General features: G+C 36.8%; 3 protein-coding genes across 5 annotated transcripts in view; 1 reads left to right on the top strand and 2 right to left on the bottom strand.

Moving 5' to 3' along the window:
- MAT2B (methionine adenosyltransferase 2 non-catalytic beta subunit) overlaps positions 1 to 1,273 on the bottom strand; it is a 19,487-nt gene extending 18,214 nt beyond the window's left edge. The window contains exon 1 of the mRNA XM_026510925.4: positions 883 to 1,273. Coding sequence (XP_026366710.1) covers positions 883 to 912 — 30 coding nt within the window. The 5' untranslated portion in view covers positions 913 to 1,273. The remainder of the gene's footprint in view (positions 1 to 882) is intronic.
- Positions 1,274 to 19,120: 17,847 nt separating this feature from the next.
- On the bottom strand, positions 19,121 to 59,379 carry HMMR (hyaluronan mediated motility receptor). 3 transcript variants are annotated; one of them, XM_044388559.3, is made up of 18 exons: positions 59,112 to 59,379; positions 54,119 to 54,217; positions 53,574 to 53,653; positions 50,182 to 50,229; positions 45,964 to 46,152; positions 44,651 to 44,737; positions 44,460 to 44,560; positions 42,313 to 42,387; positions 42,005 to 42,180; positions 41,445 to 41,593; positions 37,373 to 37,587; positions 34,976 to 35,092; positions 27,868 to 28,014; positions 27,431 to 27,583; positions 27,228 to 27,327; positions 26,372 to 26,548; positions 20,867 to 21,029; positions 19,121 to 19,960 (listed from the first exon to the last, which is right to left on the bottom strand). In XM_044388559.3, exons 1-18 carry the CDS (start codon positions 59,122 to 59,124, stop codon positions 19,941 to 19,943), a joined length of 2,109 nt encoding a protein of 702 aa, XP_044244494.3. In that variant the 5' UTR covers positions 59,125 to 59,379; the 3' UTR covers positions 19,121 to 19,940. The 3 variants fall into 3 exon arrangements, with proteins under 3 accessions (XP_044244494.3, XP_026366707.3, XP_057168281.1); XM_026510922.4 differs by lacking the exon at positions 59,112 to 59,379 and adding an exon at positions 58,743 to 58,928; XM_057312298.1 differs by lacking the exons at positions 54,119 to 54,217; positions 59,112 to 59,379 and adding an exon at positions 48,133 to 48,245 and having other exon boundaries at positions 53,574 to 53,607.
- NUDCD2 (NudC domain containing 2) lies at positions 59,380 to 64,787 on the top strand. Its single transcript, XM_026510923.4, has 4 exons — positions 59,380 to 59,646; positions 61,522 to 61,570; positions 61,789 to 61,940; positions 64,282 to 64,787. Exons 1-4 carry the CDS (start codon positions 59,458 to 59,460, stop codon positions 64,363 to 64,365), a joined length of 474 nt encoding a protein of 157 aa, XP_026366708.1. The 5' UTR covers positions 59,380 to 59,457; the 3' UTR covers positions 64,366 to 64,787.
- Positions 64,788 to 72,089: the final 7,302 nt, after the last annotated feature.

Here is a 72,089-nt window from a genome sequence, read left to right as displayed (position 1 = left end):
ATTCAGAGAGTCCTTGAGAGGACTGCCCCAGCATTAAACATTCATAATCTGCAGACAAAGAAAAGGTGAGTGTGGGTGGGTGGGTAGGGGAGGCAAATTCCAGATCTTCCTAATCCTCCGGTTTAAAAACTGGGATTTTTGTTGGTGTTGTTAATTTCTAGATGCAATGGCTGAGGCAACCTGATCGTTCTGGTAAGAAGAAAAAATTAAGTGTACAGTGCGAAGATTTAAGGACATGCATATGCAATTACTAATTTTTTTCTTCTCAGAGCAGCCTTGTCCAGAGTTAGGAACAAGAGTTTTCTTGTCTACCTTTGAGAATCTGGTTTGATACCTCCCAGGTAAACAGTTTAGTTCTAGAGGCATATGTTCATGTATAGTTTTTATTCATTCTCTTTAAAGATGAAAGTTTGTGCACAAAAATGCCATCGTTGTACAGACAATATCCAAGTTCCTGTGGTGGCTAAGTATAAATTCGGAGAGAGCAGTCTGGAGCTAAAGTTATGTTAGCAGATTCAGTTCATGCTTAGACAAAGAAAGGCTGGAGCACACAATTATAGATAAAATCCTTACTTATATAGAACCTTCACCTACATCATTGCATTTAATCTGGTAAATGAAACCACTGTTCTGTTTTGCATTTTATTTTTGTCAATTAATGAGACTTAGCTGAGCTCTTCAAAACATGGTTCCCAGGGTCAATAATTAAGTTGGTTTATTCTTCCATATTCCAAAGTTACATGTTTTACAGAAATGAATGACACCCGCTTCTTTTTTTTCTTTTTTTAACACACCCTTGTGGTTTTTACCAGACATTCACTGGGATGCTTTTTAAAGAAACTAACTCCAGACTGCTTCATTTCTGGAAAAGCTAGCTCTTACCTGTTCCATGTCCTCCGGCATTTCAGGCATGATTCCAAAATTATCTCAGGAAAACAGATTTGGGATGAGTCTCAGCCTCTGCCTCTTCTGCCTGGGTCTTTGTTCTGCCTGAAGAGAGCGCAGGCACGCAAAAACGTGAGCCTCAGCTTCACTCGACCTTTTAAATTAGCATTTTGATTCCAATCCCAGAATCTCATGCCGTTTTCCACATTGCAGTAAACTGGCAGCTGATTCCCCCTGGCAGTCTTGAAAATACCCAATGAGAAGTTTCATGTTTAATTGCATGTCAAGTTAGGGTCCATTAGCAAAACCATTAGGAGAACCAATTTATTTTAAAAAGAAGAAGAAACAAAGAAACAAAAAACTTCCTGTGAAGACTTGCTGCAATTTTCTCTTGCAGAAGAAAAGCAAGAGCTCACAGTTGGAAAGCATGCAGATCATGCAACTGATTCGTGTTCTGAAATATTTTATTCAGTTATGCCTTAATTGCAACAGAATCTTAGTAAAGTTTTTCAGTCCTTTTTCTGCCCAGTGCCTCCTAATTAACTATTTCAAAGGACAGTAAAAGGCACTGGTGGTAACAGCACCCAACAGTTAAAATGCAACAGGTCATTTCTATTAACATTATGCTGCCTTCGGACTGAGAAAATGGTAGGTGGAGTAGCTTTAAGTTTGGCCAAGCATTAAGGAGTTCTAGATGAATGATTCACAAATCTGCCTGTAGCACAGAACTTACGAAACAAAATCATTCTGTAGGAGTTAAGCCCAGTAATCTTATTTTTAACAATTTCAAGGACAATGATTATACCCAATTAAATTTTGAACCACTGTTCTGGACTATGGATTTATAACAATTTAAGAACAACAACAACAAAATGCTATTTAGATAGAGTTAAAAAAAAAACCCACTTAACTCTATATTCTAGACACTTTGAGCACACAGCACATAGTAAACTCTATGAGACAAGCAGAAGGTCTGTAGTCATGGAGAACTATGCAATGTTAAAATGATACATTTTATCAAAATAACATATCCATCAACAATATTAAGAAAATGAATAAGCAAATCACAAACTGGGAGGCAGGGGCAAAATCTTTATACATATATCTGAAAAGGACTTATAGTCAGAATATTTAAAGAACCCATACTGAAACTGTTTAAAATCACAAAGTTGAGGGGGCCCTGGCTGGCTCAGTTGGTGGAGCATGTGACTCTTGATTTCCAAGTGGTGAGTTCAAGCCCCACGTTGGGCATGGAGATTATTTAAATAAATAAATAACTTTTTTTAAAAAATGCATCATGGGCACCTGGGTGGCTCAGTGGTTAAGTGACCCACTCTTGGTTTCTGCGCAGGGCATGATCTTAGGGTCTCAATGCTCAGTAGGGTGTATGCTTGAGAGTCTCTCCCTCTCACTCTTCTCTGCTCTTCCCTCTGCTCTCACACTCTCTCTCTTAAATAAATAAGTGAAATCTTTAAAAAAATTAAAATTAAAAAAAAAATTAAAGCATAAAGTTGAGCAAAAATCAAATGGCTGCACTAATGCTTTCCTGAAGCCTGATTTTAAACGGAGTATCCTTTTCCCTCTCTTCCGCAAACCTCCCTCCTCCCTTCTGCAAACCTCCCCTCTTCTGTTCTTAGCCTTTTGTTTCAGGAACTCAGTGCCACCCTGAAAACTACTACAGAAGCTGGCAGCACATTCACAACTCATGTCAAAACTGGCTAGATCCTCTTTTTCCCTATAAAGCCCCCAGCCCCTTTCTCTACGGGGGGCTTGCAGTTTTTGAAGGCCATAGGCTGCTGCAGCTTCCTTTGCCTGACAAAGCAATAAAGCTACTGTTCCTTTTTATTCCAAACTCTGTCTTGGTGTTTTATTTTGGCTCCGAAGCACAGAGGTCAGTTATCAACAACACCACAACTCAATTTTAAAAATCATTTTAAAAATGGACACATTTTCAACAGATAACTTCACAAAGATACAAGAATGGCCAATAATCACATAAAAAGATGCTCAACATCTGGGAAATGCAAACTAAAATCATATTGAAACATTGTCATCAGCCAGACCACAAGACTTGATCTTTACTGCTCACCTATGCCTACCCACCAACTTTTGTCTCACATTTTCCCTTAAGCTCTTCTTTCCTGCTTATCTCAACTCGGGCAAAAGACCTGAGGAACAGCATAGCACCCACCCGGTGATGGAAACTGAAACTACCCTTCCAGCAATAACTATGACTGGGCAGAGTTTCCCTGAGTACCACCCAGAGCAGTTTGAGCTCAAACCCTGGCTCACACCTGCACAGATGGACCATGGAGTGACCTGTGGAGTGACGGACAGTTACCTTTCCCTCATTATAATACTCTATTATTATATAATACTATATAAAATCTCCACCCAAGGAGGGGGGAACACAAGCCTCATTTACATAACATATAATGTATGTACAGGCATGTTTCCTTTAGGTGCATGTGCGACCTTATGCCTGCCTCTATATGTGATGACCAGGCTCCCTTCTAAATATTCATCCTGACCCTAAATAAAAGGAACCCCATTCAGCCTTGCTTGGGGACTCACGGCTCCGGAAGTTATTCCATGTGATCTCCTTAATTGCTGCGAATCACGTTTACTTTGTGCGACAACTCCACCTGGCATAGTTCCTATCTGTAACTTACCAAAGAGGGAATTTATGTTAGTTCAGTTACAATACCATTACATACCTAACAGAATAGCTAAAATTTAAAACACTGATAACATCATATGCTAAGGAGCATTTTTGGCAACTAGATTGCTCATTCATTGCCAGTGGGAATATAAAATGACACAACCACTGTAGAAGACTGCTGGGCAATTTATTATAAAGTTGAAACCCTGACTCAGTAATTTCATTTCTGGATGATTACCCAAGGGAAATGAACGCATATGTATGTAAAGACTTGTGCAAGAATATTCATCGCAGCTTAATTCAAAATAACCTAAACTGGAAATAAGCCAAATATCCATTAATAGATGAATGGATAGATTGTGGTATATTCATAGTATCGGAATATTACTTAGCTATACAAAGAAATGAACTGTATGAATGAAACTCAAAATCATTATGCTGAGTTAAGGAAACTAAACACAAAAGAGTGTGATTCCATTTATGTGAAATTCTGAAACAGTTGAAACTAATCTATGGTGAAAGAAACTAGCTTAGGGGAGGGGGAGGGATTGATTGTTAATGCCATAAATGAACTTTCTGAGGTAATGGAAATATTTTATATATATTTTTTTAGTTTTATATCTTGATAAGGGTATGGGTAACAAGGATATATATGCTTATCAAGCTATAAGAGTTAATATCTGGGGGTGGCTGGCTGGCTCGGTACAGCATGCAACTCTTGATCTCAGGGTCATGCAAGATCACATTGGATATATAGGTTACTTAAAAAAATAATAAATATTTTAAAAAATTATATAAGTTGCAATTGAATTTTTTTTTTAAAAGATTTTATTTATTTATTCGACAGAGATAGAGACAGCCAGCGAGAGAGGGAACACGAGCAGGGGGAATGGGAGAGGAAGAAGCAGGCTCATAGTGGAAGAGCCTGATGTGGGGCTCGATCCCAGAACGCCGGGATCACGCCCTGAGCCGAAGGCAGACGCTTAACCGCTGCGCCACCCAGACGCCCCAACAATTGAATTTTTTTTAAAAAGAATTAAGATCTGTTCATCTCACTGTCTATATTACTATATGCAATTTATAACTCAGTTTTAAAACATAACACAGTCATATTTTGGATCATTTGGGTCACAACCTTAGACTCAGTCAACGATTCCCAGGATACAAGTTTGAGGTAGTGTTAACCATTGCACTGGTACTGTTAGCTAGGATGCAGTGGGAAGTTACTCAGATCAAAGGGCTGAAAGCTTTTACCAGAAGGAAGGAGGGGGAGTAGGGACAAAAGCAGGGAAGGAATGTGTTTTGTTTTGCTAGACCTGTACTTCCTGCCAAGGAGACACCTGGCTAGGTATTTTCCTGATAGCACCTTGCAGGAGCCATTCTGAACAAATTTGGAGCTGAGGACTTGCACAGAAGTCCCCCTGAGCTGTCCTGAAGTTACCTCTAGCTCATTATAATACGAAGATCTCCAACAATGGGTGGATTTTCTGCCATTTTTTTTTTTTAATATTTTATTTATTTATTCGACAGAGATAGAGACAGCCAGCGAGAGAGGGAACACAAGCAGGGGGAGTGGGAGAGGAAGAAGCAGGCTCATAGTGGAAGAGCCTGATGTGGGGCTAGATCCCATAACGCCGGGATCACGCCCTGAGCCGAAGGCAGACGCTTAACCGCTGAGCCACCCAGGAGCCCCTCTGCCATTTTTTGAACATACAATGTATGCACTAGCATGTTGATGTGCTAGGCTTGTGTGATTGAACCAAAGTGCCTAAATAATAGAATAAGTTCCTTAATATACATGCAAGCTCCCTGCCCCCAATATACTGAATAAAAGCTTCCTTTACTAGCCCTATGGAGAGATAGTGCTTCGAAAGTTATCCCTGTCCTAAAAGTAATAAAATGTTCTTTGCTTTCAGCACTGCCTTGGGTTTTGTTCAATTTAGTGCACCCCTACAGGTGAACCCCTTGAATTCAGTTAAGGTATAAATGATGAATTAAATGGACAGTATTTAAATTTCTAAACTCATTAGGGCCTTAAAATCAAAATATTTTTCTTTGATAGGGGATGCACACATTTTTCAAGTTTAAGAACTGTATCTCTAAGTTATAATGATACCCCAAGAGCAAGAAAACGGTTTTTGTTTCTTCTTTTTTTACAACCTCCTCTCACCTCTATATTCCTATCCATTTTTAAAATTGCCTTTGATTCCACCATCCTGGCTGTTCCTATTTCTGTGACTCCTATGCTCACATGAATGGCTCTGTCCCAAACTCTCTCTCAAGCTATGGTTTCCCATTTCCAGATACCTAAAAGGCATCTTTACCTATATATTCCTCTGGTATATCAAACTCACAGGTCCAAGAAACTAAAAGTAAATTTAATATGAATTCATCATCTTGTCCCCAAAACCTGATCTTCTTCTTAACCCCGCCCAGGTTTGTGAGAAAGATTTTTTTTTTTTTAAGATTTTATTTATTTATTTGACAGAGAGAGAGACAGCCAGCGAGAGAGGGAACACGAACACAAGCAGGGGGAGTGGGAGAGGAAGAAGCAGGCTCCCAGCGGAGGAGCCTGATGTGGGCTCGATTCCAGGACTCTGGGATCACACCCTGAGCTGAAGGTAGCCGCTTAACAACTGGGCCACCCAGGCACCCTGAGAAAGATACTTTTATACTAATTAACTCATAGACTCAAATATACATTTGGGAATTTATTAGGGAATAAAGATAAATTAAAAATGAATCATTAAAAATAACAAACTGGATTCCTACTTCACTTAAATAAGTTCTCGACAGATTTAAAATTTTAAGATGTGCGGAAAAAGTACTAGAGGAAAGTGTGTACAATAATCTTGGAGTGAGGTAGCCTTTTATGAGCATATCATGAAATTCAGAAACCAAAAGTGAAAATATCAACAACATGGACTATATAGATTTTTTAAATATCTGCATGCCAACAATAGCAACAACAATAGTGATAATTAACCAAAAGCAAAAGACAAACTGGGAGAAAATATATATGATGCACGAGAAATCAAGAGCTAATTGCCATGCTTTATAAGGAAATTTGAAAACCAATCGGGAAAAAATAACCCTTACAATTCAGCCTTTTAAAGTGTAGAATTTAATGGTTTTCAGTATTTCAGAGTTGTGCAACCATCACCAGTATCCAAGGGACACGGCTAAAGTTTTTGAAGTGGCCACTGGAATTGGCAGGTTAGTGGAGGAAGGGTACAGAAGTTCAGCTGAAGGGTAAAAGAAAGGACTGGAAAATAAGGATATAGAACTCAGTATTGTAGAAAACTCTTCCAAACACTGTTTCTGTGAAGAGGTAAAGGTGTGGAAGTGTGGAGGGTGCTATAAGATCCAAGGAGTACTGGGAGTTTTGCTCTGCCTTGTTTTTTGTTCAGCTTTAGAAGGTCTACTACTAGAGCACGTTTGTATGACAGTGGGGAAGATTCATTAAACTAACTGGAGGAGTTATGGGTTGAATTGCCCCCCCCCCCATGATATGTTGAAGCCCTAATTCCCAGCACCTCAGAACGTGGCCTTGTTTAGAAATAGGGCTGTTGTCCAATTCGCATTTACAGAGACAGAAACGTAGAATTCTCCTGAAAGGAGAGACACTGCAAGTCTCGTGGCCCAGCCTGCCATCAACGGAGTGGAGAAGGATAACCGTCCCCCTGAAATTACTATCCTTCAAACAATAATACAAGGTACTACAAGGAGTAAAGGCAAGAGAATATGAGGACATATGTGTTCAGATTGGAAAATTTAATAGAGGGAAGATGAGGAAGTCCTGGCTGACTGCGTCAATTTTCAGTGAAGTATGTGGTAATGCCATCAGCGGAGGGTGATGAGGAAGGAGGGACACATGAGTCAGAACTTTGAGCAGAGGACTGAACTAAAATTGTACATATGTAACTTTTTAGCTAATGTAAGGAGAATTTTAAAAACTTTTTATTATAAAACTGTTCAGACTTACAGGAAAATTTAAAGAGCTTAATGAATATCCTTATACTTTCTACCCAAATTCAACAATCGTTGGTATTTTACTAGAATTGCTTTCTCTCTATGTATCTTTATTTTTTAAAAAGATTTATTTATTTATTTATTTTAGAAAGAGAGAGCACACAAGCAGGGGGAGGGGCAGAAGGAGAGGAAGAGACTCTCAAGCCGACTCCCGCTGAGCACATGGAGCCAGACACAGGGCTTGGGGCTCGATCTTAGCACCCAGAGACCATGACTTACGCCAAAATCAAGAGTTGGCAGCTTAACCGACTGAGCCACTCAGGCACCCCTCTCTATATATTTTAAATTAAATTTGCTTTTCTGAAACATTTCAAAATAAGTGGTAGACATCATGACATTTTCCTTTTTTTTTTTTTTTTAATGTCATGACATTTTACTTTTAAAAACATCAGCATTCATTTTCTAAGAATAAGGTCATTCTCTCATATGACTACAATACCATTGTCATACTTAAGAATTGATTCACAATTCCATAATATCATCTACATTTAAATTTCTCTAATTTTACCAAGAATATATTTTATAACTTTTTAGAAAAATCAATATATCACCACGGTTCCTACATTTCATTTACTCTTTTCATCTCCTTTTTTGAAGAGTGGTTTTAAAATTCACAGGAAAAGTGAGCGGAAGGTACAGTGATTCCTCGTATGGCCTCCTGTCATCCCAGGCCCCTCACACCTGCACGGCCTCCTTAGCAACAACCCCCACAAGAGTGATACGGTGAGGAACGTACACTGACACATTGTAATCACCCGAAGTCCACAATTTACATTAGTAAACTCTTGGTGGTGTACATTCTGTGGGCTTGGACCAATAGCTATCTTTGTGGTGTCATACAGAGCATTTTTCACTGCCCTAAAAACCGTCTTGCTCTGCCTATTCATCCTTCTCCTTCCCCCACCATCTCCTGGCAACCATTGATCTTTTTGTCTCCGAGGTTTTGCCTTTTCCACAATGTCATATAGTTAGAATCACACAGTATACAGCCTTTCCAGATTGACTCTTTTCACTTAGTAATATGCATTTGTTTCCCCCATGCATTTTCATGGCTTGAGAGCTCATTCTTTTTAGCACTGATTAATATTCCATTGTCTGGATGTACCACTATTTATTTATACATTGACCTACTCAAGGACATATTGGCTGTTTCCCAGTTTTGGCAATTATGAAGAAAGCTGCTAAAAACATTTGTGTGCAGGTTTTTATGTGAACATTCACATTTTCCCCCCATCACATTGGCTTTTTGAAGAGACAATAACAGTTACCTGATGATTTTCTTCAGAGATTCATATAATATTCCACAAAGCTTTGTATTTTCTGTATTTTTTTTTTGAAACTTGATTAGATTGATAGTGCTGTGTATGCATAATGTATCATATTAGGAGGCCCCTGACAAAAGGTCATCCTAATATTAGTCATGTTTTACCATTTGGTATGGTGGTCCTTTCTTATTCCTCCCTCCCTCCCTCTTTCCCTTGCTTCCTTCTTTCCTTCCTTCTTTTTTAGTAATCTCTACACCCAGTGTGGGGCTTAAATTCATGACCCCATGATCAAGGGTCGCATGCTCCACTGACTGAGCCAGCCAAGTGCCCCTAGTGGCACATTCTTTTACACTTTGCAATTAATAAGTAATCTTCGGGATCCTACTTTGGGACCTGTGAGTATCCTGTAACCTAACAATGTTCACCTAATTGCCTCCACTGGTGTTCCTCATCTAAGTCAGTGATTATGTTGGAGGGGGCAAAGTCCATAAGACTTACTGAGGTCGTCTAGGGTGAGAATGAGTGTAACTAAAGAAGAGAAGAGAGTCCAGGTTCAACTCCTTACTCCAATAAATACAAACCAGGTACAGGATGGTGCAGCAAAGGAGTGAAGAAAGCAACAGTTAGGTGAAAGGAGAACCAAGTGCATGGCATCAGCTCTCTGGACAAGAGAGCATTTCCAGAAAGAGGAAGTTCTGTTAGCATAAGATGAAACTAGAGAAGTGCCCGTTGGATTTGGTAAGATAGAATTCACTGGGGAAATTGGCAGGAGTTTTGCAGGGGATTGGTGACAGAAATCAGACTACAGTGGGTTAGAATGAGAAAGACAAGGGAGAAAAAACTATACTATGTACCTTTTTCAGAGGTGGCTTTATTTATTTTTTTAAAGATTTTGTTTATTGAGAGAGCGCGAGCACAAGTGGGGGAGGGGCAGAGGGATGACTCCCCACTTAGCAGTGAGCCCCACTTGGGGCTCCATCCTAGGACCCTGAGATCATGACCTGAGCCAGGCACCGATCAGACGTGGCTTTAAATATCTCTAGCTTAGGCTTGTCAATAAATATTGTTTTTCACAAACTTTACACTTATTTCTCTTCCTTTGGTCATTTCTCTCAACATGAGTTTTAAAATACAGTGTAATGAGATAAGATTTTGAAATATCAATCTTCGTATTTTTTAATTTCTTACAGCACCCTTTTAATTTTCTCCTACTCACTTTGCAGCATCCATAGAGCCAGGAGGAGAATTAGGATGGTTCAAGTGAAAATACACAAATACAGCAAATATTTGTCCTGCTGTTGTTATTTTCTTGAATCTAAAGCTAATGAGGATTATGATGTGGGTGGGGGTGACAAGAGGATCAGTCCTTTCTCCCTGATTCAGTGAGAAGAGATAAACGTTATTGTGACTGAGATGGGAAGAGAGGGTATTGGAGTCACCCTCTCATCATAATAGTCTCCAGAAAATCAGTTGACAAAATTTGACTTGTGACTAAGGCTCAGGTGACTCCTAATTTGAAGGAATGTTAGACTCGGAGTCTCAACGAAAACTTTTGTAAGGAGAGTGAATGTCTCCACATCTTTGGGTTCTGGGGCCTTCTCTTTTACTTTGCCACTACCTTTGGGGCCCCCACCCTATTTCCAGGAGATATTCCCATAAAAGTCATGAACAGCAACAAGAAGAGAGGATCTGGAGTGAGGGTTTCAGGGACAGTGAGGAAGGAGGCAGGGCATCCCCAGCTGTGGACAATGGTCTCTTGTCAGTAGTGTGAACGTGGACAGGTATTCAAGGTTAAGGGCTAACATGGATATGCAGGGCCTGAGTTGAACATGGCCCTCAGTTCTCAAGCCCAGGCTTCTTATCACTTGGGTCAGCCTCGGCGCACACAGGCCAGGTCCTGCATGTTTCCTGGTAGGCAGCATGCCAAAAACCTTGAAGCAAAAGCTTGAAGGGTTAATAAAAAGTCCAAAGTTCAGCTCTTTCTTTCTAAAGAGACCTTATCCACACCTTCAGTACACACTAGCCTGGCACTCCCTCAGAAATGTAGTCCATTCATTTCACAGTTGATTTCTGAAAGGTCTGAACTTTCTCCCCTGGATATCCTCCTCCTTTGGGGAGAGCTGGGACTGTGACGGTGATGATGATGATGACGATGACTTTTGGCAACACAATGGAAAGCTAACATCACTGGCCCCTCCCTCATGTAGTCCTTGATGTATAATCCATTGCTGGTCATTTATTATCCTTGGTATCTCCATCCTCAGTATTATTAAAGCTGTGCTACTTTTTCTTCAGCATAATTAAATTAGTTTGTAACTTTATGTAGGCGAAAGTGTGACTGTCCTGCTTGCTAGACTGAAAGCTCTGTGAAGATAGGAGCCGTCTTTATACATTTCTTTGGCGTCTAGCATAGTAGTTATTTAAAAAATCTTGGTAGTTTTTAAATGACTCTAACACTGGAAGATCTCACCAATCCATAAGAATCAATTACCATTCCCAGATGTGTACCTATTGTTCGGAGCCTTCTCCCGAGGACCTACACATGCAAGGTTTTCCTGACATCTCCACTCCACCTCAAACTCAGTATGTCCCAAACTGAATGTGTGCACTTCACTTGCAAATGGCCTCTTTCACCCAAGTTCTTTATCTCAGGGAATAGCAAGGTCATTCACCTATTGTCTACGCCAGAAAGCCTTCAACTCTCCCTCAGGCTATGGGCCATCTTCTGTTTTTACCTGGATTATTATCTTTTTTTCTTCTAAAGCAACTAGACAGTGTCTAATGCATACTAGGTACTGGTAAGTATTATTGGATAAATAGTCTGACTTCTGGTTTATTTCCACAGAATTAATTTTCCACTCAGCAGTCAATGTGACATTCAGAAACATCTAATGCTGATCCATCGCCCTTTAACAGCTCACCATTGTCACAGGTTAAAGACCAAATTTCGTATTATGCATTTTGCTCTTTATCATTCACACAATCAGATTTACTGATCCTTGCAGTTGAACTTCTTGCCACTTTTCTCCTGGTGATACTGAATGTTGTTTATCAAATGGGGCAAACTCTCTTACCTTCCCATTTGATAATACATTTCCACTGAATCCTCATATCCCTGATGCTCTTTACCTGACACTCCTACCCATTTTTTCAGGTCCTAGCTTAGTACTCACCTCCTGACCTGACCTGGAAGGGGTTGGAAACTCCTGCGAGATCACTAAGTACTTTGCAAACCAAGATCTTAACTACTTAGCTAATCAAGGACCTGCATCACCTTTTGCTTCTGAACAATTTTGTAGGGGACATTCTTACACTGAAGTCTTTGTACAGACGCCTGAAAGACAAAGTCCTGGGAGAAAAATTTCTGGATCAAAGGGCCCATGGTTTTTTACTTTAGCAGATACTGTCCAGTTGATTTTTACATAGTGATATATCTATAGTGTATCATCATAGTTTCTGATCATTGTTAATCTGATATAGAAATGTTGGTGTTTCATTTTACTTTGCATTTCTTGGATGATGAGTCAGATTATCCTTTCCAAAATAAAGAACATCTGCGTTTCTTCTAGGTTCTGTCTGCATAGATCTTGCCTACTTTTGGACATTTGGTGTTATCCTTAATTTATAAAACTCTCTAATCAGAAGAAATTTGCTTTGCCTGTCATATGTGCTTGTCAGTTGACTGGAATTTTTCTCCATTTGGATTCTTTTACTTTTTATGAAATCACAGCTATATTTTGTGGCTTCAATCTTCTTTAGAAAATCTCCCCATTTTGAAATTATGAAGACACATTATTGTGTACTATGATTATAGGATTTTTAAAAAAGATTTTATTTAACTATTTGAGAGAGAGAGAAAGAGAGAGAGAACGAGTGGGGGGAAGGGTAGAGGGAGAGAGAGAAGCAGACTCTCCACTATGCAAGGAGCCCAATGCAGGACTTGATCCCAGGACCTGCGATCGCGACCTGAGCCAAAGGCAGGTCCTTAACCAACTGAGCCAGGCAGGTGCCCCTGTTTGTTTGTTTGTTTTAATTTAAATTGGTAATTTATTTTTGGTTTGAAAGTGAGATGACAGATACAAATTCTTCCCCCATATGGAATGCCAGTTATCCCCAAACTGCTTATTGAATAACCTGTATTTTGTAGACATCCCACCATTGATTATTTCTATTTTCTTTGTGAAATAGAAGTAGTTCTCATTGGCTACAGGTGGGGCTGAAGTCCGAGGTTTGAGAAAAATTAAAAATGGGAAAGAGGGGCCCCTGGCTGACTCAAGTCAGTACAGCATTCGACTCTCAGTGTTGTGAATTTAAGCCCCATGTTTGGTATGGAGCCTACGTAAAAAAAAAAGTGGGAACGAAAAAGAAACACAGGATTGTTGGTGACTTCAAGAGCCTAGTTAAGGTTAGAAAGCGGGACCTTGCCATGGCTACTAACTTTGATGTTAGAGGATTTTATGTAGTGCTTTTCAACAGCCTGGTACAAAATCATGAGATGCAGGCAGTTGAATTTGTGCAGTGTTGAATTTTAATGGGAAGGTGACAGGAAATAAATGGAAAGATAGAGTAGTGAACCATTACATCTAAGTAGTAAAGTGAATTAAACAGAAGGTGGTCTGGTAAGAATTTTAGGATCAATTATTGTCATATTTGATGTTATTTATTTTGCCCACCAATCTGTAATTTGGGCAGGGCTCAGCCCAGGCCATTCACTGCTGCTCGACATCACCTGGGGCAGTTGGCTTTAAGGCAGGGAATCAACTGAAGATGGCTGGATTCCAAGAGTGAGTGTCCAAGAACAGCACAGAAATGCTATATCATCTTTGATGACTGTGGTTAACAAAATAATGGCTCCCTCAAAGATGTCTGCATCCTAATCTCTGAAATTTGTGGCTATTACCTTACATGACAAAAGGAATTTTGCAGATGTTATTAGAGAGTTTGATGATGTGTGTGGGTCCAATATAATCAAAAGGGAAGAGGGAAGGGGGAGGGTCAGAATAAGAAAGGTGTGACAACAGAAGCAGAAGTTGGAGTGATATGCTTTGAAGATGGAGGAAGGGGCTATGGGCCAAGGAATGTAGGCGGTCACTGGAAGTTAGAAAAGACAGGGGGCACCTGGCAGGCTCAGTCAGTTAAATGTCCAACTCTTGATTTTGGCTCAGGTCACAATCTCAAGGTCGTGAGATTGAGCCCTGAGCGGGGTTCTGTGCTCAGTGGGGAGGCTGCTTCAGATTTTCTTCCTCTGCCCGTCACCCGACTCCCTGCCGCCACTCTCTTTCAAATAAATAAATTTAAAAAATTGTTAAAAAAAAAAAAAAGAACGGATTTGTCCATGGAGCCTCTGGAAGGAAGGTAGCCCCACCAATACCTAGATTTTAGCCCCATAACACTCATTTTAGACTTTTTTTTTTTTTTAAAAAGATTTTATTTATTTGAGAGAAAGAGACAGTGACAGAGATAGCGAGAGAGAGCACAAGTGGCGAGGAGAGGGAGAAGCAGGCTCCTGCCGAGTAGTGAGACCGACGCGCACCTCAATCCCAGGACCCAGTATCATGACCTGAGCCAAAGGCAGACGCTCAATTGACTGAGCCACCCAGGCACTCTTCATTTTAGATATTTGACCTTAGAATTGTTGGATAATAAATTTGCGTTCTTGAAAGCCACTAAATTTGTGTTAATTTGTTATAGCGGCGATAACACTAATAGAGATGAGTTAGCTACTGAAGTTGTGTAGTGCCACTTCCACCGTTGTTATAGGCCCTTCCCAGCCTCATGGGGCGGGAGGAACAGATAAGCTCCCAATGGAAAAGTGTCAAGGTCACATTGAAGAAGAGCATGTTGGGTGGGAGAGGGTAGTGTGACCATCTTTAGAAAATATTATCTGTGGGGTACCTGGGTGGTTCAGTCAGTTAAACATCTAACTTTGGCTCAGGTCATCATCTCAGGGTCTTGGGATTGAGCGCCGTGTATCAGGCTCGACACTCAGGAGGGAGTCTGCTTCTCCTTCTCCTTCTTCCCCCTGCTCCTTCTCTCTCTCTAATAAATAAAATCTTAGGGGCGCCTGGGTGGCACAGCGGTTAAGCGTCTGCCTTCGGCTCAGGGCATGATCCCGGCGTTCTGGGATTGAGCCCCACATCAGGCTCCTCTGCTTTGGGCCTGCTTCTTCCTCTCCCACTCCCCCTGCTTGTGTTCCTTTCTCGCTGGCTGTCTCTATCTCTGTCGAATAAATAAATAAAATCTTTAAAAAAAAAAAAATAAAATCTTAAAAAAAATATTATCTGCAATAGGAGGAAAATTGAGACCAACTCGATTACTTAAGCCCTAGATCAGCAGCCCAGTCTTTAGGAGCTGAGTATCTGTAAATCTTCATTAGGCCTTAACCATAAACACTTTCCAATATGTGGCCTTTCAAGATTAGAAACTTCTCAGAAGCTACTCTAAGGTAGTTTTAGCAAAATGCTGGGAATACATTTTAAAACTGTTTCAAATATCTACTATGGTATTTTATTTAATGAGATAAAGATATTTATATCATACTTGAAGGATTATAATGCTGGGGATGATGGGGGTTAGGAGAGGACAAAAAATAAAGTTTGGGACTCAACCTTCTCAGTCTGAAGCCATTACACACGTGGTACCAAAGATTTCTCCTAATACGCTATTCCATTTTCTTCATAATCTCAAAAGGGAAGAAATTATTAGCTTCAAATTGTTTATATTCTTTTTAGAAAATGCAATTTTAACAAGGGCATATTTTCTTCCCTTAAAGAATTTTCTTCCATTAATGATTAAAAAAAATTCTGAAAACCTCCTCACGAAACTCAAATTTTTTTTAAAAAGTGCAAGAGCGCAACCTAACTTCATTTAAAATGAATAATAATAATAATAACATAAATAACATGAATAAAAATAACAAAAAAATAATACACACAAAAAGAAACATGTCTTCATAAATAAATCCATTTTAAACCGGTAGTCCAAAGAATAATCTCAACATTTAAGACTTTAGTTTGGGAATAAACTGTTTTGTCTTAAGAGCTTTATTGAGGTATAAGTGACATAAAATAAACTGTATATATTAAAGATAGACAATTTGATGTTTTGACACACACACACACACACACACACACACACACACCCATAAAACCATCACCATAATTAAGGCAGTAAATATATTCATCACAAAAATAATAACTCTCTTATTCCTAATATTGGTAGCTTTTTTCCTAATCAGTCTAGCTAGAGGTTTACCAATTTTATTTATCTCAATAAATAAACTTTCATTGACTTTCCTCTATTATTTTTCTGTTTTTCTAGTTTATTGATTTCTGCTCTGATCTTTAATATTCCTTTTCCTCTACTTAGTTTGGGTTTAAGTTGCTCTTCTGTTTCTTATTCCTAAATTAAAAGCTGAGGGCATTGATTTGCGATCTTTCTTCTTTTGAAATATAGGCACTCAGTGAGATATTTTGCTCTAATCTGCTTTAGCAGCATTCCGTACATTTTGATACATTGTGTCTTCATTTTGATTCTCTTTGAAATAGTTTCTAATTTGCTTTTTGACTTTTTCATTGACCCATGGCTTATTTAGAAATGCATTATTTAATCTCCCAACTATCTATGGGTTTTCCAGAGATTTTTTTTTTTTTAAGATTTATTTATTAGAGAGAGAGACAGCCAGCAAGAGAGGGAACACAAGCAGGGGGAGTGGGAGAGGAAGAAGCAGGCTCCCAGCGGAGCATGAGCCCAATGCGGGGCTCGATCCCAGGACTCTGAGATCATGCCCTGAGCTGAAGGCAGATGCTTAAGGACTGAGCCACCCAGGCGCCCCCCGAGATCTGTTATTTGTAAATTAATTCCATTGTGTAAGAGAATATATCAGGTATGATTGGAATCCATTTACACTGAGAACTTGTTTTGTGGCCCAGGATATAGTTAATATGGTAAATTTTGTATGTTTACATAAAAAGAATGTATATTCTCCTGTTGTTGGGTAGTATTTTTATAAATGTCAATCTAATTAAGCTGGTTCAGAGTATTGTTCAAATCTTCAATATCCTTTCTGATTTTCTGTATACTTGTTCTGCCACTTATTGAAGGAGGCTATTCCCCCCCGCTGCCCCGCAACACTGGGCTTGAACTCACGACCCTGAGATCAAAACCTGAGCTGAGATCTAGAGCCAGACACTTAATCAACTGAGCCTCCTATGTGCCCCAGAGGGAGGTTATTGATATCTCTAACTATAATTACAGATTCTTCTATTTCTCCCCGCAAATCTATCAATTTTTGATTTATGTATTTTGAAACTATTAGTGGGTGCTTTGTTTAGATCTGTCCTCCTAATGATATGACCCATTTATCATTATGAAATGAACTTCTTTATATCCTTGGTTATATTCTTTGCTCTGAAATATGTCTTATTTGTTCTTAATATAGCCACTCTAGTTTTTTGTTTTTAATTTACATTATCCTGCCTTTTTTTTTTTTTTTAATTTGTGGTAAGACCATGTAACAGATTAACTCTTAATAAATTTTGAGTGCAAGATACAGTGTTTTTAACTATAGGCATGGTATTGTAGAACAGATCTTTAGAACTTACTCATCTTGTATGACTGGATTAAACATTCTCCATTTCCCCATCCACCCAACCTCTGGCCACCACCATTCTGCTCTCTGCTTCTATGATTTTAACAATTTTAGATAACTCATGTAAGTAGAAACACATGTAGTATTTGTCTTTCTGTGATTTATTTTGCTTAGCATAATATCCTTAGGGTTCACCCATATTGTTGCATATGGCAGGATTTCCTTCCTTTTTTAAGGCCAAATAATATTCCACTGTATTTTCTTTATCCATTCATCTGTCATGGGACATTTAAGTTGTTTCCACACCTTGGCTATCGTGAATAATGCTGCAATGAATATGGAAGTGCAAGTATCTCTTTGTAATTCTCATTTCAATTCTTTTGGATAAATACTCAGGAATGGGATTCCTGAATTATATAGTAATTCTATTTCAAATTTTTTGAGGAACCTCTATACTATTTTCCACAGTGGCTGCACTATTTTACATTCTCACCAACAATGTACAAGGGTTCCAATGCTTCCATGACCTTGCCAACACTTTTCTCTCTCTCTCTCTTTGTTTTGATAATAGCCATCCTAACAGGGGTAAAGTGATATACCTGTTTGATTTTGATGTGCAATTCCCTGATGACTAATGACTCTGAGCATCTTTTCCTATAGCTGTTTGACACTTGTGTGTCTTCTTTGGAGAAGTATCTATTCAAATTATTTGCCCATTTTACATCAGGTTATTATTTTTTTTTGCTATTGAGTTGTAGTTCCTTATACATCTTGGAAATTAACCCCTTTGATATACAGTTTGCAATTATTTTCTTGAATTCTGCAGGTTCTTTTCACTGTTGTTAGTTTGTTATGCAGAAAAAAAAAAACAAAGCCCCACTTGTCCAGTTTTGCTTTTGTTGACTTTTGGTATCATAACCAAGAAATCACTGCCAAGACCAATGTCATGAAGCTTTCCTATCATATTTTCTTCTAGCTGTTTTATAGTTTAAGATCTTTGAGATGATTTTTTTGGGTATGGTTCATTGTTTTGCAATTAGATATCCAGTTTTCCCAACACCATTTGTTGAAGACACTATCCGATCCCTACTTATATTCCTGGCACTCTCAACTAGTTTCTGGATTGCTCACAAAGGGAATTTGTCTGTGTATTACTGCTAACTCGGTATGTTTATGGGTGGGGAGGAAGGTCCAAGTCTTCTATTCTGTCATCTTGCTGATGTCATGCCTCAGCATGGTATATCTTTTAACACTGTTTTATGGGGCACTTGGGTGGCTCAGTTGGTTAGGCTTCTGCCTTCAGCTCAGGTCATGATCTCAGGTTCCTGGGATTGAGCCTCACATTGGGCTCCCTGCTTCTCCCCTCCTTCTGCCCCTTTCTTGCTCACTCTTTTCAAATAAATAAATAAAATCGAAAAACAAAACACCTCTACTTTTCACCTATTTTTGTCTTTACATTTGAAGTGCATTTTTTTCTAATTTCTACATTTCTTCTGAACTTGTAGCTTATAATAGCATACCAACTTTGTAAATTAGTTATTTTAGATGAAGAATCACCACTTTCTAAATAATATACTACCATGTGTGATTCTGGGTACAAGGTAGGGAGAGGAGAGCAGAGATAAGAAATAGACCTTAAATAGAACCATTAATATAACTTAATATAATACAATTTGAATAATGGGGTAAATGACTTAATGTGTGGTTTTATTTCATATTATACAAATATCAATCAACCAGCCAGTAGTCAGATGCCAAGAACTCTAAGACAAATTCTCTTGAGGATAGTTTCCCAGATTTTTTAGTGTATCTAACAACTGACTGCACAGTTTGTTAAAAATGTAGATTTTCAGGCTAAACTCCAGATTTTAATTTAGTAGGATTGATATGGAATCTAGGAATCTACAAATTACTGACCAACTCAGTGACTCTGATAGGAGACAAAGAGATTACTATGGAGTTAGACATATCCTTATTTCTTATTTGAACTGGATAAATGGATGATGGATACGACAGAATGAAAATTATTAGACAATCCAAGTAGAGGCAAGAACAAGCCAAGGTGTTTTAGTCTAGCTTAAGAGGTTCAGATTAGAATAGCCCTCTGGTATCAAACTAAAAAACCTACAGATTAGAATCTTGAAACCATCTAAGGTTTCAGAGTAGGGAAATAATAATCTGACAAATTTTTAAAGGAATATTGATTGGATGGGATGAGTTGTAAGTTGGAAAGCCAGCAAGAAGGTTTACAATGAGGTGATAAAGGTAAGCATCAAGGAGGAGGTACAGACAATAGAAAATAAAATGTCAGAAGTCATACTGGTAAAAAATATTGAACTTCCCTTCACATACCTAAAAATAGGAAGTTAATATTAAATACATTAAAAATATTCATTACAAACATAATAATAACAGCAACAATAATAATAAAAATAATAAGAATGAAATAATCTTTAACAGGTCTTTCAGATGTTTACTTGATTCATTCTTGAAACTCCACAGGAGCTCAACAGCAGTTTGTATTGCCTGGAAGAATTATTAAAAAGAGGTATTAGTATTCTAAGTTAAAACGAATCTATCAGTCATTATAAACTAAAAACAGGCATTTCCTATCTTCTATATGCATGTTACATTCTGTAGCATAATCACATTTCTTTTTTTTTCAATTTCAAATTATTTTTTTAATTTTTATATTTTTTAAAAAATATTTTATTTATTTGACAGCACAAGTAGGGGGAGCGGCATGCTGAGGGAAAGGGAGAATCAAGCTCCCAGCTGAGCAAGGAGCCCTATGGGGGGGGCTTGATCCCAGGACCCTGTGATCATGACCTGAGTTGAAGCAGACGCTTAACCTACTGACTCACACAGGTGCCTCTTAAATTTTTTAAAGTTTTATTTATTTAAGTAATCTCTATACCCAATGTGGGGCTCGAACTCATGACCCTGAGATCAAGAGTTGCCTGCTCTTCTAACTGAGCCAGCCATGTGCCCCACATAATTATATTTCTTCATTCACCATCTCAACCAATTTTGATTTATTGTCAAATATAAAAAGATTCATAGTCAAAAGAGAAAACTTTATTTCTCCACAACTACAAATTCGACATTTAGGTTAAAATTTTAAGGGTATGATAGAGGGAACAATTCTGGGGGTGGGGTGGGGTTGGGTGGGTAGGTAGGAGCAAAAAAGTCAGACAAGGCTTCAAGGAAGATGGGACCTGAACTGGGCTCGGAGGTGGGATCTAGATATGTGGAAAATAGAGGGTACGGAAGGAGGAAAGAAAAGGCATTTTACACAAAAATCTTAGTATGGATTTTGTACATCAGAAATTGTCAAAGAATTCTCACAGTTCATAAAAATGGATAACTTGTGAAATGTTGTGAAAGCAAATCCAAAGGAAGATGTCACCTATACATTTATTAATTTCTTACCTTCTTTCAATGGTGTTTTGAGAGCAAAATTTTCTTTGCTTTCATGAAGAAAAGCCTTTGAAGGATCAAAGTGTTTGATACCAAGAACTTTATTCAATTCCTCCTGAAGTTTTGTCTCACTTTGTTTTCTTTTAGCAAGCTGAGAGCGGAGTTTTGACACCTCCTGTGTATGAAAAATATAGACAATAAACAATAATTAAAGTTCATGTTGGCGAAATGTGTTATCCATGTTACTGACAAATTCCAAAGTTGCTCATGTACCAAACCAAAAGGCAAAAATCACTACTAGATACAGGCTTTAAGACTACAAGTTACAAAATGACTCTGAAGGGCTGTCACAAAGGAGATAATGAGACATTTAAATCTTCTTGCCACTCTACAGTTACAAAGCTATGTTTCTGATAAAAATTCATCTCCAAATTAAATGCAGAAGTCAACCTCTGGCGTGACAGCAGGAAAAGCTCCACTAACCGGCTTCCTAGTAAAACTAAAAATTATAAAAAGCCAACCATTTAAAGTCTATAAAAATGGTCCTAAGGCAAAACCGTCAATGAAGAAACATATACTCAAGCAATTCTAGAAAAATATGGTAAAAAAAGGCAAGGGTCTGTGGTATTTGAAAAGGAACCCTGCTCCTTTTTCTCAGCTCCCAGTTTAGCAAGGTGAAAACCTTACACCAGACAGCTACAGTTAAGAATATGGGGCCCTCTCTTCCCCCAGCACCCACTCAGAGGCTTTTCCTGCCAGGAATAGGACATCAGCATTTCTCATCTCACCCTCAGCTACCTGTTGCTGAGGCTATGTCCCAAGTAAATGTGGCTGAGAGGTGAAGGATCCTTTCTTCCGTAGAACAAAGGGCTCTAACTTAGGAGCTGTGTGCTGAAAATGCTGGGACCCTGATCACCTTTGCCCTGGCTCATGAGGTGATGATACCATGCCAGGAAAGGCAAGCTTAGAGAACCTCAGGCTGTTCCCCTTTCCCTCCAAGTCTGCCAAGCACTCCGTTCCTAGACCAGATGTGTCACTCAGAGAAAAGCTTGCCATTTTCTCCAACTTCAGCTCCAGAGCCCTGTCTCAGAGATTTAATTGGGCGGGGGGTGGGGGGGCGAAGTAGACTATAAAATGCATAGGTCCTAACTTCTTGCCAAAGGGGCTGATTTCACTTGGAACAGAATTGATAGAAGTTCAAGCTGAAGGGTGCTGTGAATAACAGTAGAGCAAGTGGTGTAAGGGAACTGGGAGGTGATTCAAAATATAGGCTGAACTGTAGGTTTAAAACTGGTGAATAAGACAGCTGGGAGCAGCCCTTCTGGAGTCAGAATATAATCACTGACCTCAGACACAATTCCAATGAAAGAGCCAGAATTTAATTGGGTGAGTTTGTAGAGCAAACTCCAGGGCACTGATGAAAATAAAAGAACAATAAGCAACTAGTTCTCTAGCAACTAGCAGAGTTTAACAAGTGATCAGGGAAGTAAAGGAAGACAGCCCTACCAAAATCAGTGTCATGCCAGGGTGACTGTGGGCATATTAGCAACATCAGAGGCACAACACTACTGGGGGTGGAGAGAAGGAATAGAATTCACTGGCACAATCCAGCCAATAACAACAAATGAACAAGAAAACAACAGGCCTAGGAGAGGGCTGTCACCAGAAGTGCTATAATATGTAATCTAAAATATCCACTATCTGACAAAAATGTACAAATACACAGGAAAGCATGACCTATACACTGGAAAAAAGTAGGGAACAAAAACTGCCTGTAAGAACAACCAGATATTGTACTTATCCAAAAAAGATATATATTTTTTTTTTAAAGATTTTATTTATTTATACGACAGAGATAGAGACAGCCAGCGAGGAGGGAACACAAGCAGGGGGAGTGGGAGAGGAAGAAGCAGGCTCATAGCAGAGGAGCCTGATGTGGGGCTCGATCCCATAACGCCGGGATCACGCCCTGAGCCGAAGGCAGGCGCTTAACCGCTGTGCCACCCAGGCGCCCCCCAAAAAAGATTTTAAACTAGCCATTATAAATATATTTTACAGAACTAAAGGAACCAAAAAAAAAAAAAAAAAAGTAAGAATACTCAAATTACTAGAATCAGAAATGAAAGGAGGAATATAATGACTGACCTTGCCAAAATTATAAAGATTACAAAAAAGTACTATGAACAGTTATATACCCATAAATCAGATAACTTAAATGAAATGGACAAATTCCTAGAAAGACACAAACTACTGAAACTCTCTCAAAAAGAAAGTCAATATGAATAGACTCATAAGAAGTGAAAAGATTGAATAGTAATTGAAAACTACCCGCAAAGAAAACTGAGGTCCGGATGGCTTCATACTGAATTCTATTGCACATTCAGTGAAGAAGCAATACCAATTATTCACAAACTATTTCAAAAAGTAAAAAAGACAAAATCTTTCCCAACTAATTTTATAAGGTCAGCATTACCTTGATACCAAAGCCAGAAAAGATATTACGTATTTTCTGAGCCTGGGTGGCTCAACTGTGTAAGCGACTGACTTTGGCTCAGGTCATGATCCCAGGGTCCTGGGATTGAGTCCCGCATCAGGCTCCCTGATCAACGGGGGGCCTGCTTCTCCCTCTCCCTCTGCTGCTCCCCCTGCCTGTGCCCTCCCGCTGTCAAATAAATAAATAAAATCTTTAAAAACAAAACAAAACCTATAGACCAGTATCTGTTGGAGATATGGATGAAAAAAATCCTCAGCAAATATTAGCAAAGTGAATCCAGCAACATATAAAGGGAATTATACACCATGACCAAGTGAAATATATCAGAAATGCAAGGTTAATTTAATAAATAAATTTAAAAAAGAAATTAATTTAAGAAATCATATCAATAGAATAAAGTCACGTGATTATGTCATAGACACAGAGAAGGCATTTGACAAAAATTAACACATTTTCATGATAAAAACACTAAAAAAACTAGTAATAGAAGGAAACTTTCTCAACTTGATAAAGAGTGTCTAGGATAGACCCACAGCTAATAGCAAACTTAATGGTGAAAGTATGAATGTTTTCCCCCAAATCAGGACCAAAACACGGATGTTCACTCATATCACTTCTATTCAACATTGTCTGGAAGTTCTACCCAGGGAACTTAGGCAAGAAAAAGTAATCAAATACATTGTCAGAAGAGAAGTAAAACTATTCTCTATTTACAAATGATCTTCTATACAGAAAATCCTAAGGAAGCCACTAAAAAACTATTACAACAAATAAATGAGCTCAGCAAGACTGAAGAATACAAGACCAGTATACAAAAATCAATCTGATTTCTATACACTTGCAATGAACCACCTAAAAATGAAATTAAGAAAACAATTTCATATACAATAACACTAAAAAGGATAAAATACTTAGGAATAAATTAACAAAAGAAGTACAAAACTTACACTTTGAAAATGCCAAAACATTGTTGAAAGAAATTAAACATCTAAATAATTGGAAAAACATCTCACGTTTGTGGATCAGAAGATGTAACATAGTTAAGATGGCAATACCCCAAGCTTATCTACACACTCAACAAAATTCCCATATGAATCTTAAATGACTTCTTTATAAAAGTTGAATAGCTGGTTCTGGAATTCATATGGAATTGCAAGGGACCCAGAATAGCCAAAACAATCTTGAAAAAGGAGAAAGTAGGATGATTCACGCTTCCTGGTTTTAGCACTTATTACAAACCAACAGTAATCAAGACAGCAATCAAATGAAAAATACATTTGAGAGTCTAGAAATGAACCATAAATAAACGGTCAACTGATTTTCAACAAGGGTGTCAAGACCATTCACTGGAGAAAGAGTAGTCTCTTTACAAATGGCATGAGCACAACTAGATACCCACATGCTAAAGAATAAAGCTGGACCCTTACCCCACACTGTATATAAAACTCTCAGATGGATCAATGACCTAAATATAAAGCTAAAACTGTAAAACTCTTAGAAGAAAACAGAGATAAATCTTCATGACCTAGGATTTGGCAAAGGTTTGTTAAATGTCAAAGAACAGGAAACAAAGGAGAAAACTATTGTGCTTCAATGAACATCATTAAGAAAGTGAAACGAAAATGTACAGAGTGGGAGAAAATATTTTCAAGTAATACATCTGATAAGGAACATACACATATAAAGAACTTTCATAATTTATTAAAAAAACAAACAGTAATCCAATTAAAAATGGGCAAAGGACATGAATAGAAAGTTCTTCCAGAAAAGATATACAAATGGCCAATAAGCACATAAAAAGATCGTCAACATAATTAGTTATCAGGGAAATGCAAGTCAAAAACCACAATTAGGTATCTCTTCACATCCACTAGTATGGTCAGGATGAAAAAATCAGGTAAAAAGAAATGTTGGTGAGGATGTGGAAAAACTGGAACCCTCATATATGGCAGGTGGAATACAGAAAGATATAGCTGCTTTGCAAAATAATTCCTCACATGATTAAACATAAAGTTACCAAGTTACCAAGCAATTTTGCTTGTAAGTATAACCCAAGATAAACCAAAACATATGTCCACACAAAAACTTGTACATGAATGTTTATAGTAGCATTATTCATAATAGCCCAAAGGTGGAAACAAGTCAAATGTCTATCACTGACAAATGGATAAATAAAATGTGACATATCCACACAATGAAATATTAGGTCATAAAGAGGAATGAAATACTGATACATGCTATGACATGGACGAACTTTGAAAACACTGTTAATCAAAAGAAGCTAGTCACAAAAGACCACATATCATTTGAGTGCACAAATAGGAAACATTTAAGAATAGGGAAATTTATAGAGACAGAAAGTAGATTAGTGGTGGGAGGAGTGAATGAGGAGATAGGGAGATGACAGTTAAAAGGTAAGGGGTTCCATTTTGAGGTGACAAAAATGTTCTAAAATTGACTGTGGAGATCATTGTGTATCTGCGAATGTACTAAAAACCACGGAGTTGAATACTTTAAATGGGTGAATTGTATGGTATGTGAATTATATCTTAATAAAGCTGTTAAAAAGAAAAACTTAAATGCTTAACTATCTTTTTCTTAAGTAATCTCTATGCCCAATGTGGGCTTGAACTCATGGCCCTGAGATCAAGAATCACCCATTCTACCAACTGAGCCAGCCAGGTGCTCTAAATGCTTAAACTATTTTTGAATGCTGCTTATCTTTATGATATTTATTTATACCAAGGACTTTACTATTTTGCAAATAGAAATGGATGTGTAAAGCTTTACGAACTCTTCCAATTACACTAGTGATTTCCAATATACTAATGAGGTAGTTGGAAACCTGAGAACATTAATAGCCATCTGGTCGACACTCTAAAATAAATCCATAATTCTCAGATGGATGTTCCTCTATAAACTTAGTTTTTTCTGATATCAAAGTCCTTCCTTAAATTTTGTAGTTGGAATAACAAATGCCCCACCCAAATACTTTCAATAGAACAAAGTGTTATTTTACAAACCGATTTGAGTTGGCTATTTTCATCTTTCAGTTTCACAACATGCTTGATTTTTTGCTTTAGATTTTGATGACCCAGTAATTTAGCATACGAATCTCTTAGTTTATTTAGTTGTTCCTGAGCTGCACCATGTTCATTCAACAAAGCCTGTTTCTCTGCTTCAAACGCATCCAGTTGTAGCTGAAAAAGAGTTTTTTTTTATAGACTTAGAAATGTTAAATTTACTTGTCTCATATAAACTACAAAGGAAACTCAATTACAAAAAAAGAAAAAAACAAAACAAACGATGGATGAAAACAGATCATGCTGACATATTCTCAGGGCTCTCCATAAATTCTGTGAGACTCTTTAAAAAAACTTTTGTGTATTTCATTTCCCAGATCACTAAAACAGAGGGAAAGAACCAGGGAAAGAAGGTCAGCTAGCCAGCCTAATCCGTCTATCAGCTGGATCACCGTATTCTAACCAATACTGTCCTCCCACTTTTTTAAGTGCTGAGATTAGCATTTATCCTTTTTTATTTTAAGATCAGTAAATTAATTTGAGAAACACGGAAAGATCCTAACAAAATTAAGGATCACGGATTAACATAAATTATCAAAAATTTTATCAGGAGAGCCTTCTAAACTATTAAGTCTCTTACTAGAAGGTAATTATTAGCCTATAAAGACGACACAAAAAATGTATGCATAATAATTTTTAGAAATTTATAAGTCTCCTTTAATAGGGAGTTAAATTAGCACTGTAAATGTACAGCAAAATGATCTTTCAGAAAAATCAAGTCACTGTGGTGATTGTGACAGGGAACACAGTGAATGCCAAAAACAAACACAAGTGAGTATAGTTTCAACTGACAAACCTGAAAAGGTTTTGTTTTATTATATAGTTCTTCATAAAGGAGACGCCACTTATTCATTTCCTCAGTTAACTCTGCCAGTGTGTTTTCTTTTCCAGCTTTTCTGTAAGGGGAAATCAAATTTAAAAACATAGTGTATTAGGAAAAGAGTGTATTAGAAAAAATAACTGAGGTTATATGGCAGTCAGGTTCTAAACCTAGATTACCTTGCTTCTTCCTCTTCCAGTTGTTTCTTTGACTCTTCACCTTGTTGCTTGAGTTGGTTCTGCAAATCAGTTATTCTTTTATGAGAAGAGACTGTGATTTCTTTAATTTCTGCTTCTTTAAGTGCTGACTTGGTCTGCAGATCTAGAAGCATCCTTGAGTTTGAGAGAAGAGTCCACTAAATATTTTATAGCCATTTGATAACTTTCTCCCTTTCTTTTACTTAAAAAAATAAATGAAACAAAACAACTCAAGGGACTTTCCACAAATTGTACTTTTTTTAACTGTGTAAACTCTTAATTTGCAACTGAAGATCACCCAAAGCAAGTCATGAAATTACAATTCCCTGCATCACTTAGTAGCTGGCTTTCAACAACATTAAGTTATCTTAATGGTTCTAAGGCTACAAGTACGGGCAGGTTTTAGTTCTCCCACACACCTTGCATATTCTTGATTTGCATTCTCAGTTGCCAATATCTGACGGTGAATGTCCTCTGCACTTTTCTCGGCGTTGGCCACTTTTTCCTGAAGTGATGAGTTCTCCAGCTTAAGATCTTCTATCTCACTAGCTGTTAATGCTTTATAACTTATTCAAAGGAAAATAAAAAGTTGAAGGATTTTTCTAATTAGTGTAAGCATGATAAATATACAGCTCAGTTAATATTTTATACAGTTTAGGGTAACACAAACAAAACCTTATAAACTATGCATTTACACAGGTAAAAATTCAGTATTCTGAAGTCAGTATTAATGAGCTTATATGGCATATGCTGTTTGTTCAAAGAAAAAAAATTGAGTGCCTACTATGTGTACTATGTATATCAAACATGAAAATTACTCCAAAACAAATAAATATATGATCCCTGCACCTACTGTCACATTTATGGTCTTGTGGGGAAGACAGGGAAATGCCTCTCCAGGTCTTCGCAAAAAAAATGGGAAAATATATGTACAATAAAATTTGTGTTATGAAGAAAACTAGAGGGGCGCCTGTGTGGCTCAGTTGGTTAAATGCCTGCCTTTGGCTCAGGTCATGATCTGAGTCTGGGATGGAGCACAACAGGGCTCCCCGCTCAGCAAGGAGTCTGCTTTGCCCTCTCCTTTGCCCCTCCCCCACGCTCTCTCTCTCTCTCTCATAAATAAGTAAATAAATAAATCTTAAAAAAAGAAAAGAAAAGAAAACTAAAGAGCACCTTAAGCTGGCAAAACAGGGAAACGTACTGTTTTTGGTGATTCAGAAAAGGCCTTTCTGAACCTATAGTTAGGCTGAGATGTGATGGGTAAAGCAAAGTCAGCTAGGGTTCAGGTGAAAGTGTTTCAGAGGGAAAAGCTGCATATGTGCTCTGAGGCAGGTAGAACACAGTGCAGTAAGAGATGAGACTGGAATGTAATGAAGAAGAGATGCGGAGCAGAAGCCAGAGGCATGAGGCCGGTCATCACTGCGGTGCACGCACATCAGCCCAGGTGAGTGGTAAAGGACGGTTAGACCAAGGACTTGGCCATAGAAAGATGTGAAATCTCTTTTGAAGGCAGAATTGCAAATTTTATGAAATAGGTTGGATGTTGGAAGAAAGGGAGAGAAAATGATTAAAGAAGAGTCTCAGATTTATGGAATGAGAAGCTGGGAAGAGGGAGATGTGACTGACTGAAATAAAAAGGAATGAGGGAGAGGTAGAAAGAGACAGAAAGAAAATCAAGAGTTGTTTCGGACAGGTTAATGTTACACGGTAGGGAGATGTCTACTTGGAGATGTCAAGCAGGCAGCTGGACATATGGGTAGAAAGCTGAAAGAAAAGATTTGGTTTGAATAAATAAATTTTAATGCTGTTAGCATCCTGATGGTGAGTGAAGTCACGGAATGGCTAAAAACTTCCCAAGGCACAATTTTTCAAAGTAGCAGGAAAGGCAATCCCTTCACAGGGTTGAAAACAGTATTAAAATAGAATTCATATTTATACTTGGATATATAAATTAGAAATATATATACACATATACATTATACATACACATATACATTACATGCAGATTATTCACATGGAAAAACAAAAATAAATTTGATCCCTTTATCACTGCACACACAGAAATCTGTTCTAGATGGAAAAATGAAACTTAAAAAATGAAATACCTTTACGTTCTTGGATAGAAAGAAATTCTTTTTTTTTTTTTTTTTTTAAAGATTTTATTTATTTATTTGACAGAGATAGAGACAGCCAGCGAGAGAGGGAACACAAGCAGGGGGAGTGGGAGAGGAAGAGCAGGCTCCCAGCAGAGGAGCCCGATGTGGGGCTCGATCCCATAACGCCGGGATCACGCCCTGAGCCGAAGGCAGGCGCTTAACCGCTGTGCCACCCAGGCGCCCCGGATAGAAAGAAATTCTTAAACTACCCACAAACATGTTCTTATAAAAATCTATAAATTCAACATTAAAATCAGGACACCAGAGTGGCTCAGTTGGTTAAGTGTCTGACTCTTTTTTTTTTTTTTTTTAAAGATTTTATTTATTTATTTGACAGAGAGAGAGACAGCCAGAGACAGAGGGAACACAAGCAGAGGGAGTGGGAGAGGAAGAAGCAGGCTACCAGCCGAGGAGCCTGATGCGGGGCTGGAACCCAGAACACCAGGATCACGCCCTGAGCCAAAGGTAGACGCTTAACGACTGCGCCACCCAGGCGCCCCAAGCGTCTGACTCTTGATTATGGCTTGGGTCATGATCTCAGGGTTGTGGGATAGAGGCTCCATGCTCAGTGGGGAGTCTGCCTCTCCCCTCCCTCTTCCATGTACTCTCTCTCTCAAATAAATACATCTTAAAAAAAATATTAAAACCAAGAATTTCCATTCATCAGAAGAAACCATAAAGAAAATGAAAAGATAAGCCACACTTTGGTAGAAGATATTTGTAACCCACATTGCTAATAAAAACTTTACAATCAGGAAAAGATAGTAATCCTACAGAGAAATGAATAAAAGTCATATATAAGCCTTTTATAGAAAAGGGAAAGTGGGTTATCCCCAGGAAAAAATCATTTTACACTAAGTACACTGGTAAACTTTAAGAAATCTAACAGCTTTGGAAAGGAAGTAGATCAATGGTTGCCAGTACAACCCCTAGTGAAAAGTGTATTCTCCCTGCCACTTTGTAAAGCAATTGGGCATTAAATTTTAAAGTTAAACATTCACATTTATAGGACTTCAGAGTAATTCTTATACATGTATACTAGGAGACTACAGAATATTCCTAAGAATACTATTAATAATAACGAAAGATTCTACAAAACATTTAAAGAATTAATACCTATTCTTCTCAAACTATTTCAAAAAATGTAAGAGGAAGGAAAACTTGCAAATTCATTCTGTGAGGCCGGTATCACCCGGGTACCAAAACCAGATAAAGACCCCACACAAAAAAGAGAACTACAGGCTCATAAGAGAATTATTGCTCATAAATATAGGTGCAAAAATCCTCAACAAAATATTAGCAAACTGAATCCAACAATACATTAAAAAAATTAAACACCACGATCAAGTGGAATTTATTCTCGGGATGCAAGGGTGGTACAATATTCACAAAGCAATCAACATCACATCAATAAAAGAAGGATAAAAAACATATGACCATTTCAGTAGGAGCAGAAAAAATATTTGACAAAGTACAACATCCATTCATGATAAAAACCCTGGGCAAAGAAGGTCTAGAGGGAACATACCTCAACATAATAAAGGCCTTATATGAAAAACCCACAGCCAACATCATACTCAATAGTGAAAAACTGAGAGCTTTTCCCTTAAGGTCAGGAACAAGACAAGGATATCTACTCCACCACTTTCATTCAACATACTACTGGAAATCCTAGCCACAGCAATTAGACAACAAAAAGAAATAAAAGGCATTCAAATCGGTAAGGAAGTGAAACTCTTACTATTTGCAAATGACATGACATTATGTATAGAAAACCCTATAGACTCAACCAAAAAACTACTAGAACTGATAAATGAATTCAGTAAAGTCACAGGATACAAAACCAATGTACACAAATGTGTTGTATTCCTATACACCAATAATGAAACAGCAGAAAGAGAAATTAAGAAAATACTATTTATAATTGTACCAAAAATAATATCTAGGAATAAATTTAACCAAAGAAGTCAAAGATTTGTACTCTGAAAACTATAAAACACTGATGAAAGAAATCCAAGATGACACAAAGAAATGGAAAGACATTCCAAGCTCATAGGTTGAAAGAACAAATATTGTTAAAACATCTAAACTGCCCAAAGCAATCTACAGATGTAATGCCACCCCTATCAAAATACCAACAGCATTTTTCACAGAACTGGAACAAATAATAGCAAAATGTGTATAGAACCACAAAGACCTGAATAGCCAATGCAAACTTGAAAAAGAAAAACAAAACTCGAAGTACCACAATTTCAGATTTCAAGTTATATTACAAAGTGGTAGTAATTAAAAGAGTATGGTACAGACAAAAATAGACACATAGATCAATAAAACAGAACAGAAAATCTGGAAATAAATCCACAAATATATGGTCAATTAATCTTGGATATAGGACGAAGGAATATACAATGGGAGAAAGACAATTTCTTCAACAAATGGTGCTGGAAAAACTGGATAGCTACATGCAAAGGAATGAAACTAGACCACTTTCTTTCACCAAAAATAAACTCGAAAATGCATTAAAAACCTTAATGTAAGACCTGAAACCATAAAAGTCTTTGAAGAGAGTATAGGCATTAATCTGACATTGGTTGTAGTAATATTTTTCTAGGTAGGTCTCCTGAGGCAAGGGAAATAAAAGCAAAAATAAACTATTGGGACTACATCAGAATATAAGGTTCTGGCACAGTGAAGAAAACAAACAACAAAACTAAAAGGTAACCTACTGAGTGGAGAAGATATTTGCAAATGACATATCTGGTGATGGGTTAGTATCCAAAATATATAAAGAACTGATACAATATCTAAAAACAAAGAGTCCAATTAAAAAATGAGCAGAAGACATGAACAGACATTTCTCCAAAGAAGAGATCCAGATGGCCAAAAGACACATGAAAAGATGCTCAATATCACTCATCGTCAGGGAAATGCAAATCAAACCTATGAGATATTACTTCACACTTAATCAGAATGGCTAAAATCAAAAACACAAGAAACAAGTGTTGACGAGGATGTGGAGAAAAAGGCACCCTCTTGCACTATTGGTGGGAATGCAAACTGGTGCAGCAACTGTGGAAAACAGTTTGGAGATTCCTCAAAAAATGAAAAATAGAAATACCCTATGACCCAGTAATCACACTACTGGGTATTCTCCCCCTAAATACAAAAGCACTAATTCAAAGGGATACATACACCCGTATGTTTATAGCAGTATTATCAACAATAGCCAAACCATGGAAACGACTCAAGTGTCCATTGATAGATGAATGGATACAGAAGATGTGGTAGATATATACAATGGAATATTATTCAGCCATAAAAAAGAAACAAAATCTTGCAATTTGCAACAACATGGATAGAGCCAGAGAATACAATGCTAAGTACAGTAAGTCAGAAAAAGAAAAATACTGTATGATTTCACTCATGTGGAATTTAAGAAACAAACAAGCAAAAATAGAGACACAGAGAGAGAGAAACCAAGAAACAGACTTTTTTTTTTTTTTTAAGATTTTATTTATTTATTTGAAAGAGATAGAGACAGGCAGTGAGAGAGGGAACACGAGCAGGGGGAGTGGGAGAGGAAGAAGCAGGCTCCCAGTGAAGGAGCCTGATGTGGGGCTCGATCCCAGAACGCTGGGATCACGCCCTGAGCCGAAGGCAGACGCTTAACGACTGAGCCACCCAGGCGCCCCCAAGAAACAGACTCTTAACTATAAAGAATAAACTGATACCAGAGGGGAAGTGGGTGGGGGGGGGTGGGGGAAATAGGAGATACGGATTAAAGAATACACTTATCATGATGAAAAAAAAAAAATAAAAGAAATGAAACGGCACCCAAAAGCCCAAAGTGAGAATGGGTAAATTTTGGTATATTAAGAAAATCAAATATTCTACAGCAGTTACTATGAACAAACTATAACCTCAGTCAGCGATGTGATTCAATTCTTGAAACATACATAATGCAGAGTGCAAAGACAAATCTCAGGAAATGGCATACAGCATAATGACATATTGGGAAGGTTCAGGAAAAAGGCAAAATTACATAAGATACTCCTATGGATATACATGCTATAAATTTATACACAGAAAAAAAGGAGGAAATAATGTAGGCTTTAAATGGTATTATCTGTTAGTGGAAAGCAGGCAGATGGGATAGTAGAGGAACTCCTATATAATACCAAGTTTTTGAAATCTTTTGGCTTATAGGTCTGATTGTTTTTTATTGGCTCATGCATGTTGACTTTATCTTTATCCTTTATAATTTATGTGTTGTATACCTTTTGTATTTATTAAATATAATAAAATAGATATAAGAAAAAGAGACTTCACCCCCAAAAGCTCTAAATATAATAAAAATGTTTATATCAATATGCTCTTGGTGTGAGATACACACAAATTTCTTAAATTATCCTCTGCAATTTGTAGTTCCCCCCAAATAAACTTTTTTTTTTTAAAGGGAAAATAATGTAGATAAAGGGATGAAGATGGAATAGGAAGTGAGGAAATGGATACAGTAGGTATAGAGAGTCTTCTATCAAGACAAGCTATAAGGATGAGTAGAATTTTGGATTAAGAGGGGTGCTGGGAGTGAGAGGTGTTGCTGGATAGTTGCAGAAGGAAGTGGGGGGGTCAAAGCAGTTAATAAAATTTATGTATTTTAAAGATTTTACTTATTTATTTGAAAGAGAGAAAGAGCATGCACGAGCAGGCGGGGGAGGGGAGGAAAGGACCGAAAGGGAGGAAGAGGAAGAGGGAGAGAATCCCAAGCCGACTCCATCTTGAGTCTGGAGCCCGAAGCGGGGATTCCTTTCATGACACTGAGATCATGACCTGAGCCGAAATCAAGTCAGACACTTATATGACTAAGCCACCCAGGTGCCCCTAAAATTTATGTGCTTTAAGATAAAGCACATTAAGATAAAGCACATTAACATGTTTTGATATTGATTGAAACAAATCCGGTAGAAAGGCTGAAAAGGACAAATGGAATAATGTTGCTGAAGGCTAAAAGACTGGAACGCTTCTCCTGTAACAGGTGGGAAGATAGGATGAGCATAAATACAGGTGTGCTTACAGGTTTGGTAATGAGAGAAAAGCTTTAGAATTCTTCATGAGGAAAAAGATAGTGTCAGGAGAGTAAGACAGAATGCCAAAGGTTTGAGAGTGCATGAAATTTGAAGGAGATGGCAGGAAAGGAAATTTGTATACATAGTAAGATTACCAGGTAACCCTAAATGCCCATTTATGGTTGGTCATTATGGAATTTAGAGTAATAGCAACCACTCTATTTGTGTCACTTTTTTCAGATTTCACTAAACATGCCTCCCCACTCATATTATATTTAAGAGTGCAGGCTCCCAATAAAAAATACCTTTCAAATTGAGCAGTAACTTCTCCAAGGTTTTGCACTGTACTATGATACTTCTCCTGCAAAAGCAGGGTGGCCTGACTGTGAGCAGCATTAGTTTTTTCCAGTTCAGCTTCTTTCCTAAGGAACAGTTAAAAGATAAAAAACACTAATTACAAATCATTATTGTAAGAAAGGGATTAGTATTTACCTTCTGACACCGTGAATCATGTGTCCAATGTCTGCATCTTTGTATATACTCCTGGATAGCTTAGATCTAATTTTATGACCTGCTTCTAATAGCACGTTTATTTATGCACTAACTTCTCTGCTGGCTTCATCTTATCTTTCCTGCCCTTATTTTACTTTTTTTTAATCCTAATTTACTCATTTCTAAATTTATCTTTCAATATTTATGTACTAATGTAGGTAGTTAAAACATTTTTTTGGAAGAAGGAGGGTAAAAAGACTCTAAATCCTAGTAGCAACCGTAACTAAAGAATGTGAAAAATTACTAGATAAAAAGCACTTGGATTGAATAAAGTCTCTGCATTTAAACATTTAAGAAATACTAAATGTCTTCACCTATACTTAGTATTTTTTTGAAAAAGGAGTTTATAGGACTATGTAGATTTATTTTATTTCAGTAATCCAGATAATAAATTATTATTCAAAGATTTGATAACTTATTTGGTAGATTATTATTCACTTACAGGCTAAGTCAGACACAGAAAAAATAAACAACTAATCAAATTCCTTCTACAATGAGTAGAGGATTTAAAAAATATACACACCAACAGCTGAAAGCAATCATATAATAGTAAAGGATTTATGACAAAAATATTCTCTTCCCTGCCCCATGGAGATATCACTTTCAATTTTCTTAGTTTTTCTCTTATGCCTAAAATTTCTAGGCTGGAAGGGACCTTAGAGATCACGTCATTAAAACCCTTTTATTTTGTATCTAATGAAATAGAAAATTAAAGAAATTAGAATTGTTTTGCTTAGAATTACAGACAGAGCTAGTTAGCAGATCCAGCAATAAAATCCTTATCTCCTGACCTCTGTACCCAATTCCTTGAGTTAAAATAAATGATTGTCTCAACTTTCTTTCCTCCCTGAAACTGACATCATCTACTCAGTTTCTTAAAGAGCCTGTTCCCTGAGACTGGCTCCAGTATAGAACAATTCCCCTAATTAACACTTTGGTACTGCTCCCCCACAAAGCAGGCATGTATAAAACCTTCACATCCTTTTTTTTTATAAGTTTTTTTTTTTTTTTTAAGATTTTTTTTTATTTATTTATGTGACAGAGAGACAGCCAGCGAGAGAGGGAACACAGCAGGGGAGTGGGAGAGGAAGAAGCAGGCTCCCAGCGGAGGAGCCCGATGTGGGACTCAATCCCGGAACGCCAGGATCACGTCCTGAGCCGAAGGCAGACGCTTAATGACTGAGCCACCCAGGCGTCCCAAACCTTCACATCCTTTTTATCACTGATCACCATAAGAAAATGGAAAAAAGATTTTAGTAAAAATATCCAACGGGAGATACACAGTTGTAAGATACATTACAATTCTGTAGACTCATGTATAAGTTCTTGGTTCCTTGTCAGAAATATTTTTAGAAAGGAAATCCCAAGGATTCAAATAACATAATTATTTTAGTTACAACTTGAACTCAAGAATCAACCTGGATATTCTAATTTAAATAAATGCAGTGGAGAAGGATGCATAATGTAATAAAAATAATATGGAATTATAATTAAAAGTCCAAGGGGTGCCTGGCTGGCTCAGGCAGTCGTGCATGTGACTCTTTATCTTGGGGTTGTGAGTTCAAGCCCCACATGGGCGTGGAGCCTACTTTAAAAAAAGAAAAAAGAAAAGTCTGAGATCTCTTAAATTTCTTATTTTTGAATGTTTCCCAGATTTTTTTTTTATTTTGCTTTTTTGATTGCTACTTCTGAGTGCTTGTGCTCCCTCAGAAAAGGTAATTAAAGGTATAACTTACGCTATGTAAGCTATGTACACAATAAGCGAAAAATGGAAATGTTTCTTATTCAAGGGTAGAAGTCTCACCTTTTTTGTCCCCCTAAATGTGTTATTGTTATAATGCTGACATCCAATAATTTTAGGCAACATACAAGCAGTAAAGGAATCCCATATTTTGGTCACTTGTTTATTAATATCCTTTTAAACTTCTGGCCTTAAAAAAAAGAAAGATGCTATATGCTTCTGACTTTGGCTGTCATACTTGTTTGCATACACATTCTATAGGTATACTTTACCTCTGTCTACCTACTTGTAAAATAATTCCAACCTCACTTAGTCGAATGATTGACATGAGAATCCTGCGAGAATGTACTGGAAAACATCTTTTTAACATCCGAAGTCATATTAAACATGAGGTCTTATGAATACAAACCCTTTCAGCTTTTCTTCTAGGAGTTTCAGTTCTTCAGCTCGAGATTTTGTTTCCTCTTCCAACTGTCTGACTAGGCTTTCAGCTTGTTCCTCCTTTTGCTGTAATTTATCTAGCTCATCCAGGGCTTGCTTTAATTCTTCCTCAAAGAGATTCCTCTCTTTCATCATTTCCTCTTGAAAAGAACATAGCTTCTGTTGAAGACTGGAGGACAATTCCTACATCCAAACAGAAAACCACTGAAATAATATGAAATGGCAGCATAAGGTTTTTACTAAGCACAAAAAAAAAAAGTACAGATAATAAAGTATGAATACTAAATTTAAGAGCTCCAAAGAAACTTGAAAAATACAGATATCACCTGCATGTTGTCATGGATTATATCCTATACCGTGTTAACACTGTGGTAAATGTCATTTCAGTCTTTTTTTCTATGCAACACACACCCACAATATATTTCTTGTAAAACTAAAATTATAATTTACAATTGACTTTCAGCGTATATTTTTCTCAGATAATACTATATAAAAAGTATACTATGATTTCAATAGTATACAAATGTATTTTAAAGTTATACAATATACAAATAAATCACCACTGTGAAAAAATTCTAACATACTGAAGAAGACACAAATAAATGGAGAGATAGTCTGTCCTCATGGATTGGAAAAATTAATATTGTTAAAATACCCATACAACCATGGCAATCAGTAGATTCTATGCAATCCCTATCAAAATGGGAATTTTCACAGAAATAAAACAATGCTAAAATTCATACGGAAGCACACAAGACCCTGAACAGCTAAAGTTATCTTGAGAAAGATGAACAAAGTTGGAGGCATCATGCTCCCTGATTTCAAACTATCTTATAAATCTATAGTACTCAAAACAGTATGGTGTTGGCATAAAAACAGACACATCGATCAATAGAATAGAATAGAGCCCAGAAACAAATCCACACATAGAGTCAATAAATTTATGATAAGAGAGCCAAAAATATACAATGGGGAAAGAACAGTTTCTTCAATAAATGGTATTGGGAAACTGGAAAACTACAAGCAAAAGAAGGAAGGTGGACCCACTATCTCATACCATAAACAAAAATTAACTCAAAATAGATTAAAGACTTGAATGTAAGACCTGAAACCATAAAACTTCTAGAAGAAAGCAGGCAGTAAGCTCACTGACATTGATCTTGGTGATGATCTTTTGGATATGACACCAAAAGCTAAGGCAACCAAAGCAAAGATAAACAAGTGGGACTGCAGCAAACTAGAAAGCTTCTGCATAGGAAAGGAAACCATCCAGAAAATGAAAATGTAGCCTACTAAATGGGAGAAAATATTTGCAAATCATATATCTGATAACAGGTTAATATCCAAAATACACAGTTCAAAAGCAAAAAAACCCAAACAATCTGATTAAAAATTGGGCAGCAGATGTGAATAGACATTTCTTCAAAGACATACAGATGGCCATGAAAAGATGCTCAACAACACAACATCAGGGAAATGCAAATCAAAACCACAATGAGACTCAGAATGGTTATTATCAAAAGGAAAGGAAACAGGGTTGCCTGGCTGGCTCAGTTGGTAGAGAATGTGACTCTTGATCTTGGAGTCATGAGTTCAAACCTCACGGTGGGCACAGAGATTACTTAAAGAAAAAAAAAAAAGGACAAGAAATAATAAGTGTTGGCGAGGATGTGGAAAAAGGGAACCCTTGAGCACTGTTGGTGGGAATATCAATTGGTACAGTCACTATGGAAAACAGTATGAATGTTCCTCAAAAAATTAAATATAGGACTGCCATACAATCCAGCACTTCCACTTCTAAGTATTCATCTGAAGAAAATGAAAATACAAACTTGAAAAGATATATTCACCCAATGTTTCTATCAGCATTATTTATAATAGCTAAGATATGAAAAAAAATAAAAGTCTACTGATGGATGAATGGATAAAGAAAAGGTGGTATATACACAATTGAATATTATTTAGCCATAAGAAAGAAGGAAATCTTGCTATGTGTGATGCTGTAGATGGACTTTGAGGGTATTGTAATAAATGAAGTAAGTCAGACAAAGAAAGACAAATACTATATGATCTTATTTATAATATATGGAATATTAAAACAAACAAATAAAAAACCCAGGTACAGAGAACAAATTGCTGGTTGCCAGAGGCAGGAGTGGGCAAAATGGGTGAATGAGTCAAAAGGTATAAACTTCCAGTTATAAAACACTTTAGTCATGGGGATATAATGTATAGTGGTGCCTTTAGTTAACAATACTGTATTGCATATTTGAAAGTTGCTAAGACAAATTTTAAATGTTCTCCTCAGAAGAAAAAAAATTCTGTAGCTATATATAGTGATAATTATATAACTATAACTATACTTATTGTGGTGATAATTTTGCAATATACACAAAAACTGAATCACTGTGTTGTATACTGGAAACTTATATACTGTTGTATGTCAATTTATACCTCAGTCAAAAACAAAAACCTGGTGTAGACATGCCCAGAGCACTTAATGAAAGAAAACAGAGCCCTTTACCTTTAAAAAAAAACGGTCACTGTAAATAAGCATTCTCTCCACCCTTTACACTCCTAACAACGCATTTAGGAGACACATCTCTTAGATACTAAGATACAAGAAAACATTTGAAAGGTCTGCCAACAATAACTGCAGTTTGCCAGACTGGATGGCAGAAACAATAACAAAAACCAAAAAGAACCCAAATAAAGTGAAAACTGCCTTTGACTATACCCCACCCCAATCTTAGTTTTCTTATTGTAGAGATAAACACTAGTTCAGTATACACGCCTTCTGGTCTTTTTCTATACCTTTATATATTTAAAAAATATATATATATACACATACACATATATATATGTATGTGTGTGTGTGTGTGTATGTATATATATACACACATGTATACACATACATATATATATATACACATGTATACATATCATATATATATGATATAATTACATATGTAAAGGTCATTTAAAAAATCCTAAGAATAGTGACACCTGGGTGGCTCAGTCGGTGAAGCGTCTGCCTTCAGCTCAGGTCAGGATCCCAGGGTCCTGGGATTGAGCCCTGCGTCAGGCTCCCTGCTCAGCAGGAAGCCTGCTTCTCCCTCTCTCTCTGCCTGCTGTCCCCCTGCTTGTGCCTTCTCTCTCTGTCAAATAAAATAAATAAATAAATCTTTAAAAAAATTAAATTAAATTAATTTTAAAAAATCCTAAAAATAGTTGTTGAGATCTTCAAGTCAGTATATATAGATCTACTTAATGCCTTCAGTAGTTGCAGGTTGCCCAACAATATAATATTTCACATCAGTACATTTGAGTACCGATTTGCCACACTCTCACTAACGTGTGTTATATATTATCAAATGTTTTAATTTGTGCCAATCTTGTAAGGGAAAAACAATTATTTCTATTTCTTTAATTATTACTAAGGTAGAGCATCTTTTCATGTTTACAGATTATCTGAATTTCTACTTCTGAGAATTATGAATTTCCATCCTATGCCCATTTTTTTAGTGAACTGTTTTTCCAATATGTATTCTTTATGTAATCTAGATTTTTAAAAAATTGTCACTTTTGTTTCACATGCATGTAGATACCATTTTATAACATAACTGTAAATGCCCAAGTAGTAATATAACACAAAAATGTGCCAGAAAAGTATGTTCTTTTAAGATCTTATTTTTAAGTAATCTCTACACCCAATGTAGGGCTGGAACTCAGAACCCTGAGATCAAGAATCATATGCTCTACTGACTAAGCCAGCCAGGCGCCCCACCAGAAAATATTTTTAAACAATTGTCTTATTTTGGTTCATCAGCTGCTTATAGTTTTTTCACATTATCAATAACACTGTCATGAACATCTCTGCAGATAAATCATAGATAGGACAATTTACTCAGGATAAGAGTCTACAAATAGAATTGTTGGAGTGAAGGACATACACAATTGAAAGGTCTTCTGATACACGGGGAAATGTGTGACATATAATAAGTACAAGTTGTTTTCTTTTTTTATACATTGTAAGCTACCTTCTCTTGTTGCAGAAGCGAATCAGTCTGCAATTCTTTTTGTTGTAGTTTTTCATGTTCCTGTTTTTCAAGAATAAGTTTCTCCTTTAAGTTTTGCATTTCAGAATTTAGAGTTTCATCCCGTACTCTAAGCCTGTTGACAAGGTCTTCTATAAAAGTGAAAAATGCTGTAATTAGATACTAACTTTGAGAAACCTGATTTTCCATATTTTTTGCTATTAGTATGTACACTGATCAAGTATTTCCAAAGAAATAAAGCCAAAACATAACTCTGAAGTTTGTATCATTTACTATATATATTACAGTACATATTCTATGGTATATAAAAAACCCTCCAAACCTGGTTCTGTATCTTCTCATTTTAAATGGCCACCCAGTGGGGAAGTCAAGAACTGCACCACTGTATGTATTTGAATGAAGACAAACAATATATTGAAATAAACAGAGAACAAACATTGTAAAAGATAAAAATTCTCATATAGAGAATACGATATTTATGTTGTTTACATAATTATTAAAAAATGTTCCTTATATATTGTACATATTACTTATCTAAATACCTCTTTCTTTTTCAAGCAGCTGACACTTAGCATTCAGGTCTTCTACTTGTTTAGAAAGTAAAACATTTTCCTCAAGAGACTGCTTAAGGCTTACAACTTCATGATTCTTCTCTTTCAGATTTTCCTCTAATCGGGCAATATCTAGCTTGTATTTTTCCACTTGATCTGATGCACAACTGCATTAAAACGAATTATTTTGAAGAGCAATAATTTAGGCACAGGGAAAATGAACTGAAAAAAGGATGAAATGATGTATTCATCATTATTCAACAAAATAAGGTCTAATTACAAACTACTGTTCATATTACCTAATTTCTTCGATGTATTCTAAGAGTTTTTCTGTTTCGGATTTTTCATCAATCTTTTCCTTCTCTATTGAAACACTGAAAAAAATGGCATATGTGAATACATACAATAATCACACATAATGCTTAATCTGTACCAAATACTGCCATATCAGATATGCTGTCTCTAGAGCCCAAATTCTTTTTTTTTAAAGTATGTGGGGTTTTTAAAAAGATTTTATTTTTAGATAATCTCTACACCCAATGTGGGGCTCAAATTTACAACCTTGAGATTAAGAGTTGCATGCTATACTGTAGCATCCAAATTTTTTTTTTTTTTAAAGATTTTATTTATTTATTTGACAGAGAGAGAGAGACAGCCAGCGAGAGAGGGAACACAAGCAGGGGGAGTGGGAGAGGAAGAAGCAGGCTCCCAGCAGAGCAGGGACCCTGATGTGGGGCTCGATCCCAGAACCCTGGGATCAGGCCCTGAGCCGAAGGCAGACAGACGCTTAACGACTGAGCCACTCAGGCGCCCCATGTAGCATCCAAATTCTTTTTTTTTTTTTTTTAAAGATTTTATTTATTTATTTGACAGAGAGAGAGAGACAGCCAGCGAGAGAGGGAACACAAGCAGGCGGAGTGGGAGAGGAAGAAGCAGGCTGCCAGCAGAGGAGCCTGACGTGGGGCTCGATCCCAGAACGCCGGGATCATGCCCTGAGCCGAAGGCAGACGCTCAACGACTACGCCACCCAGGCGCCCCAGCATCCAAATTCTTAACCATTAGTTTATGTGACCTCTCAAGTTGACAATTTAAAATATACAAATAGGAAACTGAAGTTTTTTTTTTTTAACTTTCCAAATAAATTCTGATAAAGGGCTATGATGATGAGAATTATCACCTATAACATCCTGTTAGAAATTATCTTTCTTGTAGCTTTCCTGGCTTCCCTACCCACTACATACAAAATAAGCAACATAAAGCCTTTGTTTCAGGTTGCCTTTAATCCAATTACTCATGTGTTTAGCTCCTCCAAACAATTTAATTTAAAAAATGAGCAAAAAACGTAAATAGACACCTTATAAAAGGATATATATGAACGGTCAGTGAGCACAGAAAGAGAAGCTTGACCCTTATACTAACACAATTATAAATGAGACACTACTTCCTACCTACTAGAAAGACCAAAATCAAATAGACTGACAATATCAAACCTTGGAGAGGAAGTGGAACAACTGGAACTATCATACATTGTTAAATGGGACTGTAAAATGCTACAACCACTTTTTGAGTTTTTTAACACATTATACATATACTACACTACCCTATGATCCAGGAATTCTAATCCTAGATGTTTATTCAAGAGAAATAAAAACTTATGTCCACAAAAAGACATGCATAGCAGTCTTATCCACAATAGTCCGAAACTGGAAACCCAAATGATGATCAACAGAAAAACAGTAATCAAGTGGAGGTATATTTAAGTAGTGGAACACTACTCAGAAATAGAGGAACAAATTATAATACAACATTGTAGATTAATCTCAAAACCTTATGTTAAACAAAAGAAGACACACACACACATACTGATAAACATCCCCCAAAAGGCCAAGCTCATTATGATGATGGAAGTCAGAAAGTGGCTTCAGGGGTTGGGGACATCACAGTGGGGAAGGGCAGGGGAGCAGGAAGGGAAAGAAAGGAATTTTCTGGAAGAATGGCAATGTTCTCTATCTTGTCTGGGTGGTGATTACAGAGGGATATACAATTATCAAAAGTCATCAAACTGAATACTTATGCTCAGTATATTTTTTTGTATGTAAGTTACAGCTCAGCAATAAAAAGAAGGCTAGGACTGTGCATTAATCACAGCTTCCTATATCAATATTCCTCCATTTTGGTCTACCATCTCCATAAGATGGTGCTACTACAAAGATTATGAGGCCTTTCCTCATCCTTTATACAGAAGATGGACAGAATTGAAACATTTATACATCTTTTCGGCATAAAATGTTTGGGAATCATCAGGGCTCAGTTGAAGAAGAGAAATAGGGCAAGCAGGGAGCAATGAGATAAGCGTGAAGGAAGGTTCAGTCTCAGTAAAGAAGAGCAAGGTGAAAGGTCAGTCAAGAATTAGTTACACTTAATAATTTCTTTTTTAGTCACTCACAGTTTCCCCTCAAGTTGTGCTATTTTCCCCTGAGACGCCTCAAGATTCTTCTGAGTGACCTGCAGCTTCACATCCATGCCTTCCTGTTTAGCCACCATACTCTACACAACAGAAATATCTGTTTTAGGAAATGAGAGTTTGTTTAGATACCCAGATCCACACACAGCAACCTCACCAAAGATATCACTCACCCTCATCTTTGTCTCTCTTTTGTTTCTAAGTTTCATTAACTCGAGGCTTAGAATTCTCATAGTCTTCTGGTTACTATCTTCAGAAAACTAAGTACAAGAAACAAAAAATTCAGAAATATTTTCTATTAGGTCCTATATAGAAATAACAGAAATATTGACTTTTCTCTTATTGGGACTATTGTTTACCTACATTAAAATCTGGTAGAGAAAATAGGCTTTGACCATACCAGGATAACTGATTTTACACTATTACTATTCTTTTTTTTTTTTATTTTTTTATTTTTTTATTTTTTTTACACTATCACTGTTCTTGTCTCTGTTTTTGACTAATGTGACTTTCTGGTTTATTTATTTAATTTTTTTGGAAGGTTTTATTTTTAAGTAATCTCCACCCAATGTGGGGCTTGAACTCACAACTCCAAGATCAGGAGTTGTATGCTCTTTCAGACTGAGCCAGCCAGGCGCCCCTTTCCGGTTTATTTTTGAAAGCAGCTTGGGTGGTCACCTACCTCTGCATGCTGGAGAGTCCACTGCAAGCCTCTACAACAAGCTTCTTGGAGAGGATTCTGTCAAAGGTGCTTGCTTAACAAAATGCATCTGAAATGCCTGATTTATTTTGAAATATGTAGACTATAGGGTCCATCTCAGGCCTACCAAATCAGACTCTCCCTCAGTGGGGACCAAGAATCTGCTCCCTTCCCCAAGCTTGATTCTTATGCATCCTTGCTCCCTTTATAATCAAAGAGCTCAGCACATTACAGGCCCTGAATAAATGACTGTTATTAAACTGAACAGTGATTTACAGCCTCCTTCTACTTCTGACAAAAGCAGATGACCATGTTATGTCCTTTAAGATCTATTAGTATGTTAATATTAATAAACAAAATTTATCTACTAAACACATTTAGTCCACAAATTTATTCATTTCCCACTTCATTTCCAAAAGGATTTGAGATGGAGGCCTGCAGTTATGCTATTATTTATTTCAGAGAAAGATCTTTAAAGTGACTTCTAGATGTAAATTTTGCAAGTTTTATTTACGGCCTTATTTACTGGGGGTGACTTTGAAGAAGGGTGAGAAAATGCCAGACATTAAAACAAAAGTAACTTGTTTGTTTATCACCTCTTGTATGTCAGGTATCATAATAAAAAAGACAGTGATAATTCTTCTTGGAAGTGGCTTAACATTTAAGGTACATTTGGTGAAGGAAAAAGACTAACCTAGAGCCTAAAATTCCCAAACAACTATATAAGAAAAAAACCCCAACATGTTTATAATTTATTCAACTGTAAATATTATCAGGTTCAAATACCTTTGATTTTAGTAGCTCATTAGTCCTAGTTAACTCAATAAGCTGTTTTTCTAGTGAAGCATTACTTGCAGAGAGAGAGGTTTTCTCCCTGACTGCAGCGTTTAGCTTGGCCTCCATCTTCTCCAACTCAGCTTCCAGATCCTGGATCCGCTTGTCCTGAGCACCACGTTCCTGCAAAAGAACACGGATCTGGACAGAAACAAGGTGATAAATCAATGAATCACCAATACAGTGCCAACGTAACTATATGCTGTTGATAATGAAAACATTAAAGTTCTAGAAAAACCTCTGTGACACGATGCTCTTAGATATTCTGATTTTACTAGCTGTTTGAAGTCATATTTATGATAGGTCTTAAAAATCTATAAGCATTAAAAAAAATCTGTAAGAATTTTTAAGAAGAGAGGATTTGAAAAAAATATATTTTATTTTTAAGTAACCTCTACACCTGATGTGGGGCTCGAAATCACAACCCTGAGTTCAAGAGTCACATATTCCTCTGACTGAGCCAGCCAGGCACCCCAAAAGAGAGAATTTTAATTGCTGTAAACTTCTAGATATAATTAAACTATTCACTCTTAAGGTATTTCTACCTATAAGAATTCTTCTTTTCTCTAGTTATATGAACTCAAATTACAGTTATAGGGGGACTTGGGTGGCTCAGGTCATGATCACCTGGAATTGAGCCCAAGTTGGGCTCCCTACTCAGTGGGGAGTCTGCTTCTCCTTCTCCCTCTGCCCCCTCCCCCTGCTTGTCCTCTCTCTCTAATAAATAAATAAATAAATAAAATCTTTAAAAAATTATAGTTTGAAATGCTAAGTATTTTTTTTTTTTTATTTCAAGAAGGCAGAATGGTGCTTCTGGGTAGACTGTAGTAAGCACTCCAGTACGAATGATCAGTAAGCCATCACTCCTGCTGCAATAACTAGGTCAAACCAAAACCAAAATCAAAACGACATATCTGGGGTGCCTGGGTGGCTTAGCTGGTCAAGTGTCTGACTCCTGGTCTTAATTTCATAGTCATGAGTTCAAGCTCCCGGTTGGGCTCCGTACTGGGCATAGAGCCTACTTAAATAATACCCAAAAAACAAACAACCCCCCCCCCAAAGCCCCCGCGTATCTGACAACAGAAAATGTGGAAGCCAGGAGACAATGAAATGACTTCTTTAAAATATAAGGGGAAAAGTGCCAATCTAAAATTCTATTACCAATGAAAATATCCTTTAAATTTGAAGTTGACATGCACATGTTTTAAGAGAAAGGAACAGCTGAAAGCATTTGCCAACAACAGGCCTGCAGAACAAAAAATACTAGAGAAGTGCCTTAGGCTGAACAAAAATGATCCCAGATATTTACAAAATATGCACTCTAAGAACAAAGACTTATAATAAAGGGATCAGGAAAGATTTACCATGTAAATATTAAATAAAAGAAAGCTGGGATGGCTATATTAATATCGTACAAAGTAAACTTTTAAGGTAGAAAGTATTACTAGCGATAAAGAGGGAATTTTATAATGAAAAGGTCATTTCAAGAGGAAGACATACTCTTAAATTTGTTGTGCACCTAATATCATAACTTAAAAATATACAAAGCAAAAACTGACAGAATTAGAAAGAGATATGGACTAATGCTTAGAGCTGGAAATGTGAAAGTACCTCTCTCACTAGCTAATAGAAAAAACAGACAAAAAATATCAGTACAGATAAAGATTTAACAAAACTTTTAATCATATTGAACTGACATATATAAACTATACCAACAAGTGCATATACATTCTTTTCTAGTGCACATAAAACAATTACTAAAATAGATTATTTCTTGGGTATAAAAGTATCAAGAAAGCACACCTGTATTAAGTCACATGAGGTATTTTCTACTCTTCCTTACTGGCTTTGCAGTGATATTAATCTCATTATTTTAAGCCAAAATTGCTTAACTAAAAATGTATCAAACACCATTTATATATAGATGGCTATGAACTAGATGCTAGGGATTGAATGAGGTTTAAGGTTCCCTACCAGAAGATTCTCTATACTTTTATTATTGATTTATAACCAACGTTTATAGCACAGTATTATAAAGTAGAAATAAGAACACTGAGATTATCTATATCACACTTTTTGCAGTTAAAGAAATTTAAGCTGCAAAATAGGGTTTGTACCCACCATGCCTATGTGGCCAAGCAGATAATATAAATGACAGAGAGCCAGGTGAGGGCTGAAGAGCAAATGTGGAGTTGAAAGGAGGTAGTCTTGCATAGCCCTAGCAGATTGTTGCCCTGGAGGGGAATGTGGAAAGAGTGTTGTCAGATCTTCTGATTTCACAACATAGGCCAGAAATCTGAATTTGTTTTGCATGAAATTCTACTTTTACATGTTGATAATTAATTCAAATTGAACAAACTACAAACACTGTGGGGTTTAAAATAGAGTTATATTTGTCTAAAATCTCCATTCTAAAAGATTAAGAAGCCAACACAAATTATCACTTCTAATCTTGGCACTGCCACTCACTTACCAGCTATCTCTCTGAGACTCAGCTATCATACTTCTAAGTATCAACCCCTATATTGTAAGCATGTGTCATCAATAAAATAATGGCCTATATAATTAAATACTAAAAGAATCAGAGCAACCAAGGCGGAGATTTGTGAAGTTATCTTGACATATTCTTGGTCCTAAGCCAACATTTAACTATAATCAATGGAAAGTTGTAATATGTCAAAAGAATATGTGCACTAAAAAGAGTTGATCGGCAATGGAAACATAGAAAAAAGACTGTCAGAAAAGCAATGCTGGCAGTGACTATCTCACCCTTGCTTAGGGAAGTAAATAGTTTTTTTTTTTTTTTTAAATAAAGATTTTATTGAGTTTATTTGAGGGAGAGAGAGAAGCGAGCAAGCGAGTAGGGGGAGGGGCAGAGGAGAGGGAGAAGGAGAGAATCCCAAGCACACTGAACACCCAGCGCAGAGCCCAACCCGGGGCTCAATCCCACGACCCTGAGATCATGACCTGAGCCAAAATCAAGAGTCGGATGCTCAAATGACTGAGCCACCCAAGCACCCCGAAAGTGGGTTCCTTAGGTTGCCTCTGCTCAGTAGAGACTTCTGCCATGGTAGAAATGTACTGTCTAGTATGGAACCACTCACTGCAGTGCCTACTGTGCATTTAAAATGTGACTAGTGCGATCGAAAAATTGAGTTCTTACTTTTACTTAATTAAAAAGTCTCAAGTGGTGGGGCGCCTGGGTGGCACAGCGGTTAAGCGTCTGCCTTCGGCTCAGGGCGTGATCCCAGCGTTATGGGATCGGGCCCCACATCAGGCTCCTCTGCTATGAGCCTGCTTCTTCCTCTCCCACTCCCCCTGCTTGTGTTCCCTCTCTCGTTGGCTGTCTCTATCTCTGTCAAATAAATAAAGAAAATCTTAAAAAAAAAAAAAAAAGTCTCCAGTGGTGAGTGGCTATCATATCGGACAGGACAGTTCCAGGTTCACCCTCCAGCTCCGTTTTATCCTTGAATAAGACACATATATACCTATAGTGCAGAGGATGTGTCAGGTAAGCACCTTTCATAATTCCACTAACCTGCTAGGATTTCATGCTCATCAACAAATTCTCTAGCTAGTCGCTGCCTTAACATATAGATTAGCATACAGGAAGAGTATGCACCAAGTAAATGTAAATATTTGACCCATGCATAATTGTGATAAATTAACACATTAATTTTTAGCTATCAATTTTCCTGAAGTGGGTTATCTTGAATCTGTCCCTTAGTATGCTAATGAAATTAACTTTGCCAGCATACCACACTGACAACCAGGCTCTGAAACACAGTATCTAAGGAAGCTAAGGAACAACAGTTGCCTGGCAGGCACTGGTCCTGATGATAGGCCTTGCCCATCTGCAACAAAACTGCAACAGAATCCCTGTCTCTTAACTCTAAGTAACTCTTTCCGTTTTATTTTATTATTATTTTTAAAGATTTTATTTATTTATTTGTCAGAGAGAGAAAGAGAGTGCACAAGCAGGGCGAGCAGCAGGCAGAAGAAGCAGGCTCCCCACTGAGCAGGGAGCTGGATGCAGGACTGGATCCCAGGACCCCTGGATCGTGACTTGAGCCGAAGGCAGATGCTTAACCGACTGAGTCACTCAGGCATCCCAACTCTTTCCATTTTACAGCACATTTATTTTTCAATTAAGTTGAAAGCATTGCTTACCTCTTTTTCTAGTATCTTCAAATCTTTATCATTCTTTTGAGATTCCTTCTATTTAAAAGTCAAAGAACAGAGATAAGTTTCAGTGCCACAAACTTCACAAATTTGATTTTCAATTATTAAAAAAAGATTAAACAGTTTAATGACTCTTTCTTTCTTTTTTTTTTAAAGTAAGCTCTGCCCCGCAATGTACAGCTTGAACTCACAACCCCAAGATCAAGAGTCATAGGCTCTACTGACTGGGTCGGCCAGGCGCCCCCCTTTTTTTTTTCTTGAAGATATAATTGGCTTCATTAAGAGATTCATAAATTAGACAGCAGCCTGTCTAGAAAGTAGAGGGGAACTCCTGACCAAACAGTTAATTTCTATTTTAAACATTTCACTGAGCCTATTAAACATTTTGTAAAAGACCTGTCTGGTAAAAGAAGGAAAAGGTATTTTAAATCTTAAAGTATTTCAGGTTTAAGTTTTCACCCCAATAGATTATTAGGCTTTTCCTAATAAGTCCAGGGAAAAGAACAGGTAGAGCTTCATGAATAAAGCTACTGAGTGCCTTTTTTCTAATGTTAAACATCAATACATCTTGAATATTTAATTATGCTATCCCAGAAAGAAAAGAATCTTACAAACAGAAATAAACATAAACTTTGATACCCAAAGAGGGAAAAAAAAAAAACACTACACATGCAAAGAGATAAAAATTAAAATGGTGTAAGCTGATTCTTTTTTTTTTTTTTTTTTAGATTTTATTTATTTGAGAGGGAGAGAGAGAGTGCACAAGAGAGGGGAGGGTCAGAGAAAGAAGCCGACTCCCTGCTGAGCAGAGCCAGATGGGGGGCTGGATCCCGGGACCTAGACCTGAGCTGATGGCAGACGTTAAACTGACTGAGTTACCCAGGTGCCCTGTGTAAACTGATTATAGTCCACTTATTGCCTTTATTCTAAATAGGACATACAATTTTTGCTCTATGTATTTTTATATTCCATAGCTTTTCTGACACAATGGCCCTAAACAGAATATATTTTCCATCTAAAATGGAAGAAAATGGATAAACATATTGAACGCAACCTGTTTTATGTGCTCTAAGTTGGGGGGGGTACATCAGTCTCATATTTATTTATTTCCCAAACGATGGCATTTTCTATCAAGGAAGGCGTATTATTTAGGGGTTTTACACAAACCTGTATGTAATTTAGTTTTCTAAGAGTTCTGTAATTAATTCAAAATTTCAGAATTGTTTCTTCGAGAAATTCAAATAAAAAAATTTAAATCAACTTCTTTTTAAAAATTATTTTTTTTTAAATTGTAATTCCAGTTAGTTAATATACAGTGTAATATTAGTTTCAGGTGTACAATAGAGTGATTCGACATTTCCATACATCACCAGGTGCTCATCAAGACAAGAACACTCCTTAATCTCTATCACCTATTTAACCTATCTTCCCATCTGTCTCCCCTCTTGTAACGATCAGTTTGTTCTCCAGAGTTAAGAGACTGTTTTTTGGTTTGTCTCTTTTCCCCCCTTTACTTGTTTGTTTTGTTTCTTAAATTCCACGTATGAGTGAAATCATATGGTATTTGTCCTTCTCTAACTGACTTATTTCGCTTAGCATTATCCTCTCTAGGTTCATCCATGTTATTGCAAATAGCAGGATTTCATTCCTTTTTATGGCTGAAGAATATTCCATTGTATATATATTTAAATCAATGTGTAAGAAAAGACTATATCAGTGCCGCCCAATAATACATCACAAACCATATACATATATTTTTTTAAAGACTTTATTTGAGAGAGGCAGAGAGAGCAAGTGAGAGAGAGCACGAGAAGGGGAGGGGCAGAGTGGGAAGCAGATTCCCCACTAAGCAGGGAGCTTATGTAGGGCTTGATCCCAGGACCCCAAGATCATGACCTGAGCTGAAAGCAGACGCTTAACCGACTGAGCCATCCAGGCGCCCCCTACATATGTATTTTCAAATTTTCTGTTTTTCATTAAAAAAACTTCATAAAATTTTCAAATTTTATATGTTTTAAAGTTTATTTATTTAAGCAATCTCTATGCTTGATGTGGGGCTCAAACTCATGACCCCAAGATCAAGAGGCACGTGCTCTTCTGACTGAGCTAGTCAGGCACCCCTTTAGTAGTCATATTTAAAAAGTAAAAATTTTAATAATGTATTTTATTTTACCCTAAATGTGGAAGTATATTTTCAATATGTCATTAGTATAAAATTATTAGTGAGATATTTTATGTGTTTTGTACTAGGTCTTCAAACTTTGCTGTGTATGGCACATCTCAATTCAGATGTTAGATTTTTATCAGAAATAGCTAGTTATGGGGCACCTGGGTGGCTCAGTTGCTTAAGCATCCGACTCATGATCCCAGCTCAGGTCTTAATCTCAGGGTTGTGAGTTTAAGCCCTGCATTGGGCTCCATGCTGTAACGCTGGGTGTAGAGCCTACTTACCAAAAAAAAAAAAAAAAAAAAAAAAAGAGAGAGAGAGAGAGAGAGAAATAGCTACCTACAGATTTCATAAAATGTACAGATGAAGAAGTAGATTCACACACCCAATATGTTCCAAAAAAATTTGCATTTTCCAACAACAGAATCAAGTATCAGTTTTTAAATGTATATTAATTAAAATTAAATAATATTAAAAATTTAGCTCTTCACCTTCAAGTGCTCAATAGCCACATGTGGCTAATCATGTCCATATTGGATAATGAAGCCCTACATTATAAAATAAGAGACTTAGGTAATCGCTGAACAAATGAACAAGTCTAAGCTTAACCTGCAGCCTTGGTTTCCTAACTCTGAATCTTTTCCATATAACAAATCTCTTTTTGCAACTTCTTAAGAAACTACAACTTGCTTTATGAACTAATGGAAACAGTAATAACATGTAGGTTGTTGCACAAACCATAACATGAAGTTAAGAATTTAATCTCCCACCACTCCTTGGCAGTTTTTGAGCTCTACATCTCTTTTAGGCATTAGAATATGGTTTTTTTTTTTTTCCTTTTTCTTCACCAATACTTACCCTTCTGCACAAACAAACAAAACCAAAACAACTCAAATGATATTAAGTACCAAACCAAAGCATTGCGTACATTTGAAAGGCTTACAAGGTGTTAGACAATTTATCTAGATAGAGAAATGATTGAGAAATGGAGACCATTTTGTAATTCTGAACTATGGGCACATTTAAACAATATATTTAGTAATGATGCAGGCAGAAATATAAATCTTGGTAGAGTCCTAATAGTATTTTTTATTAATTTATAGGTTTACTTATAACCTTTATACACATAATCCATTCTAGTCAAATAAAATACCTTCCAGAAATGTTTTCATGATTTAGGTGATAAACCAGCTAGAATATCAGAGTTCCTCACCTTTAATCCCAAAGTCTTAACTTTTCTTGCTGAAGCAGGCAGAGTAGTATCTTTGTCAACATTAAGATTTTGTTGAGATTCTACAATAAAATAAATTGTATAGATCTTGGTTGGTGCTTACATGTTTGAAACACAGACAAAATCCAATTTCCAAATTTCTTATTGTAATTATTAGTAAAGTAATATAAAGTTCTTTTATTGATTGTACATGTCCAAATAATTAGTTGCACAACAGTATTTTCACATCCAACACTTCTCGGATTTTCCTAATATTCCCTGACAGGAGTTTAAGGTGATTACCAAAAGGGAAACTATATATCTATATGAGTATCTTCCTTAACTTTTCTGTTTATACAATAGTGAAATGACTAAAGCATTATTCTGTAGTTGACTCATTTGTAAATTCATCAAATAAGAAAATTTAAACATAACTGTAGCTTCACCTTTTTAGAAATAGTATAGAATCTTCTAATTTAAATACTGTTATTCAGAACTTTCAAACTTATGAGATCATATAACCATTATTCTATTTTGGAATCCATTACCTTTTTGTTTTTTAAATCTTTGTGATTTCTGAAAGGATACCGGTCCTTTCAATACTTCTGAAGTTGTAACATCATAAGCACCTGGAGATGGTGCACAGCCTAAAGGAAACACAGCACATTAATGTCTCATCTGATGTTACTTATGATCTTAAGTTAAAAACATGTCATAGTAAAGTAACACAAACTTTTTTTTCAAATGTAAAAATAGCATCCATTTGATATTATAAAACAGGCCTCTCTATGAAAAACATCATTATTTTCCCAAATGCTTTTTATTTCAATGAGTTAAGGAAACACAGGCAACTGAACAAAAGAGCAGACAGTCTTGAGATAAACATCATTAAGAACAAGCAACATGGATTTGTTATTAAGAACTGAATATTAAGAAAAAATATTTGGAATCAACTCTACTCAAAGAAAGTCACTGAGGTAACTACCATCAGATTCTAGAAATGAATTAACTAAAAGTCTAGCCTTCCAGGTTTAGTCTGGACTAAAAATTTATAGTCATAATTCATCTCTGGCTAATACTGACACTTCAGGGAATTTATAAAGTCATGTTATACAAAGTACAAACTGTACTAGACAATATTTCTTTTTTTTTTTTTAAGATTTTATTTATTTATTTGACAGAGAGAGAGAGAACACACAAGCAGGGGAGCAGCAGGCAGAGGGGGAGGCAGGCGCCAGGCTGAGCAAGGAGCCTGATGTGGGACTTGACCCCAGCACCCTAGGATCATGACCTGAGCAGAAGGCAGCCGCTTAACTGACTGAGCCACCCAGGCACCCCTGTACTAGACAATATTTCTATGATTCAGAAATGTATACAGTATAACCTCACTAACTGGAGCCTCAAACCAAAGGCATTTCAGAGTGTTTATACATAGTCGACTTGAGACCTTGCTCTCAGGACTTAAAATAATAAAAATATCATTAGCATAAGGGGAACCTGGCTGGCTCAGTCGGTAGAGCGTATGACTCTTGATCTCAGGGTATGAGTTCAAGACCCACATTGGACATAGAACCTACTTAAACAAAAAGGGTAAAAATATCATTAGCATAAAGCTTTAACTGATTGAGAATCAATAGATTCATATTATTCTCTGAAAAGCTATTTACTTCAGCATAGAGTTTCATGCAAATAAATAGGAACTACAAGGAGTTTGACCATTTGAAGGCAACTCCAGCTGTCCCATAAGTGTTTTGTAAATGGAATGATAGATAGAACTTGTTGGTACATCTTGACTAGCATTAAAAAAAAGTGAAACAGAATAGAAAATATCAGTGTGACTCAAATGTGGCAAGGTTAAGCACTGTTTTGTGGGACTTTTTGTTTCAGCGATAGCTGTAGAAATATAAAAAAATATATCTTGGATAGGGATACACAATTTATTTCTCACTCTGGGACACGATTAAAAAGTATTAAAGTCACTCGTTTCATCAATTTTAAGAGGCCATAAAAACACCAAGGATGGAATGAAGTTTCCATTCCTCTATCTGGAATAATGGTAACAAAAATAATGACACAAAAATTCGAATCCTGGGAGCTTTTTGATCTAAACATGGTCAATAAGGAATTGAGATAGTGGATTTCTAATCAGAAGAGTCTCCAAATTAAGTACAGAATTCAATGGGGTATCTAAGGTAAAGGCAGACTTAGCAAAAAACATTAATCTTAGAGAGCTCAAATCTGTCACACTTAGAAACTGTTTACAACCTCGGGTGAATAGGAGGCTGGCAGGGGTTTCCCTAAAGTCAGTGTAAGGGTGGCACATCTTAGAGCACCTATTTTACTCATATGGGATAGGGGCCGAGGAAGGCAATGAGGAACATGTTATGTTTTAAAGCAAATGAGAGACTTCCACCATTACTGTTAGGTATGCCTTTTGGGGGAAGGGGATGAGGGTATGCAGAGCCTTTGGTTATTCTGTGCTCTCTGCTTTTATTTTTATTAATTTTTTTTTTTTTTTTAAGTTAAGCTCTAGGCCCAGCATGGGGCTTGAACTCACAATTCTGAGATTAAGAGTCACATGTTATACCAACTGAGCCAGCCAGGCACCCAGCTCTCTGTTTTTAGGAATGCTTCTGTAGGAAAGTGTGAGAAGCACCAGTCTAGAATTGTCAGAGCAGCCAGAAAATAAAATGATGTTGAAATCTTATACTCTGGTTCATCATTAGGTTTATACTCTCAAAAGGGGATATGGGCCAGCAAAAGATGGGATGGTGGACAGTTCTAAGCAGCATCATGAAAGTTTAGAACAATTAAAACCATACTTAACAAAAATGTCCTTAAAGACGAAAGAGTCAAATTTGATTGATAGATTTAGGATTTAGATTGAAGAACTAGGTTGAAATTCAGCCTGTATACCTACTAGACCTTTGTGAGACTATAGTATACGCTATTTTCATGCTCCAGGTCTTTTCCTTACTAACACTTAAATGTACTACATCACAGATACATATGACTTGTTAGAAATCTGGGGAGAAGTAACATCAAGACAAATGGAATGGGATGCTCTGGGAAATACCACAAGATTTCTGCAACTTCTTTCTTGATCCACAATGACTGGAAGCTAACACAGGCAGTCAATATTTGTCACAAACAAAACATTTTATGCATTACATTAAATAAATGCGTCAAACTTTCAGATCGTTTTCTTTTCTATTTCTTCTACTTAGGATGGACAGCCCATCTTCCTTCCATTTTGCCTGGCTAACTCTCACTTATCCTTCAGATCTCAGCCTTTTCCAGTTTTCTCTGAATCCCCAAATCAGGTTGAAATCTCCCTCCATAGCAGCCTATGAGTAGTGTTCTTATCAAAGAACTTGTCAGTTTTGTAAGGGTTTTAATACAATTATCCATCTCCCACCTCAGATAATTTATCCATCTTCCATATTAGACAAAAATGCGTGAAGTTAGGGACTCTCTTGATCATGCTGTACCCCCGGTATTTAGCTCATGGTTGAGTTTGGAGGTGTGGAGGAAAACATAGAAAGTCACTGGAGATGTGGGAATGGAAATAGGGTTTTGTAATCACCCCAATGAGGGTTCAAATCCAGCTTTATATGCCAATCAATAGACATTACTATGTGCCAAGTACTTTTTAGTCAGAGGGAGAAGATGGTGAATAAGAACATTATACTCTCTCCTTTTCTAATCTAGCTTGAAGACCCCTGGAAAGTTATTTTTATTTGAGGTTATGATTCTCCACTTATGAAACAGGAATAAAAAAGAGTATTCACCTCATAGTTGTTGGGATTACTGGAGTAATAGGAGAAATCACTACAGTGCCTCACATACGCACGAAGCATCAAATAAATGATAATTATTACTACTGAAACAGTGAATCTGAAATATTGTGGCACTGGTAAAGCCAGTTTAATCTATTATAAATAAAATAAAATTCTCCTTAAAAGAGACACTGCTGAGAGAACTTAGAGAATGTTCTTTGAATATCCAGGAAACAATACATTCCTTGATCTTTCAATTAAGAAAATAATCTTGTAAAAAAAAAAAGAGAAAGAAAGAAAATAAGCTCGTGCTGATCCATTTGCTCACCTGGCCTTCCTTTGTAAGCACAGAGATTCTTATTTCCATTTGCATGTTGGCTAATAAGCTAAAGATGCAACAAGTGACTACTAAAAGGGGGGCTTTATAATGGATAAATCATGGGCTTTGATGTTGAGCCCTACCACTTTACTGGCTGCTCAGAACAGTGGCAAAACCCCTCTGTTTCCTCATACATAAAATGAGGACAATATCAATACCTTTCTCACCTGGCTGTTGGAATAGACAGAATAGGGAACCAGAGAGAATAGGGAACACTGTAGCATACAGTTTGCATGCATTCAATGATGAGTGCCTCAGTAACCACATCCGAGTCTTCCTGGTTAGTGTGCTTATGCACCACAGTGGTTAAAAGCACAGGATGGATTCATGGAGGCCTGATTTCATGTCCCAGTTCTGCTAGTTTGGTTGTGTAACCCTGAGCAAATCTATGTCTCAATCTTTTTATCAATAAAATAATGAACAATAGGATTCTCTCTCAGGGATGCTGGGGAGTTAAAAAAGAACTAATCATCAATGTAAATACTTAGTATGGTGACTGGGGTACTGTAGTGTTATTACTTCATTATGTTTTCAGTAAGTGCTGCCACCATACTTTTACCCATAAACTGCCTTTACCAATCATCCTTTTATTCCTGAATGGAATATCCAAAAAGATATCCACAAGTTCATACCAAAGCCACTGGTCATTTTTTTTTTTTTTTTAATCAGTGAGGCCTTCCGCACCTGACCATCAAATAGCTACCAATAGTTTCCTTATCCCAATCCCCTTCCCTCTGCTTTAGCTTCTCCACAGCACTGTTTATTGGCTGTATTCTCCAGGTGAATGTAAACTCCATGAGGCAGGGGCTTTGCTTCATTCGCTGCTGTATCCTTCTCACTCTGAATAGTACTAGGCATGTAGCAAATGCTTAGTATAGATTTTAGAAAAACTAATCAATTGAATGAGACCCATCGCAGCCCTAAAATCGCCTATTTGCCTCCGATGAAGGGAAACAAAAGGGGCAAGGTGCGTGACAACATATCCCGACCCCCAGCTCCTTTCCCCGTACGCACCGGAAGGGTCATTGAATCGTTTCAGGGGCGCCTTAGGAAAAGACATGTTGACGACCAGCTCCACAAACTGAAGGTCACTATCTTTCCCCGCAATTTCCTGCCGCTTATTACAGCCTACTCACTCCAAATTCAAACGTCCCGGCTTATTCCCCGCCCACCTCTAACGTCAGCAGATTTGAAAACCAAAATCCTGGGCACACCAATCCAGGACGGGAACACCTAAAGAGCATGCGCACCTGGCCTCGCCGCGCCCAATTAGGACTTCTGTGAGTTTAAGTAACCAGCCAATAGGAGACTATTATTGCCTCCTTCTTCCTGCACTCCCACCCCGTGTCCAATCATTCCTGGCGTTACTCAATTGTAACTTACAGACTAGCAACATTTGCGCAAGCGCATTTCATAGCTGAGAAGTTTTGGAAGTCCGCTTTTGGCGTCATATAGGTGGCAGTGCAGTGAGTTCTAGTTTCACTGGTTCCAACCTTCTCCCACCGTTCCTTAGGTATAAACTTCCCCGGATTTCACTTCTTTCAAACTGGGTACTGCCAGGGTCCTAAATGGCCGTCGAAAAGGAAAAAGGAACATGCTGAGACGCAGCCTACGTCCCTGCGCATGTGCAGTGACCCGAGCGGAGAGTCCCGGGCGTGGCCTGAGCGTGGAGATTTCGCGCGTGCGCTCATCTCCCTTCGTGCCACTGCAGCTGGGAGGCTACTGGAGTATGTCGGCCCCGTTTGAGGAGCGCAGTGGGGTGGTTCCGTGCGGGACGCCGTGGGGCCAGTGGTACCAGACCTTGGAGGAGGTGTTCATTGAAGTTCAGGTGCCGCCTGGCACTCGCGCCCAGGATATCCAGTGCGGCCTGCAGAGCCGGCATGTGGCGCTGGCCGTGGGTGGTCGCGAGATCCTCAAGGTAGCGGCAGGTCGGGGCTTGTTCTCAGTTTCTTCCCGGCCTCTAAGTCCCCGAGTCCTAAGGTTCATGGTTTCCGTGAAAAGACTGTTGAAAGGCCGAATGCTCTTTCAGCCGAAAGAGCGGTATCATTGGCCTGGTTTTGGTCTGGTCGGAGTCCCCACTCTGAAGGCTAGCCTTGAGTTGACGTAGAAATTTGAGGAGCCCGGTTTTCTGCCTTTATTTCTAAACCAAATGAAGCTGCTGCTTTTGTTCCTCTGCGGGTCTTCACATATGTCTTTAAAGGAACAAATACTTATTGTACATATATTTTCTTCCAGGCACTGATGAGGTGTTGAGAGGTCAATGGTGAACAAGATAGAAGTTTCCTGCACTCAGATAGGTTATGTTCTTTCAGGGAGGCATAATAAAGCTAAACTCATAAATGTTCAGGCAGGTATAGGACAGTAAAGAAGAAAATTAAGGATAAGGATATCGGGATGAGGATTCAGAGATGACGTCAGGTGATTTATTTTTTCATCAAACTAAGAAAAATTCTGCATGTTTGTGGAGTGGTTATGCAGGTAGTCGAGAGGTGTTTGAAGAAAACAATACCCCTTTTATTCTCATGTCCGTTGGATCTGGGAACCGCTTTTTCCTTCATAAGCTTTATAGTTAAATTCAGTTATGTTGCAAATTAGATTTCTTTCCCAGAGTAAATGCTCAAGATGTTTGATGACAGTGTAGTGAAGTGGTGAAGGGAGATTCCCTGATGTAGGATGCCTGGCTGTGCCATTTTTATAATTTCGTAACCTTGGGCAAGAGATTATTCAGTGTCTCTATGCCTTTACCCACAAAGTGTGGTAATTATAGTAACTTTCTGATTGTTTTGAGGATAGCATGGTATCCAGGGGTTTTAAGAGCTTAAACTTGTGTCTGGTATGTAACGTGTGTACACTACATGTTAGCTATTATTTATATGGAAATGCTTTAAGTGCCTCAGAAAAGGAAGGTTCATGTGAAAGACATTGATTTATGTCAGCTTGGATCTTACTGACTTTTCTGGATGGTTGTGTAATTCATAGTTTCCTGAACAGTGGTTTAAGATTACAGTTCAAATTTCCCTTAGTAATTCCAGTAACTTTGGAAATTTATCAGTAACTTTAATTTTAGAATTTTGGGTATACATTTAGACCAGTAGGATTTTTTTCTCATTAGTATTGACATATTGAAAAAAATGTGTTTTCTTTTTTTATGTGACCTTTTTATTTCATTTCCTAAAACTTAAATTTGGCGAGTAGCAACAAAACAAAATGTACTTGAGCAGGTGCAGTCTCTTTTAAACTAATGTTTTGCTGATTTCTTTCTTAAAACAACAGTTTCTGAAAAATCAGTCACAGCTAATCTGTATCAGAACTACAGTATGTGCTTTAAAATTTTTTTGATGCTACATTGCCAAAGAGATTGAACCAGTTTTTTAAAGTTTAAGAGACATCATTTCTTAATTTCAGCAGGAAAGCTCTTCTTGTAGTTCATTTCAATTGGTAAAGTTAAAGCATTTCAGATATTAACTTCACATTTGGCTCAGTGATCAGTAATATTTATTCATCTTCTAAAAGTTAAGGAGCCCTGATCTTTCTTTAGAGAGTCCTGTGTTCTTTGTCTTAGTAAATATTTCAAACAATGTAAACTAGGTTCCATTTCACTTTCTAGGAGGAAAGATAGGGTTGAGCACCTATCAATATGTTGAAATGGCATAAAGTTTTATCTCCTTACTGTAACCAAATTAGACAATTACATGTGGATTAGATAGGAAATTAGGAAAGTCTTAAATCATAACAGCCTTATAAAAATTAATGAAAGTCTATGTTTTTAGTGCCTAATATGTTTATTTTTCAGGGCAAGCTCTTTGATTCCACAATAGCTGATGAGGGAACATGGACTTTGGGTAAGGGTAATCTATAATTCTTGGAATCTTTTTTTAAAAATTAATTTTGTCTTGGAACTTAGTGTGTTTCCCTGTGTTGTATTAGGTCCTTTGTCTTTGCAGCTTTGGAAGAGAATAGAAATGTATTGAAAATAATTGTATGTCAAGATTACCTAATGATTTTTGAAAATATAAAATTTAATGATGAACTAATTTATTTGTGATTTTTGTTTGTTTAGAGGACAGAAAAATGGTCCGTATTGTTCTTACAAAGACAAAGAGAGATGCAGCAAATTGCTGGACTTCTCTTCTAGAGTCCGAATATGCAGCTGATCCTTGGGTACAAGACCAAATGCAGAGAAAACTCACATTAGAGAGATTCCAGAAAGAAGTAAGTCAGATGAATGTATGAATATGTATTGTTAAACATCTTAAAATCATAGAATAATTATTATTTGAAATTAAAACTCAAATGTGGTTACAAAAAAATTACAGAAGTTCTTTAGAGGAATTTTTTAAGTTAATTCTTTAGAAAAATCACTGGCCTTCCTTTGTGTGGATTTGATTTTATTTTTTCCATATTTTCTGTAGAGGAATTTATTTGTACTGTCATGATATCTAAGTTTAAATTTAATGTACACCAGTAATGCATAAATGAACTCATAAAAATTCAATCAATATAGACTTACATAGTGTAAAAAAGTGAAAGGTCCCTTTCACCAACATTTCTCCGTTCCTTGCTTCTGTCTCATTGTTATTTCACTGATGTATTAGTTTGCTACTTTTTTTTAAAAATATAAATACAGGATCACACTATGTTTATTGTTCATGGTTTTTTTTTTTTTTCATTTAATAACACATCTTGGGTCTCTTTTCCTACTAGTACATATAGATAAAACTTATTCCTTTTAACTGCTTCAGAGTGTTCTAGTTTGAATGTATCAACATTATTTATTTAGGTATTCCCTTTTGATAAGATTTGGAATTTTCGATTTGTGTCTATTTCAAATAAAATTTGTGCTTTCATCTCTGTAAAACTATTCCAATGTTGTTAGTTTATCTAGGAGAAGAATTACTGGATCAAAGCACTGTTAAAGTTTTGATGGATAATTTCTTTCTATATGATGATGATTTCCAAATGTGTGTCTCTAGACTTTTTCCCCAAATATTGGAGTCACATTTCCAATTCAACATCTCCACTTGATAGTCTGACAGACATATCAGACTCAACATATTCAACATGAACTCCCTAACTTCCTTCCACACATGTTCTACCTCTAGTCGTCTCATCTTGGTTGATGGAAACTACTTAATCAGACCAAAAAACAAAAATGGGGAATCATCCTCCACTCCTGTCTCTCTCTCACACACCCTGTCCAATTTGTTAGGAAATCTTACTGGTACTACCTTCCAAATATACTCAGAATTTGTCCACTTCTCACCACCAACTCTACTACCACTCTGATCTGGACCGTCTGTAGTGTCTTGCCTAGATTACTCTAATAACCTTCTAATTGTTCTCTTTTACCCTTGCCAAGCTACAGTGTTCTCAAAATAGCATAGTAGTCCTTCTAAAATGCAGGTCAGAACACATCACCTCTCTTCTCAGAACTCTTTCATTCCACCCAGTCTGGTCCTCCATGATCTCCCTGATTTCTTCTCCTACTAATCTCCCCTTCGGTCATTCTGCTCTAGCCATACTGACCTTTTTGTTATTTTTGAACATTCCAGGCCATTCCTTTATCTGTCCTTTTGACTATAGTTTTCTTCTCCCAAAGCTTAGCTAACTTCTTTACTGCTTTTAAGTCATTGCTCAATAAAGCGTACTTTATGTTTGGTCATCCTATTTAAATACTATAATCTTCTCATTTTCCTTACTCTGCCCTGCTTTTCTTTCTTTTCTTTTTTCTTTCTTTCTTCTTTTTCTGTAGCACTTGCACCAGCTTTCAACGCTCTGGATCAGGGGCTTGCAAACTATGGCCCATAGGTGAAATGTGGCCTGCTGCCTCTTTTTGAAGTAAAGTTATACTGGAATACACCTATGCTCATTCATTTGTACATTGTCTTTCCTACGGCAACACCAGACTTAAGGAGTTATGGCAGAGACTGTATGGCCTTCAAAGCCTAAAATATCTAACTACTTGGCTCTTTACAGAAAACTTTGCCAACTTCTGCATTAGATAACTTACAGTTTATTATTTGTGTCTTCCTGTAAGAATGTCGGCTCCACTAAAGCAGGGATCTTTGTTTTGTTCACTCTTGAATTCCACATGCCTCTAATGGTGTCTTCTAAATAGTAGGAACTCAATAAATGTTTGTTGAATAAATGAAATGCCCTCCAAAAAGACTAAAGCATGAGATAGTACTTCCTGGGATTGAATATGTTGATAAATGCATAGCTCTTAGAACCGTGCCTGGCATGTAGTAAATTTTCAAACGATGCTAGTTATTAAAATCTGTTTTCATACTCATGCTAAAGTACGTGTTTGCCCATACACTGTCAACTTGTAATATACATATTGATCTTCTAAATATTTGTAGATCTGAAAATTGAAATATACTTACTAGTTTTAAGTTCTGTTTTGGTGATTACATCTTTTGACATGTTTATTGGCCATTTGGATTTCCTGTTTTGTCAATTGCTAGTTTATATCTTTATCATTTCCCTTTTGAGTTACTTATATTTTTCTTTATAAGGTTTATTTTATCATAATTTTTTTCATGTCTTTTAGAATCCTGGTTTTGACTTCAGTGGAGCAGAAATCTCAGGAAACTACACTAAAGGTGGACCAGATTTCTCAAATCTTGAGAAATAACTACTAATTTTTTTTTTTTTTTTTTTGCTGCATTCTGTGGATCCCAGCAGATGTTGCCAACTTAAAGGAACAGATTTTGTGGTGGAAGGAAAATGTGGATACCTGCAGTTAACAAATTGCAAAATATATTTAACTATGGTTCTAAAAATTGCATTCAAATATCATTTACATAGGAAACATCTTAAATACCGTGGAAACTATTCTACTGATATAGAGTAACTTTTTTTTGGACTTGTTTTTTTGCTCAGCATGAAGTTTTATATGCTGCATTTTACTAATTTCATATTTAACCTGTATTTTTAATACAAAAAACATTAGGGTATAGATCATGTGAAATGACCAGTGCCTTCAGGGACAATTAAATTTTTCTTTCAATAAGTGTAATGCAGGAATAATGTTCAATAAACTTTTCTAAATAGGAATTGAGTATCCCTTTGTGTAAGTATGCCAGTTAACACAAGGAGTTATATTCCTGAAAAAAGTTTTAAGAAAGGAAAAAGCCCATAAATACATCCTGAGTAAGTTCATTTTAAGAGTTAATGAAAATTTCTGGAGTAATATATTATTCCTTGGGAGATGACTTTGTCAAGAAATTGAAAAATAGTTAGAAACTTAACAATAGGAATGAATTAATACAAAACAGAAGCAGTGAAGTGAATGTGATCATTGGGTGAGTCCTTTGTCAGTGATAAAAGGTGAATAATGGTTAATGTTTATAAGTCAGGGACATAATTTTGCTCTTCAGTGATCCAGACATATAAGGAAGGATTGTCTTAAAATTTTATTTCATTCTTTTTATGTCCTTTGGAATTTGAAAATATCTCTCTATATTTTTTAAAGATTTTATTTTTAAGTAATCTTTACACCCAGTGTGGGACTTGAACCTGCAACCCGGAGATCAAGAGTTGTACACTCCACCAACTGAGCCAGCCAGGTGCCCCTAAAAAATATTTTTAACAATCCCAAATGTACAGTAAAGTTACATATAAAGTACAAAGAACTGTTTTCTTCCTGAACTGTTTGTAAGTTTATGATATGACGCTGCGTCGTCTCTGAGTACCTTAGTGTGTATTTCCTTCAAAGGAATCTTACGTCACTACAATACAACCATTAAAATCAGGAAATTAGCATTGATACGCTATGACCATCTAATCCTCAGATCTTCATTGCACTCAAGTTTAACTGATTGTTTCATTGATGTTCTGTACAGCAAAAGGATCCAGTCAGAATCATGCCTTGCCTTTAGATTAGATGTCAGGTGTCTGGTCTACTGCAGTCTGGAACAAGTCTTCATTTTTTTCTTGGCTTTTACAACTTTGGCACTTTTAAATATTACAAGCTAGTTTCGTACAACATCCCTCATTTTGAGTTTTGTCTGATACTTCTTCATTATTGGATTCAGGTTATGCATCTTTGGCAGGGATGTTACAGAAATGATGCTGGGTTCTTATTGCATCCTGTTGTGAGTTAGTAATTTTGATATATCCTTTTTCTGTTGATGTTCACTTTGATCACTGAAGTGTCCGTCAGTCTTCTCCACAATAAAGCTATTCTTTGTAGGTTTATAGTTATTTTGTGGGAAGGTAGCTTCAGAGTACTATGTTTCTCATCAAACTTCAATTCGCTGCTATCTTTATTGACTCATGAATTCCTACTTTATTCAGTGGGTTAAAATCTATTATTTGCATTACTGTGATGCTCACAATTTTTCTTGATTTGGGTAGGGGAAAACCATTTTAGGTGGCTTCTATGACCTTTTGACATGTTCCATCATTATTTAAGTAATTTCTTATTTTCCGGCACAAGTTATACCAGGCTTATGCTTTCCCTGCCCTAGCTCAAGAATAAGCCATGTTTTTAAGGTGCCCTGGTTCTTTTAAATGGAGAATGGTATTTAGAAGCCAAGATTTGTGTGCTAGTGAGCAATTGCTGTTGTATGTCTATAAGGTTTATATGTACAGCTATATTTATTTCTATATATTGAAAACCAGGAGCTCATGCTTAACTTTCATGTCTAATCCCATGGGGCTCATTTTTCTTTTCTCCCTTTCTTTATTTATAACAACAGTGAGAAGTCTACTTCCTATTATCCTCAGTATATTTGGTTCCCTATTCTAGGTCATCTCACATGAATGCCTTTCTTACTCTGCTCAGGCTCCGACACCCTGCGGCAAGCAGGGATATCCTCACCTGCTTGGACCCGAACACACCCCATTGTGGGCCACTGAATTCCTGCCATACCCTTTGGCAAAATGGCTATCTTGTTCACTTTAACCAATAACTTTAGGAATAAATTGTTGGGGAAGAGGCTTTTTTCTTTTAATTGACTTCTTGACTTTCAAAGAAATTCATATTTTGAATAAGTACAGTAAAATTAACTCTTCTGTTAATAGTTTTGTGAATTTTTAGCATGTAGATTCTGTTCATAGTTTTATAAATTTTAACACGTAAAGGTATCTCTAAGCACTTTCAAAATCAGGAGATTGAACAGATAAGTTTTTTTTTTTTTTTTTTTTTTTTTTAAGTGGACTCTACATCCCATGTTGGGCTCAGACTCATGACCCTGAGATCAAGCGTTGCTTGCTCTACCAACTGAGCCAGCCAGGCACTCCAAGAGATTTAACAGTTTAATCACTACAAAAACTTAACGCTCTCTCTTTGTAGTCATATCCCATTCCTAGCCTCAAACCCTGGAAACCAGTGATTAAGACTGCCTATAGTTTTGTCTTTTCAAGAATGTTCATCAGTGGAATCATATGTAATCTTTTTTTCTTAAAGGTTTATCCACTCGAGAGAGAGCGAGCGAGCGTGGGGAGGTGGGGTGGAGGGGCAGAGGGAGCAAATCCTCAAGCAGACTCCCTACCAAGCATGGAGCCCAACGTGGGGCTCAATCCCTTGACCCATGAGACCACGACCTGAGCGGAAACCAAGCATCAGATGCCCAACTGACTGAGCCACCCAGGCACCCTATGTTTTTTAAAAAACAGCTTTTATTGAGATATAATTCAGATGCCATAAATTTTACTCATTTAAAATATATAATTCAGTGATTTTTAGTATAGTCATCTAGTCAACCATCACCGTAGTCAGTTTTCATTCTCATCACCTCAAGAAACCCTGTACATTTTAGCTATCAACTCCCTCCCCCTACACCACCAACCAAGTAACCACTAATTTGTTTTCTATCTCATAAATTTTCCTCTTCTGGACATTTCATATACATTGAATCATAATATGCGGTCTCTTGTTATTGGCTTCTTTCACTTAGCACAATGTTTTAGTGGTTCGTCCATGTTCTAGTATGTCAGTATTTCATTCTTTCTGTATGGCTGGATAATATTCCCTTGTATAATTGCCACACACCCATTTGTCAGTTGATGGATATTTGGGAGGTTTCTACCTTTTGGCTATTATGAATAATGCTGCTATAAACATTCAAGTAGGGACAGCTGGGTGGCTCAGCTGGGGTGTCTGCTTTCGGCTCAGGTCATGATCCTGGAGTCCCTGGATCAAGCACCAAGTTGGGCTCCCTGCTCAGCAGGGAGCCTGCTTCTCCCTCTCCCTCCCTGCCCCTCCCCTCCATGAGCTTGTGCGTGAGCTCTGTCTCTCAAATAAATAAAATCTTTAAAAAAAATAAACATTCAGGGGCGCCTGGGTGGCACAGCGGTTAAGCATCTGCCTTCGGCTCAGGGCGTGATCCCGGCGTTATCGGATTGAGCCCCACATCAGGCTCTTACGCTATGAGCCTGTTTCTTCCTCTCCCACTCCCCCTGCTTGTGTTTCCTCTCTCGCTGGCTGTCTCTATCTCTGTCGAATAAATAAATAAAATCTTTAAAAAAAAAATAAACATTCAAGTACGAGTTTTTATGTGTATGTATATTTTTATTTCTTAACTAGGAATGGAATTTTGAGTTATATGGAAACTATGTCTGATCATTTGAAGAATTTCTAGATTGTTTTCCAAAGTGGCTGCACCATTTTACATTCCCACCAGTAGTGTATGAAATTTCTAATATCTCCACATCTTTGCTGACACTTGTTACATGATATTTTAAATTTTAGCCATTCTAGTGGATATGAAGTGGTATCACACTGTGGTTTTGTTTTGTGTTTCCCTGATCACTGATTATGTTGAGCATCTTTTCTTGTGCTTAATGACCATTTATGTATTTTTCTTGGAGAAATGTTTATTCAAATCTTTTGCCCATTTTTTTGGGGGTTATCTATTATTGAGTTGTTAGAGTTCTTTATATATTCTATACACGAGTCTCATATATATTATTTGCATACATATTCTTCTGTTGTGTAGGCTTTTTCATTTTCTTGATGGTGTCTTTTCAAGCATAAATGTTTTAAATTTTGATGTATTCTAGTTCATCATGCTTTTGGTGGACCATGCTTTTGGTATCATATCTAAGAACTGTGTAATCCCAGGTTATGAGGATTTTTTTCCAATGTTTTCTTCCAAAAGTTTTATTGTATGTTTTACTTTTAGATCTATGACCCATTTTAAGTTATTTTTTTGTGTAAGCTGTGTAACATAGGTGGAACTTCACTTTTTCCCATGTGGATGTCTATTTGTTTCAAAATAATTTGTTGAAAAGACTGTCCATTCTTCATTAAGTTGCTTTTGCACTTTTGTCAAAAATCAATTGTTTATATGGGTCTGTTTTTGGTCTTTATGTTCTATTCCATTGATCCATGTGTCTCTCCCTTCACAGATACCACACTGCATTGATAATTGTAGCTTTATGGTACGTCTTAAAATTGGACAGCATGATTGCTTCAACTTAATTCTTTTTCGAAATTGTTTTGGCTGTTTTAACTTTCTTTGCCTTTCTGTATAAAGTTTAGAATCAGCTATATTCAGTCTGTATCTACAAAAAGTCCTGCTAGGATTTTCACTGGAATAGCATTAAGTCTTCCAATCCTTGAACGTGGGGCATATCTCCATTTAGGATCTCTTTGATTTCAGTTATAAGCATTTTGTGATTTTCAGCTTATAGAATATTTATATCTTTTCTTAGATTTATTCCTAAGTGTTCATTTTCTGGAACTGTTGTAAATGATATATTTTTTGAAATTTATTTTCAGTTGTACATAGCTAGTACATAGAAATGTTTGATTTTTGTTTGTTGACCTTGTATCCTGTAACCTTCCTAAACTTGTTTATTCTAGGAGTTTTTTGTTATGAATTCCCGGGATTTTCTTCATAAACCACAAACAGGTTTTATTTAGTCTGTACTATTCCATAGGTCTTTATTTTTTCTTGCTTCACTGCACTTGCTAGAAGAATAGAAGTGGTGGAAGTGGCCGTGTCTGTCTTGTTTGGTTTTCAAATTTTGATTTGATTGATTCTCAAGTTTTGAACCTGCTTATATTTTCACACATCCCAAACTTGGTCATGGCATGTTACTGCCATTTATGTTTCTGCATTTGTTTGTTGAAGATTTTTGTGTCTGTTGATTTGAGATATTGATTGGTCTCATTGGTTCATTTGAAATATAGGCCTATTCGTTGAGATTTTGTGTTATGTTTATCTTGGCTTGGTACCAGGGTAATGCTAGCCTTATAAAATGAATTGGGAAGTGATTCTTCTACTTCTTAGATGTGTAGAATTTGTGTTGTCTTCTTTCAGCATTTTATGGGATTCGCCAGTAAGATTTTAAATAAATTCAGTTTTTAAAAATAGAACTTACTCAGATTACCTACTTTATTTTTAGTTTGGTTTATTTTAATTAAGTTCTGGTAGTTCTTGTCTTTCAAGGAATTGATTCATTTAACTTGATGTGCATAGTTGTATGTGTTGTTTCTTTAGTGTCCTTTTAACATAGCGTTATGCCTTTCAGGCCTGAGATTTGATATTTCTTTTGTCATTCTTGGTAGAGATTCATCAATTTTATTGCTTTTTTTAAAGAATTAATTTTTGGTTTTGTTGGTTTTCCTTATTTTCAGTTTCATTGATTTTTAAACCCCTCCCTTTTTTTATGACCTTTTCCCATCTACTTGCTTTGTGGGTTTATTCTGTTCTTTTTCTAGTTTTCTCATGTGGAAGCTTTGAGACTTTTTTCTCTTAGTAAAAGCCAATTGATAATGTGAATTACTCTAAGCACTGGTTTAGCTAAATTTCATACATTTTGATATTTTAATTCAGTTAAAAATATTTTACTCTTAAAATTCCTTTTAGAGCCCTGAATTATTCAGAAGTCTTGTTATTTTATCTCCAAGTGTTCATAGATTTTCCTGTTATCTGATATTAATTTCTAGCTTATGATCAGAGAACACACTTTATAATTTTAGTTCTTTTAAATTTCTTCAGGGTTGTTTTGTGACCCAGGATATGGTCTGTCTTGGTGAATATTCCATGTGTATTTTATTTTATTTATTTATTTATTTTTATTTTTTATTTTTTTTAAAGATTTTATTTATTTATTCGACAGAGAGAGACAGCCAGCGAGAGAGGGAACACAAGCAGGGGGAGTGGGAGAGGAAGAAGCAGGCTCACAGCGGAAGAGCCTGATGTGGGGCTCGATCCCATAATGCCGGGATCACGCCCTGAGCCGAAGGCAGACGATCAACCGCTGTGCCACCCAGGCGCCCCTCCATGTGTATTTTAAAAGAATGCTTATTCTGTTGTTTTAGGATGAAGTTTTTTATGTCAAGTAGATCCAGTTGGTTATCAGTATTACTCAAATTTTTCTATGCTCTTTCTGATTTCCTAGTAGTTCTATAGATTACTGAGAAGAGCATTTAAATCTCCAACTGTAGTTGAAGCTTTGTCCATTTTTCTTTTCAATGCTGTCAGTTTCTGCTTCTTGTATTTGGAGCTCTGATGTTAGATGCATACAAATTTAGGATTGTCAAGTATTCCTGGTGAATTGATTCTTTTATCATTATTTAATGGTCCCTTTTTGTTCCTGATCATTTTAATTGCTCCAAAATCTGCTTTGTCAAATTAATGTAAAACATTGGCTTATCTTTTTTTTTTTTTCTTTAGGATTTTATTTAATTTTTTTTTTACAGATTCTCTACCCCCAGTGTGGGATTCAAACTCACATCCCTGATATAGAGTTGCATGCTCTACTAGCTGAGCCAGCCAGGGGCACCAAAATTGGCTTATCTTAATCCATCTCATTTGACTAATGTTCACTGGTTTTGGCTTATGAAAATTTAAAGATTTTATACTTAGTAAGCCATAACACATTTTATAAAAACTATTCTATTATAAAATAGGGAAAATAAATTCCAAGGTGTTATTCTTTTATGATCATGATGGTAGCACTGAAATTAATGTGGCCAGAATATAGTTTTTGTTTGGAAATTATTCAATTTCATCAATCCATTTAATTTTCTATTTTGTAAGGTAATGTGCAGAGTGGCTAAGAACAAAGCCTTTGCCTGAATTTGAATCCTAACTCCAAGTACCAGGTTTGTGACCTTGGGCTAATGTCACCTTCTGTGTGAATCCAGTTCATTTGTAAATTTGGATATCCTCATTCACTTTGGAGGATTAGATGAGAGGATTCATATAAAACACGACAGTAGTACCTGACAGTAAAAAATCATTATTGCTAATCACAAATGCTAGATGAGAAATGTGTTATTTTTTTAAGTAAGCTCTGTGCCCAACATGGAGCTTAAATTTAAGACCCCCAAGATCAAGAGTTGCATGCTCTTCAGACTGAGCCAGCTAGGCACCCCAGAAATGTCTGGGTTTTTTTTTG

Source organism: Ursus arctos, unplaced genomic scaffold (genome assembly GCF_023065955.2).
Source record: "Ursus arctos isolate Adak ecotype North America unplaced genomic scaffold, UrsArc2.0 scaffold_15, whole genome shotgun sequence".
Classification (NCBI taxonomy): domain Eukaryota; kingdom Metazoa; phylum Chordata; class Mammalia; order Carnivora; family Ursidae; genus Ursus; species Ursus arctos.
Note: the sequence above shows the minus strand (reverse complement) of the source record. Positions and strands in the feature narration are given on the sequence as shown.

Coding starts and splice junctions, on each gene's coding strand:
- HMMR (XM_026510922.4), bottom strand. CDS start 58,788: ATGTCTTTTCCTAAGGCGCCCCTGAAACGATTCAATGACCCTTCCG. Junction 44,738..45,963: donor ATGAGCTACTAAAATCAAAG/GTATTTGAACCT, acceptor TCTTGTACTTAG/TTTTCTGAAGATAGTAACCA. Junction 27,328..27,430: donor CTGGAAGAGGAAGAAGCAAG/GTAATCTAGGTT, acceptor TTCCCCTTACAG/AAAAGCTGGAAAAGAAAACA.
- NUDCD2 (XM_026510923.4), top strand. CDS start 59,458: ATGTCGGCCCCGTTTGAGGAGCGCAGTGGGGTGGTTCCGTGCGGGACG. Junction 59,647..61,521: donor GTGGTCGCGAGATCCTCAAG/GTAGCGGCAGGT, acceptor TTTATTTTTCAG/GGCAAGCTCTTTGATTCCAC. Junction 61,941..64,281: donor TAGAGAGATTCCAGAAAGAA/GTAAGTCAGATG, acceptor CATGTCTTTTAG/AATCCTGGTTTTGACTTCAG.